Here is a 71,862-nt window from a genome sequence, read left to right on the forward strand (position 1 = left end):
TTAACCTGGGCTATTTATTAAAACCTCACAATAAACTATGGGTTAATTCTGTTATTGTTCCCATTTGACAATGTAAAAACTGAGGCACATTGAAATTAGGAAATTTATAAAAATTTGCATTTAGTGAATACAAGAATCGGTTTGTCTGACCTCAAAGCCCCCGTGCCTAACTATCATATCATGTTGCTTTCTACATACTCTTCCACGAGCTTGTTGGTGAACAAGAGTCAGTTATTGACACACCTATTTATGGAGGTCACTTGTATGCTTCCCTAAACAGAAACTTCTATGCTTTAATAGTGCTTCACAAAAATCCCCTAAGGAGAAAAGGAAAAGGCAGACCCCAAAAGGAAAGAAAAATCCTGAAAGGTGGAAGGATTAGGAATCAAGCAAACTTGATTCTGAATTTAGTTACAGTACTGGAGACCCTCTTGGGACAGGAAGTGATAAGGCCACTGTTGTTAATTAAAACCAGGACAGTGAGCGCCAAGAACCACAGAATGCAGGACTCAAGACAGAAATATGACTTGTTCCCTGGGATTTGTGTGCCAACTTTTATAGAAGGAAGATTAAGGATCCTACCAAGTTTCAAGTAATCATTTTTGATCACATTCAGCTTATAATACTGTTACCTGCTTTTAAGAATTTTCTTGTATTTTTGGCATTTATTCACAAAGGGGTCAGCTGTTGTACATGGGTCTGGAGCAATAATCACATGTTGGAGCCCCAGATTCCAAGGGCTTTTGGAACAGATTTGTGTGAAAAGGAAGTAAGAAGGAGGATGTTTATTTTTAATAAAGAGACCCTGCCCTAACTTCCTGACCAAAAACCAGTCTAGACTTTTTTTTTTTTCCATTTTACACAATGTCCGCAACAACAGAATAAATTTAATAAAACCAAACAAACTGGGGGTTGAATTTTGGCACAGAAAGTCAGACTGAAATAGGCTCAACTGCTTTTGAGTTGAGACTAGTGACTGATTTACAAACCAGCAGTAGATTAAAGCTGCATTGGCCTTAACTGAACCAAAGTTATTTTCATTGTAAGTAGACAATAGAGCGGCAAAATGTCTGGGCTAGTGCTTGGGCATGCACTGTTCAGTTCCTCAATTCTGCCCTCCTTGTTTTTTGTTTTTTTGTTTTTTTTTTTGATTTTCAAAACCCCAAATGTTACATTAGAAAAAAACCTTTACAGTCATTTCTCCATCACCCATTTTAGGTGGAGGAAATAGTCTCAGAGAAATTAGATGACCTTCACTTGCCACCCATAGCATGGGATCAGAGCAATACATCGCTAAGTTACTAGACAGTACCCAAGAATGGGGTAGATTCGGTTTTGACTCTGCTGCCTGGGAAAGTAAGTGCTGGAACAAATCCATAAGCACACACTGGAACGCAGCTTCAGGGAGCCGCCTCTCTAGTCATTGGTAGGCTATGTTTTGGGATTATTTCTTGTCTCTCCTCTTTCCTTAGCCACTTTAGGGTGCTTTACTGAGTCTCCAGCATCTAAACACAAGTGGGTGTGTCTATGGAGACCTTGTTTAAAGGAGTTTCAGAGCCTAGGCCAAAGTCAATGTGTATTTTTACATTTCAGAATGTTTTCCACTCTTCAGAATATTTTATCCCTACTATATGCATGTGAAGAAAGATAAGGTTAATTTTAACTTTATTTTACATGTTGTAAAAATGAGACACAGTAATGTTCACAAGATGACATACTGGGTTTAAGGGGAAAGTTGGGATTAGAATTCAAACATCTCATTCCTCCTTCTTTACTGCAGGCTAGACCCTCCCACCAATCCCCTCCATTAATATGAATTACAGAATTTGTACAATAAATGGATACAGAAAGGTGTATCTGCTTCTACATTCAATTTTACAAAACATGTTCCTAGTTTATTTGCTTCAACATTGGAGTCAGTTTGGAAGAAATGTATATCACTTGGAACATAACAGCCAGGTCTATTCTGGACTCTGATGTTTTTAAATTTTACTATTGTGCCTTGAGAGACAAATCCTTTCCTGGGCTTTTGTGTGATGAAATGTATGCCATTCCTTATCTACATGTTGAAACATGAAATTACCGGACAGATATCAACTATAAATGAATTAAAGATTGAAAGGTAAGAACTGAAACATTTGGGAAGAAAACATTTGGGAAAACGCTTCAGAACATTGGTCTGGGCAAAGATGATCCCCCCCTCCTCCTTTTTTTCTTGTATGTGATCCTAAAAGCATAAACAACAAAAGCAAAAATTTACAAATGAAATTATATCAAACTAAAAAGCTTCTGCACAGCAAAGGAAACAACAGAATCAAAAGATAACAGACAGAACGGGACAAAAATATTTGGAAAGTAATACATTTGCCAAGGGATTAATATTCAGAATTTATAAGAAATTTAAGTAACTCGACTGGGGAAAAAATTAAAAACTCTCTCTCTCTCTCTCTCTCTCTCTCTCTATATATATATATATATATATATATATATATATATATATATATATATATATCTTCAATGCTTAGTATCTCTAACCATCAGGGAAATGCAAATCTAAACCCTGGTTAAAGTAGCTGTTACCAAAAGCACAAGCAAATGTATGGAAGTTCCTTGAAAAACTAAAACAGAACTACTGGACAATCCAGCATTCCCACTGCTGGGTGTATACCTAAAGGAAATGAAATCAGCCTGTCAAAAAGATCCTTCACTCTGTAGTCACTCAGCATTATTCAGAACAACTGGGATACAGAACAGCCTAAATGTCCATTAGTTGATGAACAGATAAAGAACATGTGGTATATATACAAAGTGGAATACTATTCAGCCATAAAAAGTAAAATCCTGTTATTTGTGATAGACTGGAGGATGTTATGTCAAGTGAAATAAGCTCTAGAATCTGAAAATGTTGATCTCACAGAGAGGCAAATTCAAATTATTATCAAGGGAGAGTGCTTGATGGTTATGACAGATTTCCTGACTCATTCATTGAAAGTGGGATAGCAGCCACCAGAGACTGAGGAGAGGAGAGGGAGCAGGATGGGGAGAGGCTGGTTAGGGGCTACAATCTGCAGTTAGAGAGGAGCAAGGAGTTCTGGTGTTCTTTGGCACAGTATGATGAATACAGTTAACAATAATATATTGTGTATTTCCAAATAGCTAACATATAGGATTGTGAATGCACTTACCATCAATAAATAATCTAGGTTTAAGGTGATAAATATGTTGATTACATGGATTTGAACATTATACAGTATATACATGCATCAAAACCTCATCTTGTAATTCATACATATGTACAATTATTGTGTCAATAAAAAATTATTCCACCTCTGACTTTTATTTATTTATTTATTTATTTTAGGGGGTTACTGGGGCACTTGGCCTCTAAACCACACCACCAGCCCTGTTTTGTATTTTATTTAGAGACAAGGTCTCACTGAGTTGCTTAGCACCTTGCTTTTGCTGAGGCTGTCTTTGAATGCACCATCCTCCTGTCTCAGCTTCCGGAGCTGCTGGGATTACAGGCGTGTGCCACTGTGCCCAGCCACCTCTGACTTCTAAAGCACACTTGTTTTCCTGTGGTGGGTTATGAAAAATCTAGATGTCTTAAATAAGCAAAACCTATGGTAGTCCTTTAAGAACTGAACAGAGAAATAACTCTGATGGGAGCAATAGCTGCTTAGAGAGGTGACTTCATTCTTAGGAAATTTCTCCATTCACTTGAACTTTCTTCCTTTTCATACAATTGTGACCATTTTGCTCCTATCTTAGAATCTCAATCTCTCTATAGAAGAAAAACAAACAAAAAACCCCCTTTTTATCTTAAAGAATTTCTGCATATCTGTTGATGTAAGGGGTGTGTCCCTTTTAGAAACATGGTCAGGAATTTGTAGAAGAGCCTGGGAATTGAATATCAGCTCCACAAACAAAGCAGCCTTTGCTGTGGTTTGGGTCCTATTCTGGTTTTGGTGACTAAGAACTGTAACTAATATACGGCCTCTTCCAAATATGTCCCTTTTGAAATTCTGCTTGATGGTTATCACAGATTTCCTCATTCATTCATTAGTTATCTGGAGACAAAGTACTTAGAAGTTGGAAACATTGTTCTTAAAGCTGGACATTTTGAGAACCATGTGGAAATTGTGTTGTGTGACCTGAGCTTTCTGGAAATAGCTAATGCTAAGATACTAAGTTGTAATTAGAATCACACAGTTTGGGAGATGGCGAATTTCTTTTCAAGGAAGCCAGCCCAGAGGAACTTGAATATTCTGTAATTTGGCAAGTAGGGAAATGAGATGGTGGAAAAACTAGAGGTTATAAGCTGATGATAGTTCTCAAACTATAGCTTTAGTAAATTGCCATTTTAACACTTGGTCTGGCTTCCATCATCCCATCCAGACTTATGGGCTGCCATTCTTTCTCAAATGCCAGCTGGACTCAACAGAGCAATGATTCTCTCGCCCTTGAACTCTTACCTTAAAATCAATATCACCTTATTGACCACCACCATTCTTGCATTTCACAATCATGAAAATACCTTACCACAAACCACCCTGCTCTTCCATGAACACATTTCTACTTGTTGACTTAGAATCTTTCCTCTCCATCTCTGGTATATCATTAGTGGTGTTAGAGGGAAAAGAGATTGTGGAGTGAGGAGAATGAGTCAATCCAAGAGAGGAATTAGATCACAAGTGATTGTTTCTCATTTTCACTTTGTGACATGTTTTCCAGAGTGTGTTAGAGTGAAGGTTATGTGAATCACAAAGGAGTACCCTTTGGGACCAGTACGATTCCAATGGTCATGTTGTGAGTGGTAGAGATTCCAAGGCAGAACTGCCAATGTTTTTGATGTGTATCCATTTCCCTCCAATATTTCCTTCCCTGACCATTCCTTTTTGGTGATCAGCCCTGATATTATCACTGAACTTGTCTGAAACATGTCACGACATGGAGCAACATCCTAGGAAGAGCTGGAGGTAAAGGAACAAGTAGAGACAGAGGTCACGAGTTTGTAGGAACGCAGCTAAGGATAGACAACAGAATGGGTAGTGATTAGCAAGGAGAAAGACCTACCAGATGGGCTGAGGGGGCAGAAGTGGAACAGGAAGATAGGACCCTGGTAACTGTAGACAATACAGGGAAGAGATATTTAACAACAAATGTGATAGGCTCCAAGACTTTTAGTTTGTATAAATGAGCATTATGGTCACAATTTAGAGGTAAACTTATCATCAGTTTTTGCTAACTCACTATTTATTAGTCAAGTCTTTGCCTTCTCTTTATTAAGTGAATGTTATCATCACAGATATATTTGAATATTGACTAAGTACATTAGAAATTCAGACCATTCTTCAGATTTCCGGTGAGTTTCATATTTGTCCTGTACTGGGGAATCAGAAGCCTGGGGCAGAAAAGGAGTGGAGTCAACATTAGACTACCTGGGACTTGTTCTGTTCCCTGATGCATCTTTATCAGTAGTAGATAAAGGTGCAATAAGTGCTTGATGAAGGGATGAGTGAGTGTGAGAGTGAATGCTCCTGTACTGCTGTGGAAAGTTTGCTCCAATTGTGTTTGTGAGAACAACAGACTTCTCCTCTAACTCCAACCCAATGAGGGTGCTACCTATTACTTACACACACACATACTCATACAACTTCATCCTTTCCTCATTCTTTAGGGTAGCATTGGTGCAGTGATCTCAGCCCCATCCTTATTGTGATGCTGACAAAAATCCAATTTTTCCTTCTGTCTGATTCCACCTTCATTTCCCCGGAGGTCCCCTCTATAGAGCACCCCTCCATAGACTTCCTACATAGGACTTTAGTCCCATATTTTTTTCCCCCTGGGAAACATGACCTATGACAACATGCTGATTATTTTTAAAATTCTTACTTCACCACAACTTGAATTATGTCAAATATGTTCTAGATTTTCTTCCTTAAACCTAGGTTAACTTTATGTTACCATATTAAGACCAGTGGGGTGTAATGTAGGAATTGAATCCTGCTATTAAGACTTGGTATGATTATTTGGACAGTTAAACACTAAGGTCTAAATTCCACATAACTTTTTATGACCCATAGAAGCAGCTTATCCCCCTCACCCACACTCTCCTGATGATTCAGCTTTTTCCTTGTTAACCCACAATAACAAGGACCTATGGTTCCAGAATGAAAAGAGAAATGTGACCTATCTTATAAATGATTTGAATAAGGGTAACTTTGTTTCAAATGCTCAGGGACATCATTTTATGATTCACTTGTTTCTTTGTTTCTAGAGGACCTTTTCTCCAAAGGTTCAAAACTCAAATGATGTTGTTTAACTCCCCCCTTTTTCTATTCCCCAGGTCTCTCCATGTTAAAGGTTCTGCAGTTAGGAGCCATGGGTCAGATTCATGCCACTTCCTGATTTATTTTTCTTTGCTTAGAAAACAAGATATTTTTAGAAAGGTGAAATAAATAGTGCTGGTTCTAAATTCAATTGTGAAATAAAGTTTGTCCATGATGAGCCTCTTCCTTTTTGCGTTGAACTTTCCATGTGGCTTCTCCTCCCCCAGCTCTGGGACCTCCTCAGCCCATTGCCAGTGTCTTGTGTGCTCCTCTCCATAGGAAACTCTTCTCCTTTATCCAGATTTCTCTGTTCTGCTGCTCCCTGACCCTGGCCCAGTCTAGGGGCTTCTACGTCTCCCTGTGATAGAAAGTTCTCTGTTCTACAGTTCATCACCCAAGGCCAAGTTTACTCTGCCCTTAGGAGGCACCATTGCCACTCACATCCCTAATTGGTAAATAAATGTTTAAATGGATGGATCAGAATATGAATCAGTGAATGCTTTCTCCTAACACACCACTCAGCACCCAGTCCTACCTACTATCCACCCAAGGGCATGTGTATTAATGTGTATTAACTAAGGTCTGATGAAGACAGCCTTCCTTTGTAGCATGACCCAACTGCACATTGGGAGAGGAACCTTCTGACAAATGGGTGCTAATTATATTAACCACGTGTTTCTTGGTGCTTTCCCATTTGGGGCCTTGCTGACCCTGGAGAGACCCGTCCCTTCCTAGAGTTGACAATTTATTTGTTAGCACATCTTTTATATACAAACCAACCCGTCTAGAGTCCTTACCTTGACCACCTCCCTTAAAGGACTCTCAGGGCTTTCACACTCGGCGCCACTCACTATCTACCTGCCCTAATCACCCATGTATCTGTTCCAGGCAACTAAGGACAGCTCCTGTGTCTGAGAGCTTGGGGAAGCTATTCAAACCTGCCAGTCCTCAGCGTCTTACCCTTCCCTGCCCACTGCTTTCCCTGGAAACCACAAGGAGCTTTTGCCTGAATTTCCCCCTTGCTCCTTCTACCTCCTGACCCACCCTGGTGCTTCTCATGCCCACTGTATAACATGCTCCTTCCTTGGGAACTGTGGATAACAAGTGATCTTTTCAGTGGTAATTGTTTCCTGATCCGTAGGCCTCATTATACCTGAGTAAAAGGTTCATTTTTAAACAGTTATTTCGAATACTTTTCCAGTCCAGCTGTGTTCCCCAAAACTGGAAGCATTCAGTCTCCACTGTAACTGAATGGAGATAATTCTCTACTACGTTATAAAGATTTCTACTTTGGGTAGAAGGTTTGACCTAACCATATAGAGTAGCCCCTTTTTCATAGTTTTACTTTCTGCAGCAGTCATGGTCAGAAAATATTGAATGGGAATTTCCAGAAATAAGCAATAAGTTTGAAATAACTTGCACTATAGCATATTGTTAGAGTTGTTCTATTTTATAATTAGCTATTATATCATAAGTATATACATATAGGAAGAAATGTAGCATATTTAGATTTCAGTACTATCCATGGTTTCAGGCATCTACTGGAGGTCATGGAATGCCAAGTGCTATATTAAAAATATTAAATGCATCACCTTATTTACTCTCCACCTCTGCCTCCCACAACAAAAAGCCGTTCTGCCAACAAGAAAACTTGAGTCTCAGAGAGGCTGTGTAATAAGCCAAAAGCCACACAGCTAAAAATACCACAGGTAAAATTTAAAACTTGTTCTCTCCTTTTAAACACCCTGCCCATGAGCTAATCCATTTAAGAAAAATCCAGAAGGAGGCCTCTCCTTTTCCATAAGGTCTGACAATTGGAGAAATGACAAATAGGAGAGGCAATAAAGTTTAATTTTTTAATTAATTCAGTTATTAAAAGATTAATAACCAAACTTTATATGTGTCATCACCTTGAGCTCTCATAAAATCTGATGAATTATTGTATTATATTTGGACTGAAGTTCCCAAAGTCACAGAAGATGTGAAATTCAAACACAAAGTTTCCTGTCATTGCTCTGAGACCTGCCCCACTTGCATGTCTTCTTTCTATCACTTTCAAATCTTCTAAAGTCTTTTTGCAAGTTTTATTGCATAACATCACTGCTTCCTTCCTACTTTAAAGCAAAGGTGTGGCAGCCTTGACAGTGAAAGTCTACAAGTGATTCCATGAAAAAAGTAGCTGAGATGTGTCCAGATTTTCCAAGAACAATATACCCTGGGGTGAATTAATATAGTCTCTGGAAGAAGTTGCCCAGAGACGGGGCTAGAAATTGTAGAAGTTTATAACACTATGTCAGATCCTTAGTGAATGGATGAGAACCTATAGAAATCCCTTCTATTTAAAGAAGTTCCATTCATTGGGCACAAGTCCCCAGTTCTTCTCCAAAGAGCTGTACTGGTAATGGAGATAGGAGAAAATACCTGGCAGTTTTGGATAACTACAAGCTGAGAAGGAATAAATCAATTGAATACTTTAAACATGCAAATACACATATGTAATAAAATAATATATAATAAAATTGCTGTTGAATGCCATCTAGTAGCAAAATATACTGTAGAGATGTTAAAAATCTATATGGCCAGGATTGACCACAGGCATGGGGGCCTTTGTAGCAAAATAATTGAAAACGTAACTGACTATCAAGCAAAACATGATTCATGGGTCCTACTGAAGTTTGGGGTCTGAGAAATTGAAGCAAGAAAGAGGAAAAGTTGGGAAGAAGGAGGAGAGAAAAACAATTTATTGAATCAAATAACGTGGAAATGTTAAAAAAAAAATGATAAAACAATTGGCTTATGAGTACCAGACAAAAGGAGGCTGGATTAGAGGGTTTAGGAGCAAGCAGCAAGTCACTGGAAGTGTCTTTTGGGGATAGGACTGGGCAGCCATTAGGAATTTCCATGGAGATGATAAGAAGAAACAGCTTGCCTGGCGGAGGACCGGCTGGGCTATCAGGAATGTAAATGTCTGTGAATGTCAAGAATCTGGCTCACAGGATGAAGGCAGCCTTCTGGGATTTGCCTATCCTAGGACTGTCTTTCAGCTTCCAGCAAGAGGCTGTTGGGGCGATTTCCTGCAGCCCTGGGATGGACAGATGACCCCTCAGAGCCCTTGGCTCTCATGTGGCTGAGGCATGCCATCCCCGGCTGCACTCACAGGCCACGGCCAGCTGCTGACTCCCCACCCAGGGGCGGTGGAGTTTTCCCCACAGGAAGGAACAACCAAGCCTTTCACTCCCGGGTTCCTCACTTGGACGGGGCTGTAGGTGTGCATCTGTGGTTTTCCAGTTCTTCAGCACTTAGGCACTTTTCTGCAGAGCCAAGGGCCTTCTGGGAACAGTGGAGCATCTGTGTGTTGACAGTAATGACCTGTGGGCCAGAGACACTCAGCCAAACTCTCCCTCCGCTCCAGGAGCTGGACTGTACCCCTCACCTGCAGCGAGCCCCAGCCTGCCCAGCGCCAAGTGCCCCCCTTCTCTCCCTAATTGACTTCCTAACTCCTCCACCACACTTGTTCCAGTTCTCACCAGGATGGTCTCTACCCACCACCCATCCCACACACAGAGTGAACAGTAACACGCATGTGGCTTATGGCCCGCTGCTAAACTGTGAGCACAGAAGGGTGAGGGACACACGGCTCAGCTGGGCAGCTGGGTGTTTACAAAAGGTTCAGCCTGCAAAGAGATGCCAGTCTTCTCCTATAACATCATTGCCTTTATTTATTATACGGGTTGTTGATTTACATGGGGAATTGGGGATGCTAAACAAGCATAGAGTTTTCACATGGTCTGTTTATGCTGAATTCAGAAACTTGGGGACATCATTTAATGTCTGGCAAAAACACAATTTCAGAAGGGTGCTTAAAAACCATCCTTTTGTTTTTGGATAGTCAGAGAAAGACAGGCGCTTATGAAGGAAGGTTGAGTTTCAATCCTTAGACAACCTCCAAACAGCAGGAACTATGTTGTGTGGATCATGTGAAGTAGGCAAACTCAGTACTAATGATACATTAGAACAATTTCTCTCTAGGAATGTCTCTCCTTCATACAGGTGTCATAGGATTTCTAAAGCCGTCCACCATAGGTGGGCCTACACAGTATGAATGTGCAATAGCAAAATAGGTGAGTAACCAGAGAGTAAAGGGAATTTAAAAGAAAGAAGAAAAGTCAATGAGATTTTTAAGGAACAAAATGGAATAAATCCCCTCTCTCTCTCTCTCTCTCTCTCTCTCCATGTGTGGTTGGAAGTCCTAGTGAATGTGTTGTTTGATGTCCCTCAGGTTTAAATGGTCTGTTTTTGTGCAGCATAAAGTAAGTATGTGGTAATAAGTGGAAATACCAAGGAGAAGTCAGAGTTCCACTTTTGGAGTCTTTTCTTCTGATGTACGATTTTCTTTCTGAAAAACATCATAACACTGAAATTTAGATTTGGAGTTAATTCTTGCTTTAGGCTTAGAAAACTAGGCCATTTTGATTACTTTGGGAAGTGCTAAATCATTTTCAATTTTTATCTCATGAGCTCTTTTATACGGATTTTGATTCATTTCCCATTGATACCTTAAGCAAAATGGCAAAATTCCAAATTCAGCTCCTTTGAATATGCAATACTTTTCCAAAAATACTTTGTTAGTTCTATTCCCACAACTAGTTCTATTCCCATAACTGTTCCCATGAGCATCCCGATTCTGACCAGCATACACCCTCATATTTATTTGCTGTTGATCAGATTCAGTAGAGCCCAGAAATCTTATTCAACAAGCAATAAAAGGGTCAGAAGGAGAAAATGCAAACTGTTTTACCTGTACCCTCACACTTACCAACAATTTCCCTTCTAGAAATCCATCACAAAAGCTTTTCACATGCTCTACTGTAACTTCAGTTATAGGCAATGTATCCCACTGATCATCAAGAGTTCGGTAAATTGCCAAAGCTGGCAGCTGAGACTTCTTTAGTTTGAAAAATGATATCACCTTTTCATTTTCCTTCATTCCACTGTCCACCAGAACAAAGAGAATCTGCAGTTGAAGAAGTTTGAAAGAAAAAAGCTCTATCAGAGGTCCTGGGGATAAACAGATTCTTTGTAATTGTTGTCGTTTACACTGATTAAACTTATGGTGTCACGTAAGTTAAATATCAATTGAGTTAAAATAAATCGTTCATTATTTTGTGTTGCTTTAGTATTTTATTCCTTTGGTCAGATTTATTTAATTTTGAGCACATAGAATTGGAAGAGATTTTGTTGATTCTAAGGGAGGAAGTGGGGCCTACAGGTTAAAAGCAAAGAACAAATTTTAAATTTTACCTCTGGTATATTTAGTTGTGTGGCTTTTGGCTTATTATACAGCCTCTCTAGAACTCAGTTTTTTTTTGTTTTTTTGTTTGGGGGAAGTGTGGAGAGTAAATGAGGTGATGCATTTAATATTTTTAGTATAGCATTTGACAGATAGTGCTTAATAAATATTAACTATTTTACAATCACATTCCAAAACCCCTTGTGGATGCCTGAAGCCTCGGATAGTACTGAAATCTAGATACTACATTTCTTCCTATACATATATACTTATGATATAATAGCTAATTATAAACATTATAATAGCTAATTAGAACAATTCTAACAATATGCTATAGTGAAAGTTATTTCAAACTTATTATTTCTGAAAATGTCCAATATTTTTTGACCATGACTGACGATAGTGAAACTATGAAAAAGGGAGCTACTGTATATTGTTAGGTCAAACCTTCTATCCAAACTAGAAATCTTTATAATGCAATTGAGGATCATCTCATTCAGTTGCACTGAATGCTCCCAGTGTTAGGGAAGCTGCCTTCAGAAGGGCAACTTACTTTATTATCGGCTGATTGTCATGGTTAGAAAGGTCTCTAGCTGAGCAGCCTTGAAGTAGTTAAGTTTTATTGTTTTGGAGATATCAAGCAGAACTTCATGAAGGAGGAAAAAGGAAGAAATAAGTATTTCTTGGCTATCTAGTAGGTCCCAGGGCTTGACAGGTGTATATGTGGAGTAAATGTAAGGTCCATCCCAAACTCGATGAGAGTATTGGGGGGGTGTGTGTGTTAACAAATGGTGACTAGTAGGTGATTTTATTTTCTGTATCTTTATGTCTCTATTTTATCCCCATCTATCAATGCAGAAAAAATATCCTTAACCACTGTGGGAAACATGATTATATAAGCCTTTAATGTTATCAAACATAACATGTTTGATTTCAAATGATGCTAATTTTTATGACCCACTCTTTCTTGATTTCTGAAACATACTGGCTTTCCTTATTTAACTCTCTTTCCTAGCCCCATCTTTCTTCTGGTGCTATTTATTCAAATGTCATGCCCCATTTCCAACTTACCTTTCCCTGGAAGAGCCTAGCTGCCTTCCGGTATCTGTTCATATTCTCGGCATACTCTGGAGATGCTTTGCTTATCACCAGGAGAAGATGAATCTCAATCATGGTGTTAAATAGACCAAACCCAGTCTGGCAAGTGTGTTATAGTAGAAAGAGAGAAAGTGGGGAGGCATTAGTGTCAATCCAGTGAATGGTAACACAAATGCAATTGGCCTCCAAGATAGTTCTCAAAAATCTCCCCATCTGTTTTTTTTTTTTTCATGCATCAGTGTAGATCCCTCTTTCCCACACTGCATAGGTTGGATGGAGAAACCAAGAGGATATTGTAGAAATGACGGAGTGTGACTTTGAGGTCATAAAAAGTCATCATGAATTCTGCCTCGCTCTTCCCAATATCCCTCACTCTGAAGCAGCCATATGGACAGATTCACATGGCAACAGTGGGGACCAACTTGCCAGCCACATGAGTGAGCCCTCTTGAAAGAAAATCTTCCAGCTCTACTCAAGCCTTCCAATGACTGCAGACCTGGTCATTGGCTGCAAACTCACCAGAGATGCTAGAGCAGAAGCACCTAGCCAAGACACTCCCAGATGGTTGACCTACAGAATTAGCATGAGATAATCAACATTTACTGTCTCAAGCTAAAATTTTAGAGTAACCTGTTACATGAAATAGACAACAAATATGCCATGAAGTATATCAGTCGCTTTTTTTCAACTCCTTTTCATGTTGCAAAAGGAACACTTAAAATATGATTCTCGACTACAAATTATTCGAGCGTACTTATTGAATATTTATTATGTGCAAGGAACTGTCTTCAGCTTTTATTCTTATAATAACTAATTGAATCCCTAAGATCCTGGTTTTTCAAGTGAGAAGACTGAGACAGAGATGGATTAAATAGTTGTAAAAGTTACATAAATGGTGGCTTGGGATTCACATTAGGCAGTCAGGTGCTAGAGTCCAAACTGGCTGGATCACCTGACCGATAGAAAAACCCATGCAAATCAATTTAACCCCAAGTGTGGTGGATCCAGTCCACCTCAGGTCAACATGAAGGTGAGCTCTGCAGGAAACCAGAAGCATTGGCCTTGTTTGCTGATTGGCCATTCGGCATGAAGTTGTCAATGACTTAGGGGACTGGGAGAGCCACTAGCTGGATAAGAAGGGGAGAGGAAGGTGAAACTGTGCTATTGACACCATTCATTTCACTTTCCCAAAACTGTGTTGCAGATCTATTTTAAACAAACCCCATTGCTTTCTACCTCTCCTAAATATAGAAATCACTGCTATAAAAATCAACATGTGCATGATAAGAGATTGGCCTCAGGGGGCCAATAGGTGGACAAGGAAGGCCTATGGAGTTTTTATCCTAAAGACTTCTTGGCATTTTAGACAAGGTTCAAGATTTTACATTTGGGAGAACAGATGATCAATAATTGACTCTTGTTTTACTTGATTCTTTTAGTTAAATGCATGTGCATCCAACTTCCTAAAGCAGAGATGGAGGATAATTTTTGGAAAGAGTCAAGAAAAAAAGTGGAGTCAATCCTGTCTTAGCAGAAGGGATTGGACAACAGAGGTGATTAGTGGAATCTGTGATTAGTGGCACAGCCTGGTTTTTCACCTTGAAGCCATCCACATGTTATTAAAAGTGCATGTCAGGCCAAAGGCATGGCTGTGATTTTCTGCCCTTGGTTACTGGTGCAAACTTCTGCATTATCAGCTGAAGAGAAATAGCTGTAGAAGAATGGGTAGCTTTCCAAATGAGAAAAAAAAATTTTTTTTTGAGAAAAAAGTCACAATAAAAATTGAACTTGTTCCTATAAAGAAATTCTTTCCTAATTTCTTCTTGAGGTGATTAGCCTCCAGTAATGGGGAACTTTAAAAAGTTACATTATTACTATGCAAGGTGAGAGCTGGACCAGGCTGAGAGCTCAGGCAGGCCAATCCTTGCCCTGCCCTGGCTGCCCTGCTGTGGCTGGGCAGGATACGAGCAGGCTGGAGCCATTTACCTTGGAAGTGAAAGATCACTTTTCTGGGCCTCTGTGCACCCCTTTTAGCTGAATAGACACACAATCAGAATGACCTAGGCTAAGAATGTGTTCTTCATTATTGCTGCTGACACTGTGATATGTGTGTGTGTGTGTGTGTGTGTGTGTGTGCGCGCGTGTGTGTTTGGAATCTTGGTCAAAGTGGAAATGGAGTCAACACTCTCTAAAGATGGTGTGAGAAGTGGATGTGATTTTAGTCAACAGGAAAAGGGGTGTTTCCTCCTGTGTGGAGCAGAAGAAAAACCACAGAATGCACTCAAACAGACCCAGCACGAAAAACAGGGTAAGTGCAGAGGCTGTCTCTGAAGTTCAAGTTACTAACCTAATGGCTCTAGGAGGTTACTTAGCTTCTCTGAACTCCCACTTCCTGTATTATAAAATGGAAATAGACAAGATGAGCTAATGTTCTGCCTTAAATTATGTCTTTTTAATTTACTCATTGTGTGACATTTGGTAATGTCACTTGGGTCTTGAATGTTCTCCTCTACAAAATGAGTGTAATAATTTCCTCCCTTTCACCTTAAACAATCAATTAAATGATTAAATAAGAATTAAGGGAGGATTAAATGAGAAAATGAGTATGAAAGGGCTTTGTAAGTTCTGAAAAAACATAACGTGTGCATTAGGTGTTGTTTCTAGAGTATGCCTAGCACTTCTAAGTTGATGTAGGTCACTAGAAAATGAAAGGCAGGACATGTAAGATAACTGGATAAGCTGTAGAGTGTAAGAAGGCCAGAGGATGATCTAGAGGGTAGGTTGACACTTTTCTTCATATTGCTTGCAGCATGTGACATCAGAGGAGGACAAACCTGGATGCTGAGGCCCCTGAAGATTCAGACAATGCTAGACAAAATGCAGTTAGCATGTGGTGCCAGACCAGGAAATGTTAGTGTCCATAAAGAGGTACACACAGAAAATAGGAATAGATGTTTGAAAATTTTATGTTGCTCTGGCATGCGAATATGTGCTCAGTGAGCTTATTTGTTTATTTTTCTTTTTTGAGACTTGGTTTGGCCAACCTACCTGAGCTAGCTTCAAACTTGAGATCCTCCCTGCCTCAGCCTACTGAGCAGGTGGGATTACAGGTGTGCAACACCATGCCCAACTAATCGGCCTTATTTTTTAAAGTGCATTTGTCTAATAACTTACTTTTATTTTATTTTATAAAAATATGGATCACCAGTGCTTTAGGGGGAAAAAAATCAACCTTCTGAATGAATTGGAATCTAATTCAAGAAATGTGATCTACAGCGTTGATCAGGGCATGGTGGCAGCAAAACTCAGAAGGTTTTTGAATCAGTCATCTTAACTTTGCAATTTGGTTCTCTTTCTTATTAGTTGTGTGATAAAACATTTGACTTTTCTGTCTCTGTTTCTCTTTGTTAAATAGGGAAAAGTCCATCAGTCCTGAAAGGTTACAGAATGAATGTTAATATAAACAACATACTAGGTTTTCAATTAAGGATGGTTACTTTACATTCCTGGTTAAAAAAGCAGAGCTCTGGGAGGAAAGGGTCTCAGCAATGAAGACAAGTGCCCTCCCTGAAACGAGAGTTTAGGGGGCTGGCCCTAGGGACGTCGTTTACCTTAGTGTTGTATTCTGTCACCAAGCGCAGGCTGTTGGTCTCAATGAAAAGGCTTAATTTGGCAGCTTCCATGTTTTCAACCTCTTCACCCTCTAACTTCAACTGTTCATTATCCACCTGGGAAGCACAAAGAAGGATCCGGTTGTCACCATTTTATCTTTTTTTTCAATAATTGCTAAATATTCTTAGACCACTATGAAACAAGCCTCCAGTAAAACTTCAAAGACAGACAGAAAAGTGAGTCAGGAGGGTTTTCTGCCCTTGAGCGACATGTTTCTTTTTTAAAGATTATTTTTATGTAATGCAATTACTGATATATTTAATTATGAATTTTCCATTGGTTCTGCCTGTTCCAAATTCTACTTTTCTTCGTTTCTGGCTCAGTTTTGAATTGACTGAATTTATATTATCTGCCCCCCCCCCCATTTTTTTTTTTTTTTTTGGTTTAGAAGCCACACAAGTTTTAATTATTCCTTTAGGGATTACTGGCATGCATTATACAACATGAATTTTTACATATTAGAATCTAATATTAATTGGCTATTCCATCCTTATCTTGACTTTAGAACATTCTCATAATATGGTTTATCTTCTGACTTCCTTTCCTGACCCCATGGTTGGACTTACAGATGCTTGTTTTGTGTTTGAATTATAAATCTCACAAGACATCATCATTATTATTATGTAGTTTACACTTAAATTTATGCACATATTTACATTTTAGTGTTTCATCATTCATTCCTGCATTTTTAAGCTTCTACATGGGATGTTTCACCCCTCTGCCTAGAGAAAACCTTTTAGTATTTTCTTTAATATCAATTAACTCTTGGGTGACAAATTCTCTCAGTTTGGTTGTTTAACATGTGATTTATTTCAAGTTCGTTTTTGAAGTCTGTTTTTGCTGGTGTTATAATTCCAAGTTGACATTTATTTCCCTTTGTGTTTGAAACAATGTAATGCTCAATATTTTGTGTTATATTATTTCTGGTGAAAAATCAGCTGTGACCTATTTCTGTCCTTTCGAGATTACTTTGAGGGTAGTCTTTTTTCTCTAGTTTAAGATTTTCTTTTCTTTTGAGATTTGGATATTATACTAGGGCATGGCTAAGGGTGGATCATACACATTTCATGTGTATACAGTTGTATGTGTACAAGTGTTTGTGTGCATTTTTTCATGATCACCCTAGTCTAGTTTCGAGGATAGAGATGATTTGTGTCTGTGCTCTACTGAAGTCCATGTGAGGGCTGATGTGCTTCTCTGATTTATCCTGGCATTAGGTATAGTTTTGGGGATGCAAAGGAGATACTAAGGATGTTTTACTAGATTTACTTCCAACTTCCCCTGTGGGGCCTGCACACCAACATTTATTCTGTTGTCCTTTTGAGAATCTCTCAAAAATGTTGATAAATGTCTCATCCTTTAGACTGTTTTTTTTTTCCCCTAGAACTAGAAAAAGCCCCCAAGATGAAAAGCTGTACCCAGTGTTCTTAGTTTCCATCTTCTAGACCTTGGTCTAGACATTTTCCCTTCTTTTACGATAACCTAGTTGTAAAAACTTATCTAGCTACCTGGGCCATTTCCTCAGCTTTGTATTTTAGTGTTCCACTATCTTCAGTGCCATTGTTTGGATCTGGAATGTCCCCTGAAGGTCCCTGTATTGAGAGCTTGATTGTCAGCCTGTAGTGCTATGCGGGGGTGGGGTGGGGGTGGGGGGGTAGTTGAACCTTTAGAAGTTGAGGTCTGGTATAAAAAGCTAGTCACTGGGGGCATGGCCTTGAATAGAATATTTCCCCCTGGACCCTGCTTCTCTCTGCTTCCCAGCCACCATCTCTGCTCCATCACATGCTCCCTGCCATGATGTGCTGCCTTGCCTCAGGCCCCAAAACAGTAGGTTAATTGATCATGAACTGAAACATCTGCAATTATGAGCCCAAATAAACCTTTACCCTTATTAAGTTGAATATCTTAGGCATTTTGTTGCAGTGACAGAAAGCTGACCAACACAGGTACATTAAAAGATAAACTTCATAATTCTAGTTCTGGTTTCCAGAATTTCCATTATCTTCCCTCAGTCTACTTCTGCCCATAACAACATAAGATAATGCTTCCATTGCCCATAGCAACTATACCTATAGATTAAAATCACCAGTGTCAGCCTCTGAACAATTTTGTGCATCTCCTAAAAGAGCTTGGGTTGCTTTGGAGATCCCTGGGCACCTCTTTACCCCTTTCCTCTTCATCTGTTATTTTCTATGATCTCGACCCAATCCGATCTTGCCTTAGTTGAAAATCACCTTTTATCCCTAAGATACTTTTTCTCAGTCTACCCAACAAAATCAGAGACAAATCTCACTTTAGTTTATGTAGGAGAGAATTCAGGGAAAGGGAAATTTAAGTCCCTACATAGTAAGAATCCAAGATTGATTCTTATTGTCATACTGGTGATGATTCTTATTTTCTATTTTTCATTTCTTTTATTTAAGATGATTCTCAATTGGGCTAATTAAAGGCAATATAAACTTCTGAGAAGCTCAATGCTCTGGTTAAAATTACCTATAGGGCTAATTTTATTAATCCTGGATATAATGTAGTCATTCTCATAACCCATTTGTTCTAGAATTATTCATTGAGCACCTGCTATACGTTTGGCATGCAGGCTCAGATTGCCGCCATTCACTTAGAAGACCAATTAAGTGCTCTTTATTTTAAGACCTTTGTGCAATTTAAGTTTATGAAATAAATACTACAGAAAACGTACTTATTTCTAAAAATGATTTTGAAAAAAGTCATCCAAACCACAGAATATTTTAAAATGTGAAGTCTCTGTATATATAACTGTTTTAAAATTCACAAAGTTCTAAGTAGACTACTTGGGAAAGAAAGAAAAAAGCAAGAGAAAAAGTCTGAGGTGGAGACCTTACCCAAATTTCTACCCCCATCCCTACCCTGAATTATTAAGAAAGAGTGAAGAAATAAAATGAACACGCAGAAAACACGGGACATCTGAGGCTCTTCTGGATCTTTAAGCTGCTGAAGCCCGGATTGCCAGCTGGCCTGTCTCCTTCATACTTAAGACTTTGCTATTGCAACCACCCAAATCATCATTATTACAAAAACAATCAGGGCCCTTTTAATATCAAATATGTCTAAATGCTTCCTGATTATTTTTCTAGGAAATCTTAGGCCTGGTGCCTGAGCCCCAGCTGACCTAGCTGTGGGGTGGGCCAGGAGTCCCCTCCCACTCCTTTTCCAGGCAGTACTTCTCATTTCCCAGAACAGGGAGAACAGGAAGCCATGGTTACTCCAGGTGTTTCTGGACCTAAGGAATGCAGTACTGGGAGGCAGAGGAGGTGAATTGATGATAACATTCCCTAAGCAGAGAAGGAGGTTTAATAAGAGCCACCTTCCCGCAGTCTCTTGGGTTTGTCGTGCCTCTTTTAACAAAACGTGTCCAATTACTGCATTATTTTTTAAACTAATAAACTCTGGAACATTTATGTGTAGGGTTACTGGAAACAACATTCGAGCAAAAAATCTGCCTTCTGTGAAGATAATTATTTGCATAATTCACTGGAAAGAAAATCTGACCCTGGAAGAACCAAGAACATTTTTTAAAAAATATACTTCTCCAGTGTTTGGAAAGAGTTTTACTTAAGATATCCTATTATTTTTTCTTCACAAGGAAAGAGATATCAGAATAAAAGCAGAGCAGTAAAATGGGAAGGTTTCCACCTAAGCTTCCCCCCTGGATTATCTGAAGGAGATGTTTTTGTTTTGTTTTACATATTATATCATCAATTGTTCCTTTCCTGTTTTTTACTATTCCAGTAACATTTGTTTGAATTCCTTTGGATTTCTCTGACAACACAGCTTTTCAGAAAATGTATTAAAAATCATCTTAGATTACACTCAGTTAAATACCAAGGTATTAAATACCTTGGGTGGCAGTGAAAAATCATTTGTTAAACAGTTGCCCTCATGCCCCTAGGTTTGTTTTCCTAAGCTGCTCATCTTACTGCTAATGCATATTTTAGAAAAAATGTTTTAATAACTTGACATATATTGCTTCATGAATTTCTTATCAATTTATTTTTATGCACTGGTTCCTTCTGATTCTCTTTGCCTGGTAAGTTACATTTCTTATAATAGGCACCCAATAAATAACTGCAAAAGGAATAGAGAATGACTTACTGTGCTTCTTTTACTATCCTACTGGGTCAAAGTTAGGCTAATTATATTTTTAAAAATAGAAGTGACTGAGAAGACCCAAAGCAGGGGAAGCATTCAAATAATACCCAAAGTTCCATTTTAGGACAGATTCATTCACCCCAGGGATTTCATCTGTGTTCAGGAAACAGTAAGAATCCTTTGGGAGAATGTAGAGGTCTCTCTGTTGTCACACAAAAGGCAGACTGTGGCCCCCAACAGCCCTGTCATGATATATGGCTCAATATTGTTTCCTGAATTTTACTGAAAGTAAAAGCATTCATCTAAGTCAGCCCTTTTTGGAGAATGATATGTTCCATAAATACAGCTTATTCTGGCCTTTTATCTCTCCTATATCTTAATCATCCAGTAATATCATTAGTTTTTCATTTAATCATGATTTCAGCTTATCTTTAAATATGTTCTTCTAATTGCAAATGCTGTAAGTCTAAGTTCTGAAATTTATTTACCAAAATATATAAAACCTAGATTAAATCTTGAGATATAATCCTGGCTTTCGATTGATTAGTGACACAGGAATAGGAGAATGGTTTAGGAGAAAGTAGTTAAAAAGAAAGGTATGTGTTATAGAATAAGGGACATTAGAGTAGACAGAATCTAGTGTGAAAATGAAGGTTTTCTTTAGGGTTAAGTGCTTTAGAAAGCCTTGATAGCATAATAGAAATGATATGATTTGAGATCAACAGTGCTGGGTTTGGAATCAGACATCTATTACTTTCTAGTTTTGAAACTTTAGATAATTGAATTGATTTCAGAGCTCTCTTTTTCTTACTGTAAATGTAGGGATAACAATCTTTTCATCAAATGTTTGTGAGAATTGTAATAGAACCAATCATAGATTAGACACACACACACACATACACACACACACACACACACACAACTAGCAAACAACTAAAACATAACAAACTGTGGATCTAAGATGAATGAAAGTACCAGAAAATTTGTGATAGGTTTATATTTCCCAAATCCTAAAATTTTAAAAAAAGTTATTCTAAATTCCTGACCAATAATCCTTTAAAAATGTGTACTAAACTTTTGAAAGAATAAACTGAGAAAGTACTGTATATCTAAAAGCTGGCACCACATAAGTCGAGCCTCTCCCAGGCTCGCCAGTGAAGTGCGCAGGAACCACTGTGTTGTTTTTTGGTATGGCACATAAATAATTGGGTCCACAGAGGTCTCAGGAGTTCATCTGGAGTAGGTCCATCACTAGTGGTAAACAAAAAACAGATGCTAGGGAGGAGTGAAAACCTCTGAGAAGTCATCAAGGGGCTTTACAAAGACTAAGTTGTAAACAGAGCTCATGTTCCTGTTAAAGAGTGTGGAGCCTGGAGAGCAGTTGGAAGCAACACCTGTGTTTTTCTTCCCGGTGGGTGTATCTTATGAAGGCCCTTAATTCAGGCCTTCTTAAGATCTACAAACAAAAAACTGGGGAAGGTGAGCCTGTGGAACTGAAGCTGATGAGGACTTTTGCATTGAAGGATGACTCTCAATGGTTCAATGGCAATGGGCAAGACATCTGCCTCACCGTCCATGTCTGCCTTAACAACGTTTTTCACAATAAGGCTGGGTTTCATTCTGTTTCTCCATAGTGAAAATATAGACTAGAAACTATCGTGCAAGTGGGAAAGGGTGGCTCAAAGGTGCTCTTGTAGCCTCAGACGTACTTTGGGAGGTGAGTTTGGTTTCTCAAATGCTTCTTGGTACCTTTTAGGTGTTATGGACCTGTGGACGTGGAATACAAAGAGGAGACATAGAGTGGTAAATGGAAATAGAGATATGGATATACAGAGGAATGCTTAGGCTGATTTGGGGATTCCAGAGAGGCTCTCTGAAGGACAAGATGCCTGAACTGATTAACTTGAAGTATGAGGAGGAGACAGCAGGGTGACGCCCTGGGAAAGGGAGTCCTTGAACTAGAAACATTCTGGGCAGAGGGGACTGGATAATCATCATGTGTACAGTTGGAGACTAAGAAAATAAATGTCAGGATGGAAAACTGCTAGAAAAGGGACTAGAAAAGCAGGTGGTGGCTCCGTCATAAGAGACCATAGGTAACATTGAATATCTTGCAAAAAGTGGGAAATGTTGAAGAAGTTTTAAGAGAGGAATGCCTTGGTCAAATTTCCATCTTAAATATGCCATAGTGGTACCAGTCTTGAAAATGGATATGAAGCAGTAAAAGGAGATCAGTTAAGAAGCAATTACAATCACAATGAAAATGATGCTTAGAGCCTAAAATGGGAATGAAGTAGGAAGAGTGGAGTAATATAGATTCAAGATAGGAGGAGCAATTGGCAAAAGAGAGAGAATGAATGAACATAATCATTCAATAACATAGTGTATTCGATGGGGGAAAATGATTTAGCAGGTGTAGACAATAAATTCAATTTTGAGCATGTCAAGAGTATAGTGCTTAGGATGATATAAAATGGTTACCTCCAACAAGCATTTGAATCATGAGAGAAGTCCAGGTCATAGGTAAAATACCCCAAATCCTCAGCAAACACATCATGGTCAAATATGAATTAGTTTGTTTAAGGAGAACATAGACATGCATTAACTGATTCACTAATACGCTCATGCTCTACAAATATCTCACAAGCACCTGCTCCCAGTGCTGCCACATGGCAGACACTATTTTAGGCTCTGTGGATTCAGAAATGAACAGACCATCTCTTGCCTTCACTGAGCACAGATTCCATAACCTAGACTGAGAAGAGCATTGGGTCAGGAAGTAGTATAGGTAGAGGAAGAGAGGGCTCAGGAAGACTAAGAGAAGTGGGCTCCTAGAAGTCAAGAAAGGAGAGAACACTGAAGACAATATCAACCAACACTATCTATATGGCAGAAATGTTGAGCAAAATAAGACTGAAAAAGCATTTTTGCTTGGCCGCACAGAGGCTGTGCTGACCTGGGTGAATATAGCTTTCCTGGAGCCATGGGGCATATACTACATAACAGTGCCCAGCTGAAAGGAAGTCTGAGACACTGAATATAACATACTCTTAAAGGAAATTTGAATGAGAAGTGACCATGAGAAAGAAAAGATGGCAGCCACATGGAGAGAAGGGCATTTGGTTCAGAAATCTTGAAAGCTCTATCCTGGGCTCTTGTTCTCATTTTCAGCATACTCTTGACATCTTTACTTTGACATTTCACCAGGTATTAAAAGTCAACAACCAACTAAAGCAGTAATAATCCCTATTTCTGCATATGCTCTCACTATTCCTGGACATCCTGGCTTTAAACTTTACCCTCTTTCTGTAATTTTGATGTCTGTTATTTGCTGATCATTTACTTAATCTAATTATCTAGTCATCAATCTGCTTTTCTTTAATTTTGACCTCTCTACAGACCCTTAATACCTACCAAAATCTCTCTCTTTTTATGCCTACTAATTCATCCCACCCATCATTTCTATAACAATCTTGCTAAAACACATTCCTATTCAGGTTACTCCTATGATCTAAACATTTTGGGGCTTTACGGTGCCAACCAAATTTAGTATAACCAAATTAAATGGTGTTCTAATTTCTCCACAGTATGTGTTTAATCAGTCTTCTCTATTTTGTATTACTTTCTGCCTAACATGTACCCTGAAATCCAGTCAAATTGGCCTGGTCATTGATTTCTAATTAAATTCGATTATTTCCCCCTTGGCCATATGAGTTTTTATCTCTCCTTGACATCCCAGTCCAGTGCTCTTCTTCATATTTTTTTTTCCAGAATTCCCAGTTTTTGTCCCTTGAAGCTTGTAACACTTTATAGTCACACTATTTACATTGAATACTTGAGTATTGCTTATAATCTGTACTTTCTGATCTATGAAAGCAAAGATCTTTCTCCTTTTAATTTATAGATGAAATGAATTGAAGCTAAAAAGTGCTAAGTGAGTTGCCCAGCATCTGGTGGCCGGTGAGCCACCAAGCAGCTCTACAGAGTCCTGTTTCCCGATTCTCACTTGAGTCTTCTTTCCACTTCACCACAGCACCTGTTTGGCAACTCTTGGTTGAGTCACCATCCTTGTCAACAATGTCCCTGAATTTGGCACCAGCATTAGTGTTAAAGACATAGAGTTCTTTCCAGTCCCACAAGTTTATGAGTCCACAACCTGAACAAAACTTGGGAGGAGGCTCTGGTTGTCTACCCAACTTACCAGACGAAAGAGGGAAATGGAGTTCCTGGTGATGTTGTAGTGCGCCAGGACCTCAGAGTCATTGCTGATTCCAAATGACACGTCTTGGAATTTTTGCACCATGCTATGGAATACAGACACTACTGGTACTTCTAGATCCTAAAAACAAGAGGAAAAATAATGCATAGGGATTATTTTGGAAGGAGAGAGAAAAAGAATAGAGAAGCAATATGCTCACTCAAACCAGAAGTCATAGAATTAATTTAGTGTCTAGCGAAAAAAATTATCCTCTAGAACATAGGCTAAATTTGCAGTGGCATTTTGAGTTTTCCAGGATATGGAAATTAATAGGTTACTACTAAAATTGTGGCTAAGCCTGGGATTTTTGTCTGCTCTTATCATAGAGCTGAAGTTTATTAGTAGTCAAAAGGCTTCAAAATCAGAGGCCTGTGGAATTAGGCTATACTGACATTGATCATTTAAGGAGATAAATGTTTTGGGGACTATTTGTGGAGGAAAGAGGAAATGCAAAAATAAGAAATAGGTGCTATCAAAGGGGCCAAAAAAAGAATGAGTAAAAGAAATGAGAATGGAAGCTTAGAAATTTCATTAAGAATGGTTTGTGTAGGATATGGGACAACAGGTCCCTCTTTTCAAACCTCTTTCCTGAGCATGAAGCTGTGTGCTTTCCTGAGCTTTGTGCATGAAGATACTTTTCATGTGTCCAGCTCTGCAACCCAGAGGTCAGGGAGCAGGGAGGTCACTTCTGAGTGTTGAAATGGGCATCATTTCCCTGCTGCCACACAATGTTTGCCCATAGCAGCTCCAGGTGATGAACAGGTATGAGTGTGTTCTACCCTGCATCTCCCTTGGCTGAAGGTGATATGCAAGGAGAAAGAAGATGGCTAACTTAGCATTTGGGTTCAAGTACAGGGAGTTGGTAGCTTGCTCTTCTGAAAGGCCAACTACAGTTTGGTAGAGGCTATGAACACTTGTTCACCCAGGCTTCTTCCTCTTTTGTGATCTGCTCTTTCAGATGGAATTGCTCGAGGATCCAATGATGGCCTCTGGTGGCTGTTTAAGTCATTGCACACTCTTCCAGTTCACGCTTGCCCTTTCCTATCTTTCTGAGGATGGCTGTTTTGTCTACATCTCTCTCACTACTTGGAAACTGCTCCTTGTCTTCCTTCCACAATGCTTCTCCTCACAGCTGCTCCCGGCTGTGTACACCACTGACAGGGTAACCCTGAGTTGGGATCAACGAGTGGAAATAGGCAAGAAGGTCTGTAGTGAGGAGAGTAGGGGCGGGATCAGCTGTGGGAATTGCCAGATGCCACCACCAGAGATAAAGGGAGAATGCTGGAAAGATGCCCTCTCATTTATGGCTGCTTTGGTTGGTCAAGCAGCCAATCTGGAAGATGGAGGTTAATACCTTCAGTATATCAAAGTCATCATTTTTCAATATTTCAGAGAAGGCAGAGACAAGGAAGAATGAGGGTCTACCTAGGGAAAGATTTTAGACAGAGGTAGCTAACACTTTGGAGCTTTGGCACACATATAGAAAGTGTCGCCTGTATTATAAAAGGTTTATGCTTGCTTCTGCCTGTTTATAGGGTGCTATGAGAGAATAGACAAGGGCATTTAGAACAAGAGCAGGGTTTGCTTCAGGTTTTCTTCCTGCAGATACTAACTTAGTTTCCAAGTATCTGGGGACAAGGAGATCCAACCAACAGACTCAGAACTCTTGAAGCAAGTATGAGAGAGACCTAATGTGGAGACTGGGAATACTGTAAAATTAAAAAGTCTGAATTGATAAGCCGACTCTGAGCCCCACTACTTCTAAGGAATTGTCATCTGGACAAGAGGCCACCACCATGGCTCCCTGGAGGAAACAGTTGCCTGGCTCATGGGGACACAGCAAGTGCAAAATGTCGACAAACCTGGAAGAAGCCTATGATGGCCACCTCAGCAGAAGAGATGAATTCCTTGGCAGCTGGGACATCTGTGAGCCACACAGGTCCCTGGGCAGTACCAGGACCATCTAGAGAGAGAAGCAAAAGATGTCTGGATTGTGAGGTAAAGAAGCAGCTCTATAAGTGCATCTCATATAAGGCCAAGGAGATTGGAATTTCTTGGAAAGCTATTACCATTCCAAGGCTTTAAAAAAAAAATCTAACATATGGAAGTCCCCTTATGGTCACTCTCTGAAGGATTCTGTTAAACTTCTCTTTGCAAGGCAACGCACATCTTTATCATTTTTATCCAGCGTATTTTTGGAAAATTTTCCAGGTTTAGAAGGAAAGTACCCAGAGAACTATCACACTCCCCTCCCTTCCAAAATTTTTCCCTTAAGGTCATGAAAGTGCTTTCCATTTTACCTGAGGACTCTTCAACTTCTCCAGCAACTTCTGGGGCCAGTTCACATGTGAGGAGAAATAAGAGTAATAGGCACCTGGAGCAACTGGCTTTCATTGTTCTTCTCCTGCTCCAACCCTGGACTCTGTATTTGGGGATGCCAATTCAGGGCAGCCCACTCTGTGGTTAACTCGCTGTGCTCTGGGAACTTTGCAGCTGGCTCTAGGGGAACCTTCAACTTCTGAGATAAATGACGGTGTTTAGTGACAGGGCCTCAGAATATAACCAATCAGAGTCTGACAGGTTCATTTGAATAAAAAATTTAAGTACTCTATGCCAGGTATTGCCCCAAGCATGAAGAACACAAAGATAACTATGGACCCACCCAAGCCTTCCCAGCTTAGGTTGTTCATGGGAGAGATGGACGCATAAAGAGATCATTTAAATATAAAATAGAAAGTGATAAAAAATAGAAAAATCCATAAAGTACCCTGGATAAATAATACCAGCAACACAAGAGAATGATTAGTCATTGAGAATTTCAGGAAGAAGGTAAAAATAATTGTGGGCAGAAAGGCATGCTGGGGCATGCTTGCAATAGTTCTTTCTACGATAAGCAAAGCATCCGAGTATTGGCTTCATTTTGTAGGTGACGGGAACCTACTGAAAAGTCCTAAGCATGAGAGAAACTATGTTTGGTTTGGCCCACAAGTGTCTATGGGAAATCCAAGATAAAATTTCCACAGGCCTTGTGATATATAGGTCTCAAGCTTAGGAGAAACTCCCATAAGTAAATATTATGAAAGAAATCAAATTCAAAGTTTTCACCATCTGTATTTGAACACTCATTACCCAATGTACTACAGTAATCCATTCCCAAGGATGTAAATACTCCCAGAACTATGGACCCCAACTCCATTCCTCAGGAAAACTGGAATGTGAACCCTTTGGTTACCATATTTGTTTGATAGAAGAAATCAGGGAAATGAGGGTCTCAGTCAGAACAAAAAGTAGTTGTTTTATTCTTACTCTCTTGTGTTGTTTACAGTATCTCCCACAAAAGAAGAACCCCAACTGGCAGGGCATGTGACAGGGCATTGAGCCAGCAGCAACCACCAAAGAATCCAGGAATTGGAATGAGCTACTACACCTAAGGCAAAAGGACTGTTCATGGTAGTTTGCCAATTTCCTGGCCTCTAGTTGCTCAGACAGGAAGAAGAGAGGGAAATGTTAAAGGAAATGGAGAACTTGAAAGAACTGGCTCTGACTGGGAGTCAGAGGAAGCAGGCAGGGTTAAAGCCTGAGTATTAAGCCTCAAGGGCAAGGGTGGGATGAGGTTCATCAATATGGAAAAGTGGGCTGTCTTGGAGAAGGAATCTAGCTGTGAACAGGAGGGAGGAGGGACAGGGTGCCCTTGTGACTAGGAGGATTCTGGGTGGCAAGGGGAGGTTGAGGGGTGGGCAGATGCACTCATTCTGTCCAATCCTTCTTAATGGACAGGTTCCACTCCCAGGTGAGGTGGTCTTGCTTGTCATCATCGGTGAAGAAGGACTTGTTGTGGTATGTGCCCCTGGCCAGCATGCCCTTGGGAGCCTCCTCAGTCGGGGTGAGGAATTCATACTCTTCTGGCCGAGGCCCATAGCTGCCAACCATAAATGTTGCTTTATCCACTAGGAAGAAAGAAAAGTTCATGAGGGTAAGAGTCTGCTAGAAGAAAAACACACACTACAAATTAGGGAATTTGGTGCACAGCCTCTATTAGAGGAAGCCAAGAACAATAGTTTCCAAGCCTGGCTGAATGTCAGTTTTACCTGGAGCATCTTGTTTTTCTTCACATTTCTTTTTTATTAAAGGGACTTTATATAACAGTTTCCTTTGTCTCTCTCCCAAAGACTGTGGTTCAGTAACTGCTGTGGGTCCCAAGAATCAGTGTTTGATAAAAGCATCACGGCTCATTCTGATTATCAGGAAATTTGGGGAACCAGTGTCTTAAGTCTTTGGGAATCCAGGCTCTTTTTATGTAGCAGATTATACCATTTGAAAAACTTTAACAAGTTGAGATCTCAGGTCTGGTCTCAGCATTGCAACTACCTAAGTCACATAATGTTTTGGGCCTCTATTTCTCTATATAAAAATCTTTAAGGACTGTTATCTACAAGCTATCATTCTATGAACATATTAACTGGAGGATATATTACAACAGGTGGTGATCAGAATAGGCAGAATTCATGGATGCGATAATTGGATGGAAGGGAAAAATCGGCAAGTTGGTAAAAAATGAAGCATTGTGGCAAATGATGAAAACAGCTAAACAAATTTATTTATGGGTGAATAACTGGATTATAAAGTATAAATAAAGGTAAGGAGCTTGACAGGTAGTATATAACTGGCCCTTTAAGCATTACTATATTTGCAGGAACAGCTACAGACACATAATTTTCCTCTTGCCAAAGTGAATCAACATGGTTTCTATGCTAAAACGGAATAGGAAATTGAACTATTCATTCATGAAATCAGGAGTAGGAAAGTCCAATTAGTCTCTTACTGGTCAACAGTTTTCTCTGGGATTTGAGTAATTGATCGGTTCTGCTGTCAAGTGAATTTATCCACGTCTTCCTGCTCCATTGTTTGTTAATTTGTGGGATTAGCCTGTGCAGTACTGTTTCCCCCCTGTGAGGAAGAGAGTCTGGAGCAGAAAGGAACTGTGAAAGTGCTTCTGTCACCTTCCCATCTTTTCCTCTGAACCCATATTAATCAAAGAAAACTGAAGGCGAGTTCCTGATGCATGTCAAGAATAACAACAGAATAAATAACATGGTTATACTATTTTTTTCACTTAGATAGCTTTTCTCAACCCTAGAAAGATTTTTTTTTCCCTTTTCTTTGTTAGAAAATTGAACACTGCCATCCACGATCCTGCTCTCAACACACATAGGCCTTTCCTGTCTTGCATTTCTCTGACACTTGTGTTTTTCATCTAGGATTTTCTATTTTACTTTTGTGAGTATTTTTATGTCCTTTATCTCATGCAAACATAATTTGGTTACTTTTCCCATATGAATAATGGAGCTGAATTCCAGAGGCTGAGTGCTGAAGGTCAATGGCTGACCCTATCTAAACTAGATATCCCAAATGTTGACCTTGCCAATAATGCCTAGGTCAGAGGTATTGTGTGCCTTTTCATAGGGCGGGCCTCCACAGCTTTTCTCAGATTCTTATAAGAGTCTATTACTAAAATTTGTTAATAATCAGAGAGAAGCAGATTGAGATAGTATAAAGTCTGGATTCCTTACCTTTAAGCCCAGTCCTATAGGTGTGCTGGACATACTTCAGGCCTGACACGATATCCTTGTTCACCTGTTAGTGGGAAGGATCCAAAATTCCATTCTTTAATTCATATTGAAAACAGGCTTTCACTTTTCCTCCTCTTTCTCACTGATCCTGCCTAGCTGTCTTCTCTGAGGATGAAAAAACTAAAGGTTTAATCAGAACGAGTATTCCTATAATTACTTAGTGTGATTGCAAGGCAGAAGTTGGAGAGAAGAGATCGAAAGATTCAAAGTTGCCAATCCAATTTTAAGCATTAAATACTGTCACTTTTATTGTTTTGGAGGAGAGGGGTGGTTAATTAAAACATTGTTCCATTATTCTTCATCATATTCCTCCTTCCTCAATAGTCTAATAGTCTTGAGCTCCCCTTCCTCAATAATACAGCCAAAAGGAAAGGTCTCAGGAAAGGTTATGAAAATACCAATGGGAAACATTTTGTAAATATCTTAAAACCATCACCTCAGAGTGACCCACTTAGCATATGAAAAACAAATGACAAGGAGAAAAGTGGTAATGGAAAACCAGGTCTGGGAGATGGTCATGATCATCATTTAACTGAGTCTGGAGTGGGAGTGAGATGATGGGCTACATGGACTCATCCTTTCCTGTAAGTAATGGAGGAAGTCCACTTGCATCAGGCAAGCATTTGGGGTGTCCGTCCTTGTCAGGTGTTGTCTGAGATACTGCCGCTTTCCCCAAGACTTTCAAAGAAAATTCCCTAAAGCAGAATGAAAATATAGACAGCCCAGCACTTTGTTTTTCCATGACTCATTTTACCTGGGACTGAACTGGGTTGTCTGTTAATTTCATACAGTGGTCATGTCTATACAAACAAATCAGAGTGGACATTGAGTCATTAGCCAGAGGGCTTGGGTAACAAGTGACATGAAGAATTAAGATCTCATCAAATAATTTTCCCCAACAATAATTATGGCTCCCTCCACGTGTTGGCTACTATAGTTTCACCACTAGAACCACAGTAGGCCACGTTTTTAGAGTGTTATAAAGTTCAGGCCAAAATAAATAAATAAATAAATAAATAATAGAAGAACCTTGAGAGCAACTGACAGAATGAAAGAGGATTTTAGGATGTGTTAGTGGTATTATACACGCAGATTTCCTTGGAAATCTTTCAAGAGACTTCAGTAAAGATCTAAATTGCTTTTCAATTGTTTTCAAATTTGATCTGGTATTTCCTGTAACTGTAGCTTCATGCTGGGACAGACCACAGGCAGGTTTTGTGTGGGTCACACAGAGCCTTTTTTTTTTTTTTAATTAAAAAAATTTTTTAATGGTAGACTCTGACCAGAGAGTAGTTTTTCTCCTATTAGGGAAAAGGGCAATCTTTACCTGCCATATTTTCATTTGCTGGAAAACTGGCTTACTAAATTGACAATGCAATAGCATAAATGATTAAAAATTGCACTGGTGTGTAACTCATTCTAGGTGTTTTGAATACAATGCTTTATCAAACCTCCAGGTGCTCTAGTAATAAATAATATGACAGGAAACAGAAATCCACAGTTCAGTGCCAATTACAGAGTACAGGTCAAGAAAAATATTTCCCAAATGAAATAATTCTCAGGCATATTTGTATTGGTGGAGAGTAATCTTCATTCACCCTGAATAGTATCCTGTACCTAGGGGGAAAGAAAGGCCCAGAATGCAAGTAGAGAGAGCAGATGAAGTCTTGGTGGAGCCCAGTCCCTGGAGAATATGACTGAGCGGGGAATACAGGGCAGCCAAGGCAAACACAGACTATGAAGCCAAACAGTGCATTTCTGACTTATTTGTTTTCAGAGTCAAGGCTATTTTTCTGGTGTTTGTGGTTCCTCGTTGGAATTTATGCTCTATTCATTAGGTGTCAGTTCATCCCTTATTTAGTTTTGCTCATACTTGGTCACATGCTCTGCAACTGCAATGGCAATTTTCAGATATTTAGCAAAGAAAACACTTTCTAGATTTGTCTCATTATTGAGCTATTAGAGCTAAGGCTTTATCTATTCCATTTTCCTATCTGTTGATCCACTTATTTGTCTTTTTTCTCATTATAGATACCATTTAGAGAGCTTTGTGTGAAATATTGGGAAAAAAGGTATACAATTTCACCCTGCCTCGAGGAGCTTAGGTTGCGCAAGGAAGAAATGTCACAAATAGTACAGTGTGTAGCAGCATGCAGCTCATGGGGGTGTGAGGAGTTCATAGAGTGAGGGAACCTTTGGCTTCAAAGCATCCTGGCTACAAAAAGGCATGAAGCTAGGGTGGGTCTAGACAGGTAGGGCTCAGAGCTGAGAAGAGAACTTTCCAGAGCCAGGTCAGGAGATAGAGTGGGAGACAAACAAAAAGTGTGCCAATGTGATAATGCAAGGAATTTAGTAATTGATTATAGGGATGATTAAAACCCTGTAGAAATACACAGGGAAAGATACTTACTTTGAAGTTGATTTTGACTCTGTATTCAATACCTTCCTTCAGCACAAAGGTTTCTTTTTTGAGGGCTTCAAGATCCCCTATGAAAAAAGATTTAGAAGGAATTTAGTCTCCTCAAAAGCAGCTGCAGAAAGAGATGAATGAATCTAAGCATCAGAGCCATTTGTGGGGCCTATTGGAGCATCATGATCCACAGGGACCTGAGTTTCAAAGAGCATTTGAGATCCATTCCTGTGCAAAATTCTTCAGTTACAGAAGAATCTTGGTGAAGACTTTCCCTCTGAGTTTAATGACGATGCTAAATATATATAATGTTATCAGTAATGAGTTATAAAGATAATTTTTCCCAAATATTTTTACTTCAACTGATGAAGGTAAATCCTTTCTAATTGTCAATAATAAAATATTTAAACCATCACAGAGAAAATCTGAGTCATCTTTTATTCTATTGAAAGTTGATAAACATGTATGTAATCTGACCTAGAGATGATTAAAAGACTTGCTCCTACCCCTCAAATAAAGATGTAAGAAAAATATGTTCATGTAAGCTATGTGTCTTTATGGATTTGGTAATGTGTGTGGCATTTTCTAGCTTTTAAAAACTGCTTCTTTTGATTCTTTTTTATCATTCTAAATAGATATTCACTTTGGCAATTGCTATTGTATTTGCTTTTATAATCTCATTTTTCTTTAAGGAAGAGCACTTAAGTTGTAAATGTTTCAGGCTTCAAATAACTGGAATCTGTCCCTAATACCTGTACTCTGGTTAAGGAGGTAACTGTGCTGTGTTCTTTTCCTGAGGTATAATTTGACATTCAGGTTGTGTGTGTGTGTGTGTGTGAGTGTGTGGGTGTGTGTGTTGTACAGCTCTGTGTGTGTACTTCATTATAAAAAGTATAATACCTCTGCCATGCAGATCAGCAGCTTCCTCATAATAGGAAACCAAATTTGGGTCTTTGCAGGAAAAGGGGACAGAGACCAAACTTCCTCTGCAAAATCATCAGGCCCTCTTGATCAGCTTCCCTTAGTGCTAGCTCAGACTTTATCTTGCAAAGTGACCGTTGTACCTGGTAACATTGCATAATTTTGTACAGGAAGAGGTCTGAGTCCTGGTGAGAGACAGCAAGTTTCTCGGGGAGAGATGCTGTAGCCTGGAGGTCATTGCATGTGCCTGTGGGTCTGCTCTAATGGTTTCAGTTGAACAGGAAGTGTCTTCTCAGCCTCTGATTTCCTCCTTCTGACAAAACAGTCCATATAAGGTAAAGAGTCCATCTGTCCTGTCAGAGGGAAGTTCCTCGCTGCCAAGCCCACTGTTCCAGAGTCTTGCTTTGCTTTGCCTCACCAGAGTCCAAATTTTGAATATGGCAGTAATTTCTTTTTCATCCAAGATCTGCCTTTAATGCCTCCGGTGTCTGGTTCTGGGACCTTTGCTCATCGCCCCCCGGGTGCCCTTTTCCCTCTTCACACTCAGCTTGCCAATCTCTCCCCATCTCCTCAAGACCTCAGACTCAGAAAAGGACTGGACCCTTAGTATCAACTGGTGAAAGAAAGTCACCTCTTTATTTGTATTTTATATTTTGCAGGAAACTGCTGATATAACAAGAACGAAAACCCTAAGCTTGATTATAAAGTATTTAACAGTGGGATTTCTAGCTCTGTTCAGGAGGCCTTGGTGAGGTCTTCACCTTCAGGTAATTTTTATTGCTGATGTAACATTAATACTTTCTTTGGTGTTTAGATTGTGTAAACATTACAACTCCAGAAGCATACAGCTTGCTTCTTAATATTTCCATCTGTAGTCTTTCTTAAATGAATACTAATTTTCCTGTTATCATGGGGAAATAAACATCTGAAGTAAATATCATACAAGGAACTACATCAAGGGTCTCTGTCTACCCCCAACTCCTTCAGTTAAACTGAGTTAAAGTTTGGGTTCTTTTTTTTCATCAAACATGGTAAATATTGTGTATTCTACCAGTATTGATCTACGAACTGGTCCCTAGCATGTATATCTCTGGGAGTCACCTCACTAGGATCTTTTTCAACAAGGACAGGGAACAAAGACTAGATTTTCCCTGTGGTATTTTAGGTTCTTCTGAACAATACAGATATATGTCCACTTACCGGTAAGATCCATAGTGATTGGTCCTGGTGCACTGTCACAAACCAGGGTAAGTCGGGTAACAGTGACATTGGGGACTGTTGGGTCTGCAAGATTAAAAAAAAAAAAAAAGATAAGCACAGAGAAGAGATATGTGTATAGTGTGTGTGCATTTCAAACAGAAGATACCAAAATAAAGAGAAAAATGGTTCTCTATCTGGAGAAGTAGAAGTGACAGATTCACCATGCTTGGTCTCGATAGCCTTATAAATTGCAGTGATACTAGTTCTGCTCCAGGCATTGCGGGCTCATCTTAAAGAACAACATCGTGTATTTCCCGAGTGGCTGTAGGTCAGCTGTTCTGCCCATTGGGCATTGCATGTTCATGTCTTTGGGCCCTGTCAAATCCTGTCATTATGTATGTGGAGGAGATGAATGGTCAGGAAAGGACTGAGCAAGGGAAAGAGAGAAAATGTGAGAGATAATGGAGAGAGGGGAATGCAATTCTAAGTGGGAGTCTGGAATTCTTTCTAAATCCTCTCTATATGTGATTTTTTACTGATCTCATTGCTGATTTGCATCCTATCTCCTGTCCTGTATAAATCGTGCCTCACCCACCTAACCCTGCAGGAAGTTGGTCCTCTTTCCTTTGCCTCTGCTCTTGAGTGGCTGCAGTGCATGTCCCACCTGAGGCCATCCACCTGCCCCCTCCCTATGCACACACACCTGCTATCACAGGACCATCTCCCAGCAGCGTTTTCTTGTACTTAGTTAAACTTTCATCATCTTTATCCATCTCCTGAAGCTCCTTCAGGGATTTCTGAGGTGGAGGCTTATAATTGAGCTTGCTGTCTAGCTCATCGTCACCATCATCCAGCTGTGGCTCTGGGTCCTTTTCAGTCATCTTGATCTAGAAGAGAGAAGATGAAAGTCCTTTAGCCAAAGCCAGTGGATATGGAAGATGTTTGAGAAGCTGCTGCTAGCACCTTCCTTGTCCTAGTGGACCTCTGCAATTAGCAGCGATTTTCCAGATTTGTTCCTAAAATATAAAATACAACAATACAATATAAAATCCTAACTCATTATGTTTCATAAATAAGAAGAGATTGTATTCTAGTCATTTCTCTGACCCTCCTGATTTTTCTTTACTGCAAAGAGTTTCTCCTATTCATTGAATACAACTGTCAAGAAAGAAATAAGTGATCTGTGAACAATCTAATACAACTGAAGAAAACATAGCACAAATGTTCCCCTAATAATAATAAATAGCCTGATTCAAATAGTTACAGGAATGACCAGTCTTTCCAATCCAGATGGGCTTTCTAGTGTCAAAGTTCCCTGTATGCACACCTGCAGTTACAGTGATTTAAAGAGATAGGCAGAGTACCCACCAAAGAAATGGTTGGCTTCTTCCCATTAACTAACTCTTTCCTGAAAGCCTGCAACACTCAAAGGTGACTCATGAGGAACTGTGGACCTTTATAATACCTGCTTGAAGGGTATGGATAGTTCCCCGCTCCCCAGCATTGTTAATAAGTCTTGAGAACGGGCACCAGGTTCTATGTTTTTCTTAAATCTCCAACAACATTTGGACAGTTCAAGCATTATGTACATTTTCACAGATTGACTCATCAGGTTTTAGATATAAGCCCTTCTGTTCTTTTTACTTGCCACAAAATAGCCAAGCTGTCTTGAATTCCCCTGGACAAAATTTTAAGTGTAAGTTTGTTTTTAGTACCCATCCATTTGCCTTCCCTTTCCTGACCCACTTACCCTTAAGTCCTTCCCTGGCCTCCCCAAGTTTCCAGTGATTTTCTCTAAGACCCCATCTGGGTAGACCCTGGAATGTTTCTTCCTTTATCATTTCTTACATTGACTTGTTTTGTGTTAAAACACTAAAAGAATACCTACTAAACTATGTGTGGGTGTTAATGCCTAAGAGCATATGTAGTCACAGATTTTCAGAGCTGACATGAATCTTAGAGGTGATCTATTCTATCCTATCATTAAAAAAAAATAATTGAGATCCAGAAGCTGGATGTGAGCTTCCATGTCCTCAATAAGAGGAAAAATTCCTGCTGGAAGAACTTAAGGGCCTCTGAGTGGTGGCAAGATATCTGGTTGTCGGGGAGATAGTGGGCAAGGAAATCTGGCTTCCTTCAGTTATCTGGAGGGAAACTCACTTCCAGCCTGTGGGTAAAGCCTTCATTCCTCTTAAGGAACACACTCTAAAATTGTATCCATCACATCTTACCTGAGAGACACTGCAAATCTCTTTGTAAAGTTCTTGAAAGTGAAAATATTTTCATCCAAAATCAGTTGTGGTTTTGAATTTCAATGTCACTGTCATTGGCAATGGGAAGAAAGATAATTTGGAAGTGAGGCCAACAAAATCAATTTCAACAGAACAAAAAGAAAGAGGAAGGAATGAAGGAATGAATGAATGAAGGAAGGAAGGAAGGGAAGAAGGAAGGAAGGAAGGAAGGAAGAGAAGTCAAATACTAGGAACCTAGATTAGTTCTGAAAGGAGCGTTGAAATGCCAGGTCCACTTCCTGTAGGAAGGAAACGTGTAGGCCTGTTCCCATGGCAACTCCAGTCTCAACTGAAGAGCAAGCATCACTCAAACCTGAGCCTCCAGATACCAACAGAAAAACATAGTGACTAATCCAACTCATATTCCAAGCTACACTCAGGGTTGGAAAAAGAAGAAGGAGGAGGAGGAAGAGGAAGAGGAGGAGAAGGAGAAAGAGAAGGAGAAGGAGGAGAAGGAGAAGGAGAAGGAGAAGAATGCAGTGCGTGGACATTGTAGTTGTGGTAGTTTAAGGATAATCGATCATTAAGGGGCAGATGAAGAACAAACCAGATAAGACTATTCAGATGAGACAGATTCACTTCTGGTGGCCTAGGAGACTAACAGCTAACCCAGTGGAGGCCACAGGATAAGTCTGCTGACAGGGCATCAGGAAAGCTATTTATAGTAAAGAGGGCAACTCAGCTGCCATGGATAGGCCTTTCTGGAATATATTACTTACTTCTAACAAGTCACTGCTTGAAGCCCGACTATCAGATGGTGACATTACATTAAATAGCTTAAGGTGACTTCACTAACCTGCAGGGAATTGAAATTCTGCAGCCTCAGATCTCAGTTTTGAAGGGAGTATGAAGGAGGGGTAGTGGGGAGAGACAGAGATAGATATAGATCTGGTCTAGTGTGATAGATTGGGTCTAGTGGAATATTTGCTAACTGTGAGACCATTGGAAAGTCAATGCATCTATTATTAAATCTAATATTTTGGCAGTTCTGCATTTTCCTGATTCATTGCAAACATAATTGTTTCATAAAGATGAGAAGTCATTTTTTTCAAAGACATTGAAGAATAAAGGGTAATGAGGGGTTACTGTATGAACTTGGTACTGTCAAGAGGAGGAAATTTGGGACCACATTTTAAAATAATTTGGTCTAATTATAGCATAAGAAAAAGAAATATGAGGCCATGTGATCCAAAACTAGCTTACTGTGGAAAGCTGATTAGAAAAACATGAAAATGTATTAATACAACAAATAAAAAACTGGAAAAGCAGTTCTTGGAGAAAGGCTTTTGAAACAAAATTGAGATCACAACTAGTTGGTAAGCACCTCTTGTTTCCAAGACATTGCACTTTAGCACATACTGATGTTTATGATACTTGCTAGAGTGGAGGAGCTGAAAGCTGAGCTATCCAACCATACTGAAAAGGCCCTCTTGGTTTGATTGATGGTTCTTAATCTTTTTTGGGTATTATAGATCTCTAAAAATCTGATAAACATTATGGTCCTTATCTCAATGGAAAAAAAGAACAAACTCATGAAATTGTTCAAATGATCCAGGGGTTATGGACTCTGAAGTCCTTCATAGACTTTACAGGAGCCCAAGTTCTCTAGATTAGGAGCATGACCTTGAAATGTAGCCCCCTGGAAACATGAAGCAGACAGTTGAGTGCTAGCAGGGAAGTTTTCTTCCCCAGGAGGTCCAGCCAGCTAGATCATTGGTACATACAGCCTCAAACTCATGATCATGTCCATCCACCCAAAATGTTGGATGTATAGAAGAAGACACGGTGACAACTGGGTCTTAGGGAGTGTAGCCATCACACCAGGCAAAAAACACAGGTGCCCATTGGAAGAATACTGTGGTCAACCTAACCTATTTATTTTGGATGATTTTCTCTTCATTAAATTTGCGTTATTATTGCACAAGTTTGGTTCTGGATCTCTGGTAGTAAATACTTGAGCAAATGTCCAACCCTTATGGATTTTATTCTCAGCTCAGGACTCAGGGAATTATATCACATATCTATGCTTTCTTTTCTAAACCTGTTTCTGCTGATTTTTCTTGATTTGTCAACTAAGTTACCAGAAATTTAATTATATTGTCTCACTCATGTAAATAAGAGAATATCTATTCTGTTTTATTATTTAACATTTAAGTAATTTCCACAAAGAGGCTACATTCAAAAATTTTATTAAATTTTATTTTTTCACAGTCCTTCTTTTCTTTCATCCAACATCCCTTTGCATAATAAAGGATACAATATAATAACAGTAGACCATTACTGAACTCTTATCATGAGCTCCTAATTTAGCAATTTAGTGGTAAGTGCTTTACATGCATTATTTCATTGTATCATCACTGGGTTGCAAGGCAGACTGTACAAAATTAGAATCTGGGACAGAAAAAATATTGAATATCTCAACTACATAAAAATTTTTAAATTTCTATTCATAAGATGACCCTAATAAGTAGTAAAAAGAGTTATGGCTTAAGCTGTCAGGATGAAATATTTGCAATAAATATATTTAACAAGAGATTAATATCTGGAATACATAAATACTTTCTAAAAACTAATTTAAAATTTATTTTGTATATTTAAGGTGTAAAGCATAATATTTTGAAATAAATGCAGATAGGGAAAACATTAGAGTCAGGCAAATTAATATCCATGTCACATGGTTATCCCCCACACCACCTTTGATCGCAGGAGAACCTAAAATATATTCTTTAACAAACATTATGAATAGAGTAGAAAAGCATAGTACAATATCATTATCTGTGGATAACCTTAATTCTCCCAAAGCCTAGTCATAAAAAGTATTTGGTTTAACAATGATTTCCCAAACAATATGTCTCTATATTTAATGAGAAAGATTTTCCCTTTATAGCCTCTCATTTTACAGATGTTTGCTGAAGTAAGATTAGGAGTTTTATGCAAATTCAACAGGTTGATTTCCAGTTCCATCATCTAAAGAACAACTGATTTTATTATTGATATTAATAAATGCTTCCTTAAGTATTACCTCATTTAGTTCTCATGACAATTCTATGTGTATCTTTATTCTCTTACAGATCAGGAAACTAAAATTCAGGTTAAATCACTGCCCAAGAAGATAGATCATGTAAGGGACAGAATTAATGTCTGAGACTAGGTTTTCTGACTTGTAGGCACTATGGTTTGCTGCTTCAATTGTCTTGACTAAGAAGTCCTGGTAAAATTAGAGCTTGTTAGTCTTCTTGGGAATCTACCTGGGGGTGCACAAGCAGGGGTAAATATTTCTTTGCAAACTCTGCAGGAACAGCTTTAACAAAGCAGGGAAGTGTCAATATTGAGATGGTTTCAGTGCAACTATATTCCTGCGTTGCCTACTGCAAGTTTCTTAACCTCTCTGGGTCCCCAGTTTTGTGCTCTGCAAAGTTAAATTGTTGCATTAGAAGATCCAGCGACCCCTTCTTAATTCAATGGCCCTCAAGCTCCCTAGTTTAAAGAACAATGTGAAATTAGAAAAGAAAAGTGGAAGTGAAGAGGTTGTGGAGAACCCAGCCCATCAGTGTAGAATATTCTGATTCTGGTTGGGCTTTTCTTACTTTCCTCACCCACTCCTCCACAAAGTGGGGTTGGTTTTTGTGTGTTTGTTTTCGACTTTGGTTCTTTACCCACAAAAAGTGAAATGGAGAATTAGTAGAATATATGTTTAATGAGGCTGATGTGAGCTCTGTTAGGCCCCAAAGCACACATGGCTCTCTGTCACCAGACATCTCTATTCCACACAGGCTGACACAGGTGGATTTTCACTGTGGCATCCTCTCCCCCCTCCCCCATGTCTGCCATTCAGCAAAGCAATATCAAGTTTTAGATGTGATGAGTTGGGGATTTAATCTTTTCAGGCTCCATTAAAATGATAAATTGAATCAGGATGCTCATGGCATGCATATAACCTAATAAAAACTGATGTTTTACAGTGAAAATGTGAAGACACTGGAAGCCAAACACATTTGAGCATATACCTGATCTAAGGATGGAGCACACTTGTCTGGTCTATTAACACAGCTCCAGGTGAGTTGAGGTAAACTCCTGGGTTCACATGAAACAAATCACCTGGGTAACTTAGAGAAGCATGACCTTCGTATGTGATGGAACACAGACTTAGAGTCGGGTGGACCATGGATCTAAAACCTGGCTCTGACTTATTACAGGACTTATGTAAGTTATTAACCACAGTAAGCCTCAATTTTACCACCAGCAAAGTAGGAATAATAATCCTTCCTTGTCACTTTGAAGGGTTGGAGAAAACAAGGAAATTCTAGGACTGTACTGGTCTATGGTAGATGCTCAACAAATATTAATTCTCTTTTCTTCTCTATTCCCCTGCCCCGATGCTGTTTTGTGGCATAGCTTCAGTGATGCTGGGAACTGATGGCCTGAGTACCAAAGGCTTTTACCCCAGACAGAAGCTGACCAAGTCCATACCTTCCTCTTCAAAACCAGATTCTGCTTCTTTGAGCAGTGGGGGAGAGGCAAGAACTTATGGGCATTGCAAGGACTGTTTATAAACAGAATCAAACTTAAAATTGGACTATAACTATTCTTTTTTCTTTTGAAAACTTCCACATAATTTAATTTTAGATTTCATTTATTGTTCCCTTGCCTAATTGAAGCCAGAAGTCACTCTGAATGATCTGAATGATGAGAAACATCAGTGGACTTCAGCATCAGCCAATGGAAACAATTCCTTAGGGCACTGGAGCAACACTCAAGTCCTCCCAAAGCTGGGTCTGTTGGAGTGTGCTATGCTAGATTATGCATCTAGACACATAGATCAGAGGTGGTGTTTTTTTTGTTTTGTTTTGTTTTGTTTTGTTTTGGTACAGGGGATTGAACTCGGGCACTGAGCCACTGAGCCACATCCTCAGCCCTAATTTGTATTTTATTTAGAGACAGGGTCTCACTGCTTTGCTTAGTGCCTAGTTGTTGCTGAGGCTGGGTTTGGACACGGAATCCTCCTGCTTCAGCCTCCTGAGCTGCTGGAATTACAGGCATGTGCCACCCTGCCCAGCTAGACCAGAGTTTTAAAATATGAGGTGGAAAAGGAAAAGATAAGAGACATAGAGAGGGAAGAGGCAGAGTGAGAGAGAGATGAGGAAGGGAGAGGAAGGATAGGAAGGAGAGGGAGAGAGAGAGAGAGAAGGGGAGTGGCCAGAGAGGAGAGAGATGTGGAAGTACCAGAAGTAGGGGATTTCCATCAGAGAAGTTTCTACACAAGTCTCAGAATGCTCGTTAACATGGTATCTCCACCCTGTATTGGCTAGGTTATGTCTTCCCCCAAATCTGGGACTACAGGTCTAGAGCAAGCAGGTCACCAGAGAGCTGGACCATCTCGGAAAGAGTGTCACCATTTCAGAGCTGGTCCAGGATTTGACTGCTCTGCTGCCTGCCTGGCAATTTGGTGCATTTGAGAGTTTCAAATCTGTTATTACTAAGGACACCAGAAGGTGCTGGGTTCTGGAGTCCACCCTGGCCTCTCAGGGTTTCCAGTGATATGGGGGACTCCCTCTGTTCTCTGTGCTCTCATTAGCTCAGCCCCATGAACAGCCAGACCTTCAAAACTGGATAAGAAGAAGCACAGCAGTGTCTGAGAGGAGCTCACCTCATTAGATGCAATACACTTTATAATGAATCCAGATGAGGCTACAAGTTTATAGAAGTAGAATTAACATTCTTCTTTGTGAGAGAAACCGTAGATTATTTCTTTCTGAGTGTTCATAATATGCTCTTCTTTTAACCTGGCCTTTCTTTTTTTGCAGAAGGAGTGAGAACTAATAGAACCATTAAGCATTTCTGAATTCCCACCATGTGAAGTCACTCTTTCATGAGTTTTATTTTAAATCATCCTTTTAAAAAATGATGGATTAAGGAAGCCACTACTAGGCAAAAGTTTATCTACTTCAATGACTCAATATATTCACGGAAGTTTTAAATTAAGCAAGAAATGTTACTATTCAAAAACAATTTTTTATGACCTTGTGTACTGAGAGTACCAGACCCTTGGAGGAAAACCAAATGAATTTTACCAGGTCTGGCTGTATGGAAAGATGGATGTTGAAGATGTTTCAGAAGCAATAAAACCCAGGGCCTGCCTCTGTAGGTCTCCAACATCCTAGGTAACGGTGGTAACATTATCTAGGAACAGGGACACTCAGAACATGGAATTAGAGAAAACTATTCCACTGGATATTTCTAAATGCTGTTCTGAGATATTGTAGCTATTGACTTTTGTTTTCTTTTCTTTTTGGTACCATTATGTGACTTTAGTGAAGCCATGTCTGAACATGTCTGAGCCTTAATATTCTTCCCCTGTCCTCTCAGGATAATAATTTGAATATACCTAATACTAGGCCTGGCACATAAAAGGTACTGAACAAGCATTGGTTCTCTTTTCTATCTGCTTCATTTTTATTCCCAGGGCTTGTCTCTTCCTGTTAAAGTTTCTAATATATTGTGTTCCCATAAACTTCTCTCAGAATAACTTTGCTGTTCTGAGCTCCCAGGGAAGACAGAATCTTAATGTTGCTCAGTGCAAATTTCCCTAGGGACAAACACTCATGTTCTCCAAAACAAGGAAGGACTAAATTCCAGTTCCTGAAAGATGTTGGCCAGAGATTGGTTGGCTAATACACGGTTATTCCTCATGGGTTTGATCTGCCCAGCATAGAAGGACAATGAATTGTTCTGTTCTCTGAAGTACACACATCTCACAAAATAATAAGTTGGTCTTGTTACTAAATCTGTGCTATATTTGGTATTAGGAAGGACATTTTCTTATAAATTGAACAAAAGGAAAAGGCAAGGTTAATGACATCCTTGGTGACTGGACCTCCACCCAACAGGTCACCACAAAACCCTTGATTTCCCTTGCTTGATCATCCCTGCAATGAAGACTCAGGATGAAAGACCTCCTTGCAATGGCTCTTGGTGACCATGTGAAGACCACCAAGTAAGGGTCTACCTCCCTCACCCTGAATGAAGAACTGCTCAGGGTTCATCAGATACCTGCAACAAGTTACCCTAAGTCTAGAGTTCCATCATGGACTGTATTTATAGAACATGCCACCTGAAAAGTTGGGAAGAACGTACTCAAGGTCAGGTCTAGCACTTCTAACGGCAGCCAAACTTGAGACCTTCACAGTTTGAAGAGACCAAGGTCCGCTGTCATAGCCAGGCCCACTTGAATTCTTTTAGAACCTGTTTCTTTAATACATTGCTTGGCATCTTCCATGTTTGCTTTGAGTTCTCTCCAAAGTAAGGGGCTATTTTATTTTTGGCAATAACAGTAAACATCTCTCTGCCCATCCCTCTACAGGAATTTAACCCACAGTTTTTGTTACTGGTAGAAATTCTATCACTGTGTGACAGACGAGTAAGTAAGTGTGTTCTACGGCACTTCCCCTTGTACCCTAAGGGAGGACTTCATTGTGCATTTCTCTCATACCGCCAGTCAGATCTTTAATGGAAAACAGTTTAGTGTTTGACAGCTCTGAACCATTTTTTTTTCTTTCTCTTTTCAACCAGTTTCTTTACACTGTCTGCTTAAAAACAGGAAACCACACATCTCCACCCCAGCACAGCCCACCTTCCACCAATAGTCCATATCAGTTTGTATCTACAGGCTTTCGGTTTCTGAGCTTGGCCAAATGCCTGCTCCTGCCTTGCAGGAGACTCCTCCAGGCACTCCCCAGCAGGTATCTTCATGGCCCTTCTCCAGAACATTCAGGATTGCATCTCCCCTCCCTCCACAACTGTCTCCCCTGAGTCATCCTTACCACTCCTGCTCTGACTTCCTCTTCTCTGCAGAACTGTTTCAGCAGCTTCTTTAGCGCTTTCTTATTATAAAGTTTGTGTTAAAAAAGAATGCCGCCCCCAAGCCCTCCCAAAATCTAACTGTGGAGGGCAGTGGGTTAACTCAGTGACTTCCTACATCGCTCTGCACCCACCTGTAGCCTCCCCACCCCGAGGCATTTCAACTCACATTCAGTGCTTCACGTCTCTGTCCGGGGTGCCTCTGTCTCTCAACTCTGACTTCTGAGTACTGGCAGTTAAAACAGGAAGGAAGTTAGTGAGAAAAAAAAAAAAGTGTTTTAAACCTACTTGAAGAGGAAACCCTGGGCTGTCTCAAATCCTGTTCCTTTGCACTGCCTATCTCTTGATCAGCCAACTCTGAGCAGCATTCTTGCCAATTAATGGCACATGTGGGAGCCCATGTGACCTGATATGCATGAATGTACATGCAAGGGGATGGAGCCTATAGCAACGAGAATTATGAATACTTGTGCAGATATGTCTAAAAATCAAGTCACTCCAGTGCTTAAGCTTAGTGAGGCAAGCAGTCTAAAACCAGCAGTAATGAATTCAAATAGCTTTACTTTGTTTCACCAACTTCTGTTCCTCCTAGGTGCCTGCCAGCTTCTTCATCAGCCAGCCATGTTGAAAGTGTGCTGGCAGTGAACGCAGAGTGGAAATTATGAATGTTAAGTGCATATACTTGGTGCTAAATTTAAAAAATTGTCCTCAAATAAATTTTTGGAGTTTTATAGGTTATAATTTCAAGATGTAGCTTCATATTGCACCACAAACAATAAAGTGTTGTTTGTTTTAGTTTTTTTTCCCTAATTTTTCCTTCAAATTAAACAAAAGCTGAAGCACTCCCTTTGATCAAAACTAGGGATGCAGATTACAAAATAAAATGTGACTTCATTAATTCATAGGGTTCTAACTCAGAATCTGGGACAATTTCACAAGTGCTAAATTTGGTTTTATACCATATCTGAGGAAATGATTTATGAGACAAATAAATGGGAACAAGTTGCCAAGAACATATTTAAATCATGTGAGGAAAAAAACAGTTTTTAAGCACCCAAATCATACTTATTCTATGATATTGTCAATAATAAATGCTTATTTGTACTAATTTTAATATTTGCTATTTATATGTTTAGAACTACTCAAGCAAATCTATTTGAGAAATGATCATTAATTTGTTTTCATTTTAACAATATATAGATAGAATATGGCCCTTGAAATGAAGTACATAATTTTGTTATAAACAGAAGCCTATACTAATATACATAGAAGGTAGTAGATTTTCTAGCTCCTGGCTCTCTGGAGGGGGCACGTTTATGCATTTGATATATTTGCGATCACTTCTTTTCTTCTAGGCACTGGTGTACACAGCAGACAGACAAACTCTCTGCTGTCCTGTGGAGTTTATGTTCTAATGAAGAAACAATTAAAAAATAACATATGCAGAATATATTAATTAAAACAAGAAGGATTTAAAAATTATAAATTCCTGGTCTACCTGCCGCTTCCCATTTCTCAGAATCTCAGGGAAGACATTATTAGCCTGGCATGACATATTTATTGTTCCTGCTGAGCTGAGCCTGGCATGCCCTCACAATTTTTTTTAATGCAGGGGTATAAGCAAAGACGTTGGAGGTATTCAAGTTCCCAAATACAGCAGAAGCAGTGTGTGTATGTGTAACCTATGTGCTACTGTTGGGGGAGGGGAGAGCATTCATAATTTTATCAAATTTTTAAAGTAGTCCATGACCTCGAAAGGATTAGAAATTATTAATTTAGACATCTTTTTAATGATATAACTATGAACTTTCAGTAAGTTAAAGGGAAATTGATAGAGTCTCCTAAAATATTTTTTAGCATCATGATCAGGGCAGTGGTCTACCTCAAATGACCCCTTCTTGTGTTCTGTTGCAGTCATTGTTCACATGTGTTATCAGATGGGAAAACTGAAGAGGTTCCTTTAAGAGAGTTAAAATGGCAGGCACTCCACTTCCAGCCCATGCTGATGAAGGTGGGTTATATACTGAGACTCCCTCTTCCACGTCTAATGTACGGGTACAAGAAGGGGCCTGTCATGGTAACAGCCCGTAAACACTGCAATGCCTAATGAAATCAACAGATCTTGGAAACCTGCTTTAGAGTTTTTAGAGAAATCATTAAAACTTTTAAAGTATTTTCCAGCCATTTCAAGGATACAGCTAAAGGTAAATTCTTGGCAACTCTTCCATGGGGCAAGGCCTTTGCCATGAACCTGACCTTTTTTGGGCACAGATATTTCTTAGAGGCTACAAGACACTCAGAAGGTGTTTTGCCCTAAGGCTGTTCATTCTGAAATGAGTCCACGTGGCATCCACAGGAGCCCTGCTGGGGGAAGAGCTGCGTTTCAGGCAGGCATCCCAGTGCCAACTCCTCCTGTCAATGTGGCCTTGGGCTAAGTGATTTTATTTCTCTGAGCCTTAATTTTTTCATCTATCAAAAAGGGATGATACTGATCTTCAAAATTGCTGGAAGGGTTGGAAATGATGTGTGATATCTAGCAGTTTTTACTTCACAGTACATGCTTAATAAAAGACCCGGGCTAAAAAAGCATCATTTCCATCATTATCATTTTGATCCTTTTGGCTGTTAAGCAAATATTAGAATAACTGAATCTAACTGCTCATGAACACTCCACGTAAATCTCAAATATTACCTCCTCCTTCTTTGAAGCTTTGTATCCATGATTCAGAGCAAATGAATTATTTTTTCCCCAAATTTCTAGAATGTACAATTTTATAATATGCAATATATATGACATATTGAACTACACTGTACGTTGTGTGTTTTTCTGAAATTCTAAAGTGTGTAATTATATAGTATACTTTAGAACTCTAGTAAGCACTGTTTTGTATTGTTAAGCAATTATTTTGTGAATATTGAACTTATATTTCCAGCTAAATATAAAATACTTGAAGGAGTGTCTCTTCAGGTCCTTGCCATTTATTGATTGGGTTATTTGATTTTTTTGGTGATTAGCTTTTGAGTTCTTTATATACCATAGTGATTAGTGTTCTATCTGATGTGTGAAGGATAAAAATTTCAATAGATGAATGGATTAAAAATGTGGCATATATACACAATGGAATATTACTCAGCAATAAAAGAGAATAAAATCACGGCATTTGCAGGTAAATGGATGGAGTTAGAGAAGATAATACTAAGTGAAGTTAGCCAATCCCAAAAAACCAAATGCAGGAATGTTTTCTTTGATAAAAGGAGGCTGACTCATAGTGGGGTAGGGAGGGGAAGCATGGGAGGAATAGATGAACTCTAGATAGGGGAGAGGGATTGGAGGGGAAGGGAGGGGGCATGGGGTAATTAATGATGGTGGAATGTGATGATGATTATTATCCAAAGTGCATGTATGAAGATGCAATTTGATGTGAATATACTGTGTATACAACCAGAGATATGAAACATTGTGCTCTATTATGTAATAAGAATTGTAATACATTCTGCTGTCATATATAATAAACAAACAAACAAATAAATAAATAAAATGGTTGAAGAAAGGAGTACATCTTACATACCTTGTATTCCTTGGAATGCCCAGAATAATACTTAACTGAATTGTGTAATAATTTGTGTAAAATTCTTCAGTAGAAATATGTGTCTAAATAGAACAGCTATGCCTGCATTCTTTCCCTACTCCACCCCTTGTTCTTCCAGGAGACTATGGCCTTGGGGAGGGATGAATGTGAATATGGTCATGTGCCAAGAGGGTAACTGAGACTTTTACTTTCTTCTTTTCTGTATATGCTGTCATGTGTCACTTAATGACAGATGTATTCCGAGAAATGTCATGAAGTAATTTTGTTGCACAAATATCACAGAGTGCACTTTACACAAACCTAGATGGCCTAGTCTTACTATGCACGTAGGCTACATGAGATAGCCCATTACCCTTAGGGTATAAACCTGTGCAGCCAGTTACTGCACTAAAACTGTAGGCAATTGCAAAACAATGGCAATGGTATCTATATATCTAAACATATCAAAACATAGAAAAGGCAGAGTAAAAATATGGCATAACAGATTTTTTAAAAATTAAAAAATTGTGTGTAGGGCACCTACCATGAATTGAGTGTAGAAGATGAGGAATTATTCTGGATGAGTCAGTGAGTGACTGGGGAGTGAACGTGAAGGCCTAGGACACTGCTGTCCACAACCGTAGACTTTACAAACATTGCACACTGAGGCTACACTGCATTTATAAAAGTACTTTTATTCAATAATAATTAACCTTAGCTTACTATAAATTTTTATCTTATAAACTTAAAAAAAATTTAAACTAACTCTTTTGTAATAGCTTCAAATGAAAATGCATTATGCAACTGTACATAATATTTTTCTTTATATCCTTATTGAATAAGCTTTTTTCTATTTCTATTTTTTTAACTTTTTAAACTTCTTTGTTAAAAACTAAGACACAAACACACACATAGGCCTAGGTCTATGCAGGGTCAGGATGATCACTGTCACTTTCTTCCATGTCTTATGTCACTGGCAGGTCTCCAGGGGTAGAAACATGCCTGGAGCCATCATTTCCTAAGGTAATAGCTTCTTCTGGAACTCTCCTGAAGGATCTTCCCAAAGCTGTTTTATCATTATCTTTTTTTTTTTATAATTCTGAATTACAAAATAATGTAATTAAAAGTATACTATAGTCAATACATAACTCAACTATATTATCAAGTATTAGGTATCACACATAACAAACAGTATGTTGTGCTTTTACACAAACTGCTGTGCAGTATGTTGTTTATTCCAGCATCACCACAAATACGTAACTGTTGTGCTGCTATATTACTATGGCTACAGTGTCACTAAGTGATTGAATATTTTAGCTCCACTATAATATTATGGGACCACATCATCTGTGTGGTTCATCATTGACAAAAACGTTGTTATGAGGCACATGATTACATATGACATAGTGAACTACAATGGCTGTATTTCATAATTTTGGCATAAAGACTCTTCTTTTTTTTTTTTTTTTTGGTACTGGGGCTTGAACACAGCAGCACTATACCACTGATCTACATCCTCAGCCCTTAATATTTTTTGAGACATGGTTTTACTGAGCTGCGATGCTGGTCTAGAAGTTGCCATCCTCCTGCTTCAGCCTCAGAATGCTGGGATTACAGGCGTGAGACACCGGGCCCAGCTATAAGGACTCATTTCAAATTTAACAAACAATAATTCCCAATTAAATGTCAGAACCTGCCTAAAGGTAAAGACAAAAAAAGATAAACAAAACATAATCCTAGATCTCCAGTTACTAATAACTTAATAAGGGAAGACAGAGACAAACTTGTTGTGAGCACAGGGAAAGAAAACCTATATGAGTATTGCGAGGGCATAAGTAAGGAAGTGGCCACAGTGCTCAGTCCTGGAGGATAGTAGGTGTTGGGCGTTTGATGTGGGGAAGGTGGCAAGTGGGAGAGAAGTTATCTGACATAGAGAAGCAGCAGAGGCAATGGTATCACATCCCAGTATGGTGTGTTATGGTGGGGATGAGGTGTGCCCCAAAAGCTTGTAAATGAGACAATGCAGGGCCATTCAGAGGCAAAACAGTTAGATTGTGAGAGTATAACCTAGTCAGCAGAACAATCCATTTGGTGGATTAATAATTTAATTAATGAGCCATAACCGGAGGCAGGTGGGGTGTGGCTGGAGGAAGTAGGTTGCTGGTAACATGCTCTTGGGTATTATATTACCCTTGGCTCCTTGCACTCAAGCTCTCTTTGCTTCCTGGCTGTCATGAGCTGAGTAGCTTTCCTCTGCCACATTCATCTGCCATGATGTTCTCCCTTCTCTCAGACCCAGAGCAATGGAGTCAGCCATCTAGGGACTGACCCCTGAAACCATGAACCCAAATAAACCTTTCCTTCTCTAAGCTGTTCTTGTATGGTTTATTGGTCACAGAAATGCAAAGTTGACTAACAAGTGTGACACCTGCAAGAAATTATAAGGGAGGAGCAAAGATTGCTGAAGTATAAAGAGCATGTAACGAAAGGATGAGAAATGTTCCTGGAGTGGGGCAGGGTCAGGGTTCAGAGCACAGCAGGCTTCTTATGCTGTATTAATAAGGAACTTTGCCTTGATTTCCATCAGTGATGGAGAACCACTGAAAATAAAGGAAGGACATGATTAGTTTTATGTTTTATGTAATTCACTCTGGTAAAATACAATAGAAGAAGTTGATGTGTATAAAACCCTTTAGGAGACTTTTAAGCTTGAACTATTACAATCAGAATAGAGATTTACAGAAGTGGTCAGATTTGAGAAACATGTAAGTGAAATTGCCAAGATTTGGTGAGTGATGTGGTATGACAGATGAGGGTGAGAAAGAATCAGGAGTTGCAGATGACTTCTGGCTCTCTTGTTAGGGTCCTTGATGGTACCACCTACTGAGATAGAACTTACAAAAGAAGGAACAGATACAATGAGGAAAATAATGTCTTGAGCTTGGACATGTTCAGTTTGAAAGATGACATGTCTAGGAAGTGATTTCTGACACACAGTAAGATATGTAAGGCAGGATTTCAATGCTAGGCTAATGATTTAGACCTCATAAGACATATAAACCAGTATGGTCTATGTACTAGCAGATCAGCATCCCTAAGGAACTTGTCAGAAATGCAAAGTCCCAGGTCCAACTCCAATGTACTGTATCAGAACCTCTGGAGTTGGGCCAAGAATCTATGCTTTGGAAAGCTCTGAGGGTAAGCTGAAACACTAGTTTAAGCCATATAAATGGGCTTGTTCACTCAGAGAGTCTGGAAGGAGCAGTTGGCCAGCTTGAGGAAATCCTGTTAGCTCTACTTTCAATGTGTTACCTGCTGATGACTCATTTCCTCCTTTGCTAGTACCCTGGTCCTCCCTTGTGCCTCTGCTGGATCTTTACAACAACCTCCTTATTTCCATTTCCACAATAGCCCTCTCTAGCACACTGTTCTCATAGCAGTCAGAGTAACATGGCTTTCAAACATCTAGGGACCTTCCATCCATTTGTAATAATTGGAAGTCCCATGGTTGCCACACTGTGGTAACTGGCCCCCAAGAGAGCCCCACTGATCCTGTTATTCAGCCCTGATCACATGGTATCAGGGTGGGTCTGTGTGACCAATAGAATATGGAAGAAGAGATTGTGTGTGGCTTCTGAGGCTGTTACAAAAGGCACTGTGTCTCCTCTCTTGAGCTCCTTTAGCTCACTTGTACTGTGGGAAGCTGGGAACCATCTCGCAGTGACACTCAAACCCTGTATGGAGTGGTCTGCATGGTGAGGAACCTAGGTTTTCTGCCAAAGCCACAAGAGTGAGCCATCCCAGAAGTGAATCTTCTGGCTCCACGTGATGACAGCCACAGTTGACAGCTTGGCAGCAACTTCATGAGAGACCCTGAGCTGGAACCAGACAACTAAGCTGCTCCTGGATTGAACCTTAGATATCGTGATGCACATCCAATTCCAGTGACTCAGGAGATTGAAGCAGGAGGATGGTAAGTTCCAGGCCAAGTTCAGCAACTTAGCAAGACCCTGTCCCAAAATAAAAATAATGGACTGGGGATGTAGCACAGTGGTATAGCACCCCTGGGTTCAATCTCAAGTATCAGGAAAAAAAAAATGACAACAAAAACCTGTGAAATAACAAGTGTGTTAGAAACTGATAAATTTTGGGGTACTCTGTGCAGCATCTGATAACTGATATATGATTTGGCCCTTGGCAAAACTGTAAACTCATTTCCTATACTTAGCCATTGTCCTCTTCATTCTAGTATCCTGCTCCCTTGCCAATCCTTTCATGAGAAACAGGCTCCCACTTTAGGAGTTACTCTCTACAGGAATTCTTTCCCTACAGATAATCATACCTGATTCATTCCTTTTTTGCTTAGGTCTCTGCTCAAGTGCCAGTCCCTCTGAGAGATCTTCTCTAGCCATTCTACCTAAAATAGTGCCTTGATCTGATCATCAGACTTATTTTTATTTACAGTATATAACATTTATATATATTTTATGTATTTTTTTTCTGTTTATTATCCATTTCTCCACAGGAATGTGATCTCTGTGAGGGCAGAGACCTTGTTATGTTCCCTGCTGTCCCAGGGACTAGAACATTGGCTACTTACATAGTAGACTGTCAATAAGTCTCTGTAAAAATGAAATAAAAAGGAAAATGCGCTAGGAAACCTCAGAATTTAGTAAAAAAGCTAGAGATGCCCACAGAGGAAGCACAGGAGTGGCTTGAGGTGGAAGAATGGCTTTAGGGAAGTATATGGAGAATGGGAGCTTCCCACAAATATTTACTTGATTGCCACTATGTTTAAGTTGCTGTGCTTCTATTTTAGTTAGCCATGTGTTGCTGTGACCAAAAGGCCCAAAAGAACAATATAAAGGAGGAAAAGTTTATTTGTGGCACATGATTTCAGAGGTCTCCTTCCCATAGACAGCCAACTATATGCTCTAGGTTCAAGGTGAGGCAGAACATGATTGCAGTAGAGTGTCGGGGAGGAAATCAGCTCAGGACATGGCACCAGGAAGCAGGGGGAGGGGACAGGAAGCTCTTCTCAGCAAGGACAAAATATATACCTCAAAGTCTTGCCCCCAAGAACCCATCTCCTCCAGCCACTCTCTACAGCTCCCACCCAGTTAATCCATTCAAGTGGGTTAATGCACTGATTAACTTAAGGTTCTCATAGCGCAATCAGTGCACCTTTGAAATCTCTTCCATTTTCTCACACATGAGCTTTTGGGAGACACCTCATGTCTAAACTGCAACAGGCTTCTTCTTATGGACTTAAAAATAACAAACTTTTTTAGAACTGATTTTTTAAAAAATAAATGACAGTGGAATGCATTACAATTTGTATTACACATATACAGCACAATTTTTCATATCTCTGATTGTATATAAAGTATGTTGACATCAATTTGTATCTTCATACATGTACTTTGGATAATGATGTCTATCACATTCCACCATCCTTGCTAATCCCCTGCCCCCTCCCCTTTCCCTCCCATCCCTCTGTCCTGTCTAGAGTTTGTCTATTCCTCCCATGCTCCCCTTCCCTACCCCACTATGAATCAACCTCCTCATATCAGAGAAAACATTCAACATTTGTTTTTTTGGGTAACTTCACTTAGCATTATCTTCTCCAATGCCATCCATTTACCTGCAAATGTCATGATTTTATTGCTGAGTAAAATTCCATTGTGTATATATGCCACATTTTTTAATCCATTCATCTACTGAAGGCATCTAGGTTGGTTCCATAGTTTAGATATTGTGAATTGTGCTGCTATAAACACTGATGTATCTGTGTCCCTGTAGTAAGTCCTTTGGGTATAGATGGAGGAGAGGTCAAATGGTGGTTCCATTCCCAGATTTCCAAGGAATCTCCATACTTCTTTCCATATTGGCGGCACCAATTTTCAGTCCCACCAGCAATGTATGAGTGTACCTTTTCCCCCACATCCTTGCCAACACTTATTGTTATTTGTCTTCATAATAGCTGACATTCTGACTGGATGATATCTTAGAGTAGTTTTGATTTGCATATCTCTAATTACTAGAGATGTTGAACATTTTTTGTTGATTGTATATCCTCTTCTGAGAAGTGTCTGTTCAGGTACTTGGCCCATTTATTGATTGGGTTATTTGTTTTTTTAAGAAAAGATAGCCTCTTCAAATGGTGCTGGGAAAACTGGAAATCCATATGCAACAAAATAAAATGAAACCCCTATCTCTCACCATGCACAAAACTCAAAGTGGATCAAGGGTGTAGGAATTAAACCAGAGACTCTGTGTCTAATAGAAGAAAAGGTAGGCTCTAATCTTCATCATGTTGGATTAGGCCCCAACTTCCTTAATAAGACTCCTATAGTGCAAGAATTATAACCAAGAATCAATAAATGGGATGGAATCAAACTAAAATTTTCTTCTCAGCAAAGAAAACAACCTGTGAGGTGAATAGAGAGCCTATAGCCTTGGAGCAAATTTTTACCCCCCACACATCAGATAGAGCACTAATCTCTAGGGTATATAAAGAACTCAAAAAAGCTAAGCACTAGAATAACAAACTTTTTAAACTCTATATTATGAAATAATGATAGGTTTACAGGAAGTTGTCAAGAGATATACAGGGAGACTTCTCTTTTACTAAGTCTTGCTTAATGATGTACAGTATTAACTTCGAAAACTGACATCGGCCCAATTCTCAGGGTTTATTCAGATTTCGTATGTGTGTGTGTGTGTCCATGATCAAGATACATAATTCTACCATAACCACAAGACTCTCTTACTTTTTGTAATCATGTATACCTCCCACCACACCCAGCCCTAACCAGTTCTCCATCTCTCTATATTTTTTCTTATATAAATGGAATCATACATACTTTTGAAATTAGCTTTTTTTTTTTTTCATTTAGCATAGTTCCCCTGAGTTGCATCCAAATTGTTGCATGTATTGGTACTTGGTTTCTTTTTATGGCTGGGCAGCATTCCATAATACAAAAGTACCATGGTTTGTTTATTCACATATTGTAGGAGATTTGGAAACTCTCTAGTTTGGGAGAATGAATAAAGCTGTTACGAGCATTTATGTACCAGTTTCTGAGTAAAACTAATTTTTCACTTCCCTGGATAAATACCTAAGAGTGCCTTACTAGGTTGTATAGCAAATGCATGCTTAGCTTTAGAAAAACCTGCCAAACTGTTTTCCACAGTGGCTGTACCATTTTATATTTCCACTTGTAATGCATAAATGACCCAGTTCCCTGTATCTTTGCCATCATTTAGTGTAATAAGTAGACTCTTTTTATATTAATTTTGACAAGTACATGGTCACATCTCATTGTGTTTTTTAAAAATTTTTTAAAATTTATATATGACAGCAGAATGCATTACAATTCTTATTACACATATAGAGCACAATTTTCGTATCTCTGGTTGTATTCAAAGTATATTGACACCAATTCATGTTTTCATACATGTACTTGGGATAATAATATCCATCACATTTTTGCATTTCCCCAGTGAATAATTATGGTAAACATTTTATGTGCTTATGCTTATTTGTCATCTAAATCCACACATCCTCTTCTGTGTTTTGTCTATTCATGTTTTTGTTCATTTTCTAATTGGATTGTTCCCCTCTTTCATATGGAGTTTTAGGAGTACTTTCTGTTTTCTAGATACATGTCCCTTGTTGGGTATATGAATTGCAAATACATCTATCAGTATAATTGTCCTTTAATTCTCCTATCAGGATTTTTACACAGCAAACATTCTTAATGTTTATGAGGTCAAAATTGATTATTTTTCCCCTGTTGCTGATTATGCTTTCACTGACAAGTCTAAATCCTCGTCACCAAATCCAAGTTCCTAAATGTTCATAAATGTTTTGTAGTTTTACATTTAAACCTGTAGCCCATTTGGAACTAAATTTTGTACAAAGTAGGAGGTGTGGGTGTGAAATTTTGGGTGCAGAAAGTGTGAAGCTTAGGTTAAGGTTCTTCTTCTTATTAGTTCTGGTCTGTGGATATCTATGGTCATAATGTCCATGCTCATTTGTTGAACAGGCTGTCTTCCTGCATTGAATTGCTTTTGTCAAAGATTAACTGGGCCTATCTATTTGTGTGAATCTATATCTGAGTTCTCTACTGTGCTTCTGTAGATTTTTATATTTGCTCCTTATAAGATCTCCCATTCGTAGTTTGCTAAGAGTTTTTATCATGAATAAGTTTGGGGTTTTGCCAAATGGTTTTTCTTCATTAATTGACAGATTTTTCTTCTTTAGCCTGGTCAGTTATGTTGCTTGATTTTTGAATAGCTAGTAAGCCTTGTAAAGCTGGAATAAAGCTCACATGGTTGTGGTGGATCATTCTTTTTACACATTGATATATTTGATTTGTTAATATTTTGTTCAGAATTTTTACATCTAAGTTCAGAGATACATTGCGTTCTCTCTCTCTCTCTCTCTCTCTCTCTCTCTCTCTCTTTCATATCTTTGGGTTTAGTATCAAGGTAAAATAGGCCTTATAAAATGAGTTGGAAAGTGTAACTTTTTTTCTATTTTCTGGAAGAGAGTATTATATTTTTAATCAAATATATTATTTTTTCAAGAGTAATAATGCTGTTCGGGAGGATCAAGATATAGGATATTAAAGGAAAGAAGGACCTAACTTGCACATTCCTCTTCCACATTTAGAATATTCCTCTCTGGTCATCACTGTGCACAAGTTGGAATGGGTAGCTCAGGCTAGGAGATTCCAAATGTGGAGGAAATGTGACTTTAATATGTGTTTTCCTACTCACTGGTATTTTAAGAAGCACTAAGAAAGCTTAGAGATTAGCACTTGTGTAAGCAGCTTACAGGACAGCTAACTTTTTAATTACTTAGTACCTGCCGGTAATTACTTTCCTATATATAATGAGTAGTAGTTTCCCATCTGTCAGAGGGATCAAGAACCAATGATTATAAAGATATCAAGCTTAGGCTTTTTAAAAAACATTTTATTACATTTAGTTTTTAAATTTTCACATAATAAAACTTACTCTGTGGTGTGTACTCATGAGCTCCAACAAATGCATGGATTTGTTCATCTACCACTGTGATCAAGATACCCAGTAGTCCATCATCCCTCAAAAAATTCCTGTGTTCTGCCTTTGAAGTCAAGTACTCCTTCAACTACAACCTTTGGAAACCCCACTCTGTTCTCTAGTGCTCTATATACTTTGCCTTTCCAGAGTGTCATAAATAAAATCCAATAATATAGATCCTTTTGGTGGTGGATATTTTTACTTAGTGAAATGTTTTTATGATTCATCTTCCATTGTACCTAGTTCCCTTTTCTTTTTCTTCTTCTTCCTCCCCCACTTTCTCCTCCTCCTCCTCCTTCTTCTTTTTCCTTGCTCAGTGAAGTTCCTATTAGCTTTATTTATTTCATGTCTAGTCCACCAAAGTACTTTTAGAGGAATTCCATAGTGATTGGTTACCTTGCTTAAAGTCATGTGGTCCCATGATCAGGCTGCTAAGATCAGAGATAAAATGATTAAGAGTTAAACATTACTAAACTAGTCAGTGACCAGTGAAGTTACCTGGTAGAAGACCTCTGCCCAACAGAGGCAGTGATAGGCAAGTCTCAAATCCCTTGCGACTCCGTACCAGCCAGGAGTAGTAGAGACAGAACCAGAAAGCGGCCACTTAGAACAGGAAACAATGAATGGCTATGTTCCATGGAGACAGAAAATAGAGACCAGTTCTTTAGAACTCCACATTGTCTTGAACTATGTTTCCTTCTGCTTATGACATAAATGTTTGGTCTTTTAGTTTGACAGGTCTCTGGGAGAAGGATTGTGACACTCCCCCACTCCCCCAAACCTGCTCCATTAATAATAATAGGATTAAAAAATGCTATTACTGATGATTGTGGGTTATCTCTTTCAAGAGTATTGGCATAGGAGCAACGAAGATCCTGGCACTCTAAATCATTCATTTCACAGATAAGGAAACTGAGATTCAAAGAAGTGGCAATCTTCTCACATAGCAGAGAAATGGTAAATCCAAACCTGAATATGGATCTAGCCTGGCACTTTCATGAATGTAAAAATGCATCAAGAAATGCAGATTCAATAAATCTGGAGTAGGGCCTAAAATCCTGCATTTTTTAGTGACTACCTGGCAGGAGATACTGATGTTGTTCCACTTTAAGTGACAACATTCTGGACAACTCAGCCTACAGCTCTTCCCACTGCCCTTAAGAATTAATTGCTGTTCTTCATGAAGGAAATGGAGAACACTATTTGACAGTTTGTTAAACAAGCATCTAAATATCCATGTGCCTGGTATGTAGGAGCAGAGGAAGATGTGAATGGTAATGGAGACGCAGAGGAGAGAGGGAGGGACCCACACAGACTACAAACACTTTGCAGCTTGGGGGGCTGTTTGCTGCTTTCACAACTGCTCTAATTTTGGTAAAGACCACACACATATAAGAAACTCGTAAGCCATTTATCTACTCATGTCATCTGTTTGAGGCTACCAATTAATATTTCCCTGCCTAGGAAGGATAAATTGATGTCCTTTAAAATCTCATGAAGTTCAGTTCTCCAATGTGTAGCAATTTAGGAAAGGCACACTAAAATTCACAAGCAAAGCCTACAAGTGACCAACCCATGTACATCTTGGTTGTGTCTGTTTTGTTGTTGGTAGAGTAGAAGAATGCAAGGTGTTCCCAAGCTTGGTCTTTGCTCTTAGATCCACTTTTAACTTTATAAGCAGTCTTGAATAAATCATCTGGTGTTTCTATGATGAATTTATCAAGTAAACTTACTAGCATACAAGCTAAGATCTGTTTAAAATCATGTGAAGTAACATATAAATTAATACTAGTGACTAAATGCAATTGGAGGACTAAGCCAAGTGTCCCAGTGAAATAGATCACAGCCTGGGTCCTGCACCCTGAAATCTCTTGTTATAGACAACCGAGCAATCAATTTTCAAACAAATGTCATTGACTCACAACTCCTAGCTATTACTTGAGCCTCTTCTCTGTTAAATGTCACTGAATTTGATATCACTCCCAACTTGAAGTTTCCATCTCCCAGAGGAAGTACATGTAATTCCACTAAGGAACAGATATCACATGTTTTTCAATGGCACTATTTACATGATCAAATCCCTTTTGCTGCAGGAAGTACTGAGGTTCACTCTCTGCAGTTATCTAGCGTTCCATAAGAATTAGGCATGTGTGTCTGTGTGTGTGTCTCTGTGTGCGTGTATGTGTGTGTGTGTGTGTGTGTGTGTGTGAGAGAGAGAGAGAGAGAGAGAGAGAGAGAAAGAGAGAGAGAAAGAGAGGGAGGGAGGGAGGGGTAGAGAGAGAAGTAATAGGGTAGGACTAAATGTGGGTATGGAAAAGAACAAAAGATAATGGAATCAAAAACTTAAAATCTACCCTGGTTATCAATACTTTGTGTGTGTTTGTGTATTCAATATCTACTTACTAATAGGAGGGAGAGCCCTGTCAGTTGTTTAAAGAACATCTCATTATCTGAAAATTCCTAAGCCTGTCCCAGTCTCACCCCATCGTCTTGCAACTTCTTTACCCTTGGGTTGGTGTTCTGAGCTTATGACGGTGGGATTAGGTAGTACAAGGGTATTACGGAGAGAGAAATCAGGATGCAAAGATTCTTTTGTCTATCGTGAGGAAGACAACCGGACAGCTTATAGGAGCAGCGTGCAGATCTGTGAGTATTTCTCAACTTCTGGGGAGTTTGAGGAGGATTTAACTGAAGGGCAATGGAGGGTTGATCTGAATCTAAAACAAACAAAAAAAAAAAAAAAAAAAAAGGAAGAAGAGAACATTCTGGACCTGTGGACCTGCACTGGGGGCTGGGGCTGAAAATGGGAGAGAACATGAAGGAAATACACTGAAACCTCCTTGTACTGCTATGTGACAAGCTAATGGGTGAAACTTGGCTATTACCAGGTCACTGCAAACCTTGATTACCGAATTCATTTGGAAGGAAACCAAAATGGACCCTCCTCTTTTTGAGGCTTCCCAGCAAACAGTTTTCTGGGAAAGGAGGGATCTAGGCCATTAAAAGACCACAGAGTAAATAGTGCTTTACTCCCAGGTGTGCTGGCAAACTCGGCCCAGGCACCAAGAGGCCCCTGTGAGAGTGTGAGGATAAGGAGGCAGTGAGCGGAGTGGGCACCAAGGCTGACCGTGGTTGCAGCAGCGGCTTAGCCTTCTTCCTTTAAGGCTAAAGTGCTTGTTTGCTCCATTCTGAAGCAAAGTACTTGCTAGATTTTTTTTTTTTTTAATATCTTTTGTTTGGGTCTTATTTGGTCCTCCAAATTATTTGCTTTATTTTTCCTGCCTCAGCAGGATCCTGGGTGATATCAAAAGCCCAAACCCTGCAGTGGAGTAAATAGTACTGTCCCTTGTGCCTCCCTCTACACTCTTCTGTAGTCTATTAACAATGGAGTTGTCTCTCTGCCTATATCTCTGCTGAGAAAAGGAACTGGGAATTGGGATGATAAAGCAGCATCAGAGGGTCTGTCTCAAGAACCGTCTGAAATTGCTTTTCTTTCACTGGAATTTGTGGAGGATCATCATCTATAACTTTAAACAGCTGAGCTTTGCTGCGTTGGATCTAAAGGACGCTAACCCCAGCTCTCTTCTAAGCGAGCTCTTGTATCCACTTCTTTCTGTAGAACGTATTTATAATGTTCAAAAGGAGAAGGGCTAATACTGAAGTAAAAAACAGGGAAGTATTCTGCCTCACAAAGGAATGATGTACTTGACACTTTTGGAGGTCAAAAACATGAAACCTCCTCATTTAGCAAGAGTCGAGACTGTTGCTAGTTTTGAGATTATTCAGCTCCAGGATGCCCTTAGACATTTCAAGGGAAGATCTAAGTATTAGTAATCCCAAATCTAATATCAGTATTTAATACCTACTTACATTATCTCCCTTAATGTTCCCCATGACCTTAAAGGGAAGGTGTTATTTGATTCATTTTATAAATGGAATGAGGTCCAGAGAGGGATATGCAACTTGTCAAGGTCACATAACCAGTTTTTTTTTTTTTAAAGAAGGAATTAAAATTGAATCTGTTTGATTTTAAAGGGCATAGACTTCACACTGTATTATCCCAAAGGGTAATTTGACAGATCAAGGTCACCTTAAGTCTTCCTATTATCAAACTCTGGCTCTCAAGTAAGAGGATTCTAATTAGGGTCACCAGAAAACATATGTAATTCCCAGTTAAATTTGAATTCCAGATAAATAACAAATTATTTTCTTAGTATAACTATGAACTTTGAAATACATGGGATATACTTTCATTAAAAACTAATTTGTTGTTTACCTGAAATTCAGATTTAACTTGGGTGCCTTATATTTTTATCTGTAAAACCTGGGCATCCTAATCCTAATAGGTTCTCCAGATGAAAGAAAGGAAAACATATGGGTTTCTTACTACTTTGAAAGAACTGAAGAGTCTAAAAATCTTGAGTCAGGAGAAGTTTTCTAGTTTTCCCTGTGGCTTCGGCAGAGTCAGGATGTGTCAATAGCTGGTGGTACTCTGAGCGTAATGCTGTCCTTGGCCACCCACCACCGAAACCCATGGTCCCAACCACACTTGGGAGAGGCACAAACCTTGCCTGTTGACAGGGCTAGAGAGGACCCACAGCACAAGAGTGAGACTTGGTGGTCAGAGGAGCTGGCTGGCAGTGCATGTCCTAAAGCCACTGAGGGCTTTGTGAGGTGAAGTCCATCTAATGCCTTCCCTGTGGTCCAATGGAAAAGTCTCAGGTCAGGATGCGAACACCCAAGGTCTACTTCTTTATTAATTTATTCACTCACTTGACCAATACAATGTATATGGCACACTGCGGTGCATCTGGCTCTGTCATAGGTTCTGAGATGACACAAATGTTCTCAAATTGAAAAGCAGCCTTATGAGGCCGACTTCAGCAGGAGATAAAGACGAGATTCATAGCATGAGCAAGTGATTTAGGTCCTTGACCGAATTCACCATCCTGGCACCAGCTCACAGATTAGTCAATGCATTTCTGTTGAACAAATTGAGGATGACAACAAATTGAGAAAATGACAACAGAAATTGAAAAAAGAAAACAAGGACAAAATGTCTTGGAGGCAAGGATAATAATTTAAACCTGATTTTCAAAGTCGTAAGTAGGGTAAATAGTGATGATTGGCTGGAGCCGAAGACTGTAAGGGAGAGCTGAGCTAAGAATGTTAGCATAAATCTGTGGCAGGCACAGTAAGGGATCCCATGCAAACAAAGTCCCCAAGCACTAGATTAGGGAAGGGGTTGGCTCAGGCTAAGAAGTTAAGGCTATTTGGAAGTTCTTTAGAGCTTTTCAGAATCTTTCTTCTCAGGATAAGTTTTGTTGATTATTGTGAAAGAAATAGAGAAAGAAAAAAAAAATGTCATTCTAAAGCTTAGCACCTTTTTTTAAATTTTTTTAAATTTGTCTTTATGGATACTTTTCTGTGATTTATATTTAAAGGACAGTGTCCATGTCTGTAACCAAATTAACCTGGGAACACCATGCTGGACAGGTCTATGATATGGATAGGAGAAAATGTTGAAGCTATCTGAGAATCATGGCTGAAGTACCTAATGTCTGGGTATGGAGTTAAAATGCAAGCTTATTACTTAATCGCCTGCATTAAGTTCACTATTTATGCCCATGTCTATTAGTTTCTCCTATCCAGATGGCTACACTGTCACCTCCCAGAACTAAGAGAAAAGTTTCTGGGTCACATGAGGATTAGATAAAATAAAGATATACAGGAACAGGGGCTGGGGTTGTGGCTCAGTAGCAGAGCACTCACCTAGCAGGTGCGAGGCACTGAGTTAGATCCTCAGCACCACATAAAATTAAATAAAATAAAGGTATTGTGTCCAACTATAACTAAAAAAAATAAAAAAAAATTATATACAGGAAGAGAGCTCATTAAATGTACACATTTAGAATCAGGTTATTTTATAGCTGGCAGGAAGAATTCATAAAGTTTGGAGCCTATGAAAGCTGTAATAGGCTGCAGATATGGTACATCGTCCATTTCCCTCCCTCGACAAATGATGAGACTGGTGGTAGTGGAGGGCAAGTTCACCATTATGATGAATTCACATAGAACTTGAGCAGTCCATCTCTCAGAACAGCATATACTTACATTTTCGAGATTGTAAGTCTCTTGGTTGTCAGTTTACACCCCGGTACATTGAATGCCTCCACTGAGTTGTACCATATTTTCTTTAAAATCTCTTTAAACTATAATCATCTCTCCCCCTTTGTGTTAATTTAGAATACTGAACTTCTTTTTCAAAGTGCTGTCTTTCCTGGCTTAGACTGAATATCTAATAACAACCATCTTGTTACTTGAACAGTCTTCTTTTTTTCTCTCTCATTGTCCAAAGAGCCCCACAGGGGAAACACCAGCCGACCAGGGGCAGTCAAAATGAGTGACAATACTACTTTGGCTCCTCCAGCGGCAAGCCAAGGTCCTGCCACCCCACGCAAAGGGCCTCCCAAGTTCAAGCAGAGACAGACTCGCCAATTCAAGAGCAAACCTCCTAAAAAGGGTGTGAAAGGGTAAGACCAAAAGGAAAAAGAAAGCCTACTGCTCCCACAAGACTATTCTGGTTTTGAGAAACGAATGCTCATAATATTGAACAGACTTACACAAATTTCCACCCCACCCTCTGTTTTCCTGTCTAACTCAGGCTTTGCTGAGTCATGTCTTTAGTTTTGTAACTCTTCCCCTCCCAGTTCGCAGGTCCATGGCCAAACTTATCATGTGAAATGGAGCCTCTCACAATAACCTTGGATTCGACCTTCCAGGATTTTCTTGACCACCCTTTGTTGACATTCCTTGTGCTTTAATACTGGAATACTGAACCCACTGATCATTTCCAAAAAACACGATTTATTTTTATGTTTTACACTTTGATGTCTTCAGTTCTTTCTTTTCTCTCCCTCTCCTTGAAAAAATCCTGTCAACACACAGCTCAATTCAATACACCATTCATATTGCTTTTGAACTCTGAAACTTTATCCTTACTTTCATGTTTGCTCTATGATTAGTATTTAGCTATCATAATTTGACTTTTCTTTCTTTCTTTCTTTGTTCCTTTATTTCTTTTTTTTTTTTGGTATAGCATTTATTAATTTACATCTGTTCCCCAAGGCTAAAATCCCTCAGAGGAAATTTGTTTATTGTTTTCCTTAACTTTCTGTGACTAACAAGATGTTGGGCACATAGCAGATGCTAAGTTAATGCTTGTGAATGTGAACAGGCAGATGAATTGAATCTAAGGGTCTTTTGTAAGTAGTGCTCTCTAATTTCAGTTTCCATTTTACAAAGTGAAGCTTGAGTAAGTTGTCCTCTTAGTCATTCTTTCTGGTTTTCAAATGTTTTAGACTAAACTTTCTAGAGAAGATAAAAAAAACTCCCTCCAGAGATACACTAAGTCCTACTAGAGTGACATTCACTTTGCTCCAGTTCAATGCGAATGAAAGAAATTTTTCAAATACAACACTTAAGCTGCTTCTTCTTCTTCTCCCTTGAGTCAAGAAATTGTCCATGTGCATGACTCCAGGATCCTTTTAATTGAACTCAGCTAACTAAATGTTTCTTTTATTCTTTCCACTTAGGTTTGGAGATGACATTCCAGGCATGGAGGGACTAGGAACAGGTGAGCCACTCACATGTCTAAGTGAGAACCTTGCACTTAGAGTTTCTCCTCTTTACAGGCCTCAAGGGGCAGTTGAGAGTTACAAGGAATACCTAAGGCAGCAGAACCTTCAAGGACATAGAAATGTGGGGATTTCATTTACCCTCCCAAGTAAATACATATGTGACCAGACACAAAAACCCTAAAAGAAATCAAGGAGACCCAAAGTTTAATGAATCCCCTTGTTTTATTAAAGAACCTTTGAAGGTATATAATGGGCAATTGTAGATTTTCATGGTAGAAAGATTCTCAGAGTTTGTCTAGCCCAGCTTTACTTTTCAGAAGAGAAATATGAGACAGAGGAATTAAGTGACAATGTGGGGCCACAGAGTGAGGTATTGGAAATAAGACAAACTTTCCACCCAACCAGGCAAACCACTTCTTAGCAACTTCCTCTTCTTGCACATCCTCTAGCACCAAGAACAGGATCCTACAGGCAGAAGGTGTCTGATACAACTTTTTAAACTGGCTAGAATATTTTCATTCTCTGGATAATGATCGTAACTAATGTACCCCAGGAAGTGTATGCCATCCTATTTTTAAAAAATTAATAGATTTTATTTCTTATAGAAATTTTAGACTTAGAGAAAAATCAAGTAGAAAGTCCAGAGACTTCTTCTATTCCACTTTTCTCTTTCCCCTCATGCACAGTTCCCCTATTGTTAGTATCTTGCAGTGTGACACGAGTGTTACAGTTGATGAGCCAATACCGATACATTATTACCATATTAATCAGAGTCTAGGGCTTACATAGTTTTGGGCTAATTCCTTGTATGATTTTAAGTGTTTTAATTAATACATAAGAGTTGTGTCCCCACCATTATTGTGCCATAGTTTCACTGCCCTAAACAACCCCTGTGTTCCAGCTGCTACTTTCTCTCTCCTTCCTCCCAAACTCCTGACAACCACAAATATTTTTATCTTACTTTGGCCTTTTCCAGGATCTCATATAGTTAGAATCTTACAGTATAAAGTTTTTTCACACTGGCTTCTTTCACTTATCAATATTCACTTAAGGTTCGTCCATGGCTTTATGTGGCTTGACAGCTCATTTCTTTTTATTGTTGAATAATATTCCATTGTATGGACATACCACAGTTTATTTAGCCTATTGAAGGACTTGATTTTTTCCAAGTGTACACAAGTCAAGCCATTGCCTACACACACACACACACACACACACACACACACACACACATATTTATGTGCAGGTTTTTGTGTGGATACATGTTTTGAACTCATTCAACATGGTTGATAACTGGTGACACTCATAGAAATCAGTGTTCTTACCAGGAGATACTCAGTGTGTTTGCATTCTATATTCAGTGGCACTCCTGGGATCACAAATAGATTTTCTAGTCACTTTATAATGGTCATTTGTTGTTCTAGGTCAGTTGCTTCTGTATTTTGGCCAGATCAGCATATTTGCTTTGAGCTCCAGAAGACAGGCTTAAACTCCCAACACATTTGGAACAATGTAAACAGATTTATTCTGAAGGAAACTCTGAGGTCTTTGACCTGGTTCTAGTCCCATATATATAACTGGTTTGATTGATTGATTGATTGATTGATTGCTAATTGTTTACTCTGGGTATAAGCCAGTTTCTTTGTAATGGGGTATAGTAATATCTGAAACAAGCAGCTGAATTAGATGATGCCTTGAGATTGCCTGTCAGTATGTGACTTGATGTAGACGTTTCAAAATGTAGAGGAACTGAAGAGTGAGTCAGAGAAACCCAAGGAACCCATTTGGGTAGGAGCAAGACCACTGATTCTCAGACCCCAGGGATTTACAGTGCTCCCAGTTCCCTTTTTAATCTTTGACCTGACTAGAATTCCACTTCTGCTTTCTCCATGGTATTGAAATTTAGGGAGACTCAGTGAGCCATACCCCACAGTGTACTCCAGTCCAAGCCATTGTCACCTTCCCAAAGAGGATACAGAATGAAACCAACAGAGATACCAGGGCAGTGGGGGCAGCAGAGGTGGGGACAATAATTGTGCAATTGATGGGATTCTTCCTGGGCTATAGGGCCAGTCTGGATAGCTTCCCAGTTGCCAGGGGGCGGAGGGAGGAGAGAGGTGTCTCTGCCTTAAGGGTATCCTTTGTGTGGAAGAGGCTCTCCTTCCTTGGGAGGAAGAGGCTCTCTTACACACACACACACACACACACACACACACACACACACACAGTGGATGAGGTTGGCTTACATATTCTTCTTTCATCTCTCGCAGATATCACGGTGATTTGTCCCTGGGAGGCGTTCAGCCACCTAGAACTGCATGAGCTTGCCCAATTCGGGATTATCTAAAGCACCAGAGGTTCTGCCAACGCTCAACAACATCTGCTGGAAAATTGACTGCTTTTGCTCTATTGTTCTGACAGAGGCTTAAAATTCAGTATTTAGAAGGAGTTTCTTGGGCTTCTGTGGTCATTTTCCATCAGTTACCAAGAGTTCTCTTGGTGTCAGAATCTCTCTTGCAGCCCATAGCTCAGCTAGGAGTGAGATTGAAAACCTACTTTTGTTGGGTCATTTTAAACTTCACCACCCTTTCTATCAACTGATTAGAAGTCACCAGTACTTCCCTACATTTTGTTTTATGTGTAAGTTTCTCAAATCTAATTTGCTTGGCATTCATTGTAATTAGTAGTAGAATTTTAAGATAGCATGTCATTCTTTGCCCCTTCTTATTTAAGAAAGGAGACATTTACCTTGAATTTTATGGTGAAATTGTACTAAATACTGCATACAAATATTTGATGCCCTGTTCTGAGAACCAATTAAACAAAGAAGGCACAGTCACGTGGAAATAGGCACACAATGCTTGTGAAAGAGCACAAGATTAAGATTCAAGTCATAGTTCTGCTTTGTCAATTTCACTTTCTTGGTCTATATTTTATTGAATTAGGTTATCCTGAGGTCCCACGTAGCTCTGAATTGTATGATTCTACGATAGTTGAAGACTGGACACTTAAACTCACAACTCTGACAATGTGAGTCTACTTTTCAGTGCTCTGTTTCAGGAAAGTTCCTATTTATAGCCTCTCTTTGATGGAATTATTCTGTCCAATGGCTTAAGGTGAGAGTCACGGGTTATTTGTATATGCATCCGCTGGATTTCTGTACATTTATAATAAATCACTTTTAAACCATTCGTTTAAAAGGTTTATATGCTATAGATGCAAAGAACAGATAGTTGAACCCTCCAAATAAAATGAAGGTTTGCTTCACCTCTAAGGTTGTGTCAAATGGAATGTGCACATAGTTATCTTTTCCCAATACTTTCAAGGCGCTTGTGCAATTTGAATACTGCCTCTGTCTGACTTGGATGCCTGGGTACTAACAGTATGGATTTCTTCATTTCAGTTTCATAATCTGTGGTTAAAAAAAGAGTAAATTAACTGAAAAAAGAAGGGTGAAAGAGAGGATAGAGAGAATCTAGTCCTGAATCTACCAGTAAGTTGCACTGTAATTTTGGGCAAAGACTCCACCCTTTGGACCCTCCAGTTTGCTTGAATTTGATAATCTGCAGTTCACAGTAGCAATAAATTCTGTGACTTTTAGGGCCTCAGGATCTAAGCAAGAGAATTAGAGGAACTCAGTAGTCAAGAGAATTTACTTTTGCTATTGGATTTATATTATTTATTTTACACAATTGACCAAAGGACTTATTGACCAGAAAATTAGAAGTACAAAAGAAAAAGAAAGATATAAATTAAAAAGTGGAACAATGACATGCGCAGAGGCATAGTGGTAAGTGTGCTTCCTCCTTCAGCAAGAACTCCTGCCTCCACCCAGGCACGGATTTTCTGTCCCCCCTGCAAAAGCTGGCCCTACCCCTTCAAGTCAGCCACGTTTCTTAGCCAATGACTTCAGTCACCACTTGTTCATCCCAGGCTGTCTCTTAGTCTAGGAGGTCTAGGTTCTTCGGTGGCTGGATGAGAATCTGATCTGCATTTTGATTACTTTGAAAATGTTTCTCTAAACGTGAAACAATAATGCTGAGAAAACAGAATGCACCCAAAGGAACATATCCATGCTTCTGTCTGACGAGGATGCTTTGGTACCAACAGTATGAGTTTCTTCATTTCAATTTTGTAAGTATATCAGAAGTTAATTCATCACAAAATTTTAGAGTTTGGAGAATTTAAAAAAAATCTTCGGACACCTTCCTGATAATAAGAATCATTGAGGATTGCTTGTGCAAAGCATACAAAATTTGGGTCCAACCCAAGATTTTCCGTATAAAAATCTCCAAGGGAAGGATCTTGGAGTCAATTATTATTAATAAGGGTGAGAGGTGATTCTTTTATTTGTGTCATTTTGAAAACACAAGGAAGTCCTAGCCTACATTTTGCACATTAGAAATTAGATAATTCTTATCTTGCTGCCTCTATTAGCCAATCAATTTGCTTCCCAATAAAATATGTGAGAAAAGTGACTAACATTTAATGGATTCCAACTCGTAGACTGTTTTGTTGACTGATAACATGGAAATACCTCACTACTCCTTGGTAACTCAGTTAAATGCTTTTGCAGAGACTGTCAGAGAGTTTAGACTATAAGTATTGAATTGACAGTTTCAAGAACTATGGAGCCAAATGTGCACCATTATTGCCAATTACCTGCTGCTGCCTCACTCAGATACCCTCCCTCCAAAGCCCTGTCCTAAACTGCTTTCTCTGACTGGAGTAGGAGAGACCAGGGAGGGAGAGAGCTTTGGTCTGGGCAGGCGGAGCCAGGGGCCTGCCTTATCCTCCACCCCTTTCTTGTTTGTTGCTGTAGTTGGGTAGAAGTTGAGAATGAAGGTGCTTATGATTTAGGCACTTCTGCCCATTCTAGAACCCAGCAGCCGCTAAAGTCAGACAGAAAAAAGTATGCAAGGAGGAAATGCTCCTCTCAGTACTCCACCCTAGGCAAATATACACAGTGGTTCAAATAACGGTCACTGTGTGCTGACGTCTATTGTGAGAGAAAGAAGACTCCCACCAACTGACGGGAGAAGGGAGAGGTATTTTCTTAACAACTAAAGGAGTGAATGGAACACACACACACACACACACACACACACACACACACACACACACCACATACACATGCCCAGAGGAATAATCAATAAAAACAGTATTTAGTACCAAAGAGAATGGCAATCGCACTTGACCAAACAAAAGAAAAACCAACACGATGAGAGCTAAGGAAATATGACATGAAATTGTCTTAAAGGGAGAAACAGAAAAGGCTTGATGTTTTATTAAAGGGCTAAAAGGCTTATATGGAACATAAAACCTGGGTGTGTGTATAAGCTAACAAAGTGTTTCCTGCAGATCTAAATAAGTTGTTGCCCTACCATTTACCTCATGAGGGCATAGCTAGATTAGATGAAAACTGAAATTTAAAAGCAAGATTCATAAGCTGATTGTTAACATCAATACACATTTTCTTTTGGCAAAAACCATTAGGAGATCAGGGTTCTGCCTGGCTCTGCTACAAAGTACTTATTAAATAATCAGTTAATTAATTTCCCTTCTTTGGGCTGAAATATTTTGAGAATAAAAAAGATCTTGGACTAAATGATCTCCAATGTTCCTTTCAGCATAAACTTATAAAACACAAGTAATAAGTCTAAATATATTTCAAATATAACCACACTGTTCTCTTTATGGACAGAAGTCCTAAAACACAGAGTCTCAATTTCCAGCTCCTTCCAGAATGAGTGTTTAATTGGTTTTTTCACATCTCTTCAAGACACAGGGTAAAATAAAATTGTGTACAGTACTGCCACCTGCTGTAACGAAGGAGTACTTCAACACTTAGAAAGCTAACCATTTCAATTAGAAAACTTTTAAATCCTCATAGCTAATTCTGAATTTGTCCCCATTTATTGGCCAATTAAGCCTGTTGTACTACTGATTGGCTATGGAAAGGTCTTCTTTACACAGGATAAACATTAAGAGGCTATGAAATTGAACGTACTACAAGGTAAGTCTCACTTCCACCCAATGAACCGTGTAGTGTTTTGAAGTTATGATCATACAGAATTTATATATTTCTAGTTAGTAAATTTCTTTTTTTATTATTGGTTGTTCAAAACATTACAACATTACATTATTGACATATCATATTTCATACATTTGATTCAAGTGAGTTATGAACTCCCGTTTTTACCCCGTATACAGATTGCAGAATCACATCGGTTACACATCCACATTTTTACATATTGCCATACTAGTGACTGTTGTATTCTGCTACCTTTCCTATCCTCTACTATCCCCACTCCCTTCCCCTCCCCTCCCATCTTCTCTCTCTACTCCATCTACTGTAATTCATTTCTCTCCCTTGTTTTTTTTTCCCTTTCCCCTCACATCCTCTTATATGTAATTTTGTATAACAATGAGGGTATTTTTCCATTTCCATGCAACTTCCCTTCTCTCTCCCTTTCCCTCCCACCTCTCATCCC

The 71,862-nt window shown here is 39.2% G+C and overlaps 3 protein-coding genes across 4 annotated transcripts; 1 reads left to right on the plus strand and 2 right to left on the minus strand.

Moving 5' to 3' along the window:
- Window positions 1-10,680: 10,680 nt before the first annotated feature.
- On the minus strand, window positions 10,681-27,172 carry Erp27 (endoplasmic reticulum protein 27). Of its 2 annotated transcripts, XM_076852696.1 has the most exons (7): window positions 27,079-27,172; window positions 26,641-26,741; window positions 24,722-24,859; window positions 16,332-16,448; window positions 12,694-12,819; window positions 11,149-11,346; window positions 10,681-10,728 (listed from the first exon to the last, which is right to left on the minus strand). In XM_076852696.1, the coding sequence occupies exons 1-7, from the start codon at window positions 27,170-27,172 to the stop codon at window positions 10,681-10,683; spliced, it is 822 nt and encodes a 273-aa protein (XP_076708811.1). The 2 variants fall into 2 exon arrangements, with proteins under 2 accessions (XP_076708811.1, XP_076708812.1); XM_076852697.1 differs by lacking the exons at window positions 24,722-24,859; window positions 26,641-26,741; window positions 27,079-27,172 and adding an exon at window positions 19,370-19,399.
- Window positions 27,173-28,047: 875 nt separating this feature from the next.
- Window positions 28,048-45,392, minus strand: Arhgdib (Rho GDP dissociation inhibitor beta). The gene is made up of 6 exons (XM_076852698.1): window positions 45,257-45,392; window positions 35,643-35,826; window positions 34,940-35,023; window positions 32,819-32,895; window positions 30,349-30,412; window positions 28,048-28,725 (listed from the first exon to the last, which is right to left on the minus strand). The coding sequence occupies exons 2-6, from the start codon at window positions 35,818-35,820 to the stop codon at window positions 28,526-28,528; spliced, it is 603 nt and encodes a 200-aa protein (XP_076708813.1). The 5' UTR covers window positions 35,821-35,826; window positions 45,257-45,392; the 3' UTR covers window positions 28,048-28,525.
- Window positions 45,393-64,127: 18,735 nt separating this feature from the next.
- On the plus strand, window positions 64,128-67,715 carry Pde6h (phosphodiesterase 6H). Its single transcript, XM_076852699.1, has 3 exons — window positions 64,128-64,261; window positions 65,324-65,364; window positions 67,639-67,715. The coding sequence occupies exons 1-3, from the start codon at window positions 64,128-64,130 to the stop codon at window positions 67,713-67,715; spliced, it is 252 nt and encodes an 83-aa protein (XP_076708814.1).
- The last annotated feature ends 4,147 nt before the right edge of the window (window positions 67,716-71,862 follow it).

This window comes from Callospermophilus lateralis, chromosome 4 (assembly GCF_048772815.1).
Source record: "Callospermophilus lateralis isolate mCalLat2 chromosome 4, mCalLat2.hap1, whole genome shotgun sequence".
Lineage (NCBI taxonomy): Eukaryota > Metazoa > Chordata > Mammalia > Rodentia > Sciuridae > Callospermophilus > Callospermophilus lateralis.

Bases quoted from the DNA above. Each gene is read 5' to 3' on its own strand.
- Pde6h (XM_076852699.1), top strand. From the start codon at position 64,128: ATGAGTGACAATACTACTTTGGCTCCTCCAGCGGCAAGCCAAGGTCCT. The intron at 64,262-65,323 runs GTAAGACCAAAA...CTTTCCACTTAG, and splicing joins CCTAAAAAGGGTGTGAAAGG to GTTTGGAGATGACATTCCAG. The intron at 65,365-67,638 runs GTGAGCCACTCA...CATCTCTCGCAG, and splicing joins CATGGAGGGACTAGGAACAG to ATATCACGGTGATTTGTCCC.
- Arhgdib (XM_076852698.1), bottom strand. From the start codon at position 35,820: ATGACTGAAAAGGACCCAGAGCCACAGCTGGATGATGGTGACGATGAG. The intron at 32,896-34,939 runs GTAAGTGGACAT...CTTTTTTCATAG, and splicing joins AATCACTATGGATCTTACCG to GGGATCTTGAAGCCCTCAAA. The intron at 30,413-32,818 runs GTAAGTATCTTT...TCCCACTAACAG, and splicing joins GAGTCAAAATCAACTTCAAA to GTGAACAAGGATATCGTGTC.
- Erp27 (XM_076852696.1), bottom strand. From the start codon at position 27,172: ATGAAAGCCAGTTGCTCCAGGTGCCTATTACTCTTATTTCTCCTCACA. The intron at 12,820-16,331 runs GTAAACGACGTC...CACACTTGCCAG, and splicing joins TGACAGAATACAACACTAAG to ACTGGGTTTGGTCTATTTAA. The intron at 10,729-11,148 runs GTAAGTGTGAGG...GATGTTTTTCAG, and splicing joins TTCTAGAAGGGAAATTGTTG to AAAGAAAATCGTACATCAGA.